The sequence below is a fragment of the Cervus canadensis genome, chromosome 5, assembly GCF_019320065.1.
Source record: "Cervus canadensis isolate Bull #8, Minnesota chromosome 5, ASM1932006v1, whole genome shotgun sequence".
NCBI classification, from domain to species: Eukaryota; Metazoa; Chordata; class Mammalia; order Artiodactyla; family Cervidae; genus Cervus; species Cervus canadensis.
The window spans coordinates 19,237,979-19,310,067 of record NC_057390.1 but is presented as its reverse complement, the minus strand read 5'-3'; the positions used below and the strand labels follow the sequence as shown (position 1 = coordinate 19,310,067).

Here is a 72,089-nt window from a genome sequence, read left to right as displayed (position 1 = left end):
AACCCACCACAGGAGGAGGCTCTGCCAAGCTTCGAAGTCTTGGATCACTGTGGGGGTGAAGTCTCCATGCAAAAGCAGCTGATTATGATGGCAAGGATGCAGTGGGGATATATGAAGTTTGCCTGAGTAACAGCTGTGAGCCTCTCTCATGAAGACAAGCAGCAAGGGCATAGAAGATTAGGCAGAGTAAAACAAATCCCTACAAATACAGGAATAAGATAATAAGATCATCTAACTTTGTGTTCTAGCACTACCATGAACAAAATAAAGCAGAAAGGAACCCAAAGCACCTGCCCCTTCCAGGAAGGAATTGCTGCCACCCACTGTTGACCAGGTAGTTCCAAAGCCAGGATGAATCAGACAAGGTTGGACATTTTTATTCAAGCAACCCCATCTGCCCCAGCTTGCTCTAACCAGCACCAAAATGTAGACAATCTCCAGATAGTTCATGACCCAAGCCAGGGTCAAGGCTGCTATAGCCCACAAGGACCTGGTGATAGAAGTGTCTGCCACTTAGCAGCCTTCTGGCTTTTCCTCTGTGTTAAGATCCCCTCAATGTGTCCCCACCAAAAAGCCCCACCGCTTCCTCTTTCTTCCCTCATGTCCCTTTTCAGATGAGCCTACAACACAAAAAACAGGAAACCTCTGGACCAGAAGAATGAACACCAAGTCTAGACATCTCCGTGAGCCATCTGGGACCCAGGACAAGTACTGTAACTGGCTTGACCTCTATCAGGTGGATCCTCATTTATCAAGTTGGGAAAATAGCCAGGAAGCATAGTTTATGGTTCAACCCCTTTAGAGTTAAGGGGTCAGAGATCTGGGGTCAGAGATTTTGAGTTTAAATTGCAGTTCAGCAGCTTACTTGGTGGGTAACTTGGGTGAAGTTCCTTGACTTCTCTAGGCTTCTGTTTTCTCATCTGCAAAATGGGGATAATGAACTGAAACAATGTACATGGGAACAAAAGGTAACAAAGTATACAAATTTGTTGGCAGGAAGCAAAGTAAAAACACAATAAATGTTAGCTATTTGCATTGCCATCATCATTATCTTCTGGTCAAATAGTAAAGGGGCAAAACAGTGTTCACATCTCCCTAAAAGGAAACAAGTGCTACATTTATTATTATCCTTATCACAGGGAGTCTGGTTTGCCCTTTCCTTCCATCTATTTCACTAGGTCAAATGAAGGGCAAAACCACTTTTTCACTTTGGGGAGTTAATTGGATCTAAGAAACAGATTTTTGCCCTCAGTTTTCAATGGATTTAGAACAAAAGGAGCCTGCAAAACTCAGATAAACCTGAAACAAAAAAAATCATCTAGCTCTGCTTTCTCTAACTTCCTTGAGTCTTGTGCATCTCCTAGTGGTGATCTCCTAGAATAACTCACAAAATTCATCCTTCACGTTGAGTAAGGGAGACACTGGAGCAGTCATTCGAATATCGAATATCAAGGGTAACCTGAGAACACAGCAAGACACTTCACTGGGTTTTCTTTCTGTTTGGTTAGTTAGGGGATTTTCTCCAGCTTTAATGAGATATAATTGACATACGGTGTAAGGTTAAGGTGTACATTGTGACTTTGACACATGTATATATTGTGAAATGTTTACCACAATAATATATACTTACCTAATATAAATTACCAGTTTGTTGTTATGGTGAGAACATGAAAGCTCGATTCTCAGAGTAACTTCCAGCTTTATAACACAGTATTGTTAACTAAAGTCACTATGCTATACCCCAGACTCCTGGACCTTATTCATCTTATAATCAAAAGTTTGTACATTTTCCTGTAACGGTTTCACATTGTTCCGGCAAAAAGCAAAGTCCCCTGGTGACCCTGGTTGACCTGGACACAGCCTCCTGGTTCAGCCCCACCTCACTCTCCTGCCCCCATTCTCCTAGACATGGGACCCTTTGCTGAGACCCTGACATCATTATCTTGTTGGAGTCTCAAAAACTCCACCAGCCCATGCAGGAATATCACTCAGCCGGTACACAGAACGTCTCTGCACTGTACTATTTCTTATACATAACAAGGAAAGTCAAATAAATACATTTTGAACTAAAAAAAAAAATGTGTACATCTTGATCAGCATCTCCCCATTTCCTCTACTCAGCCCCTGACAGCTACCATTCTGTTTCAGTAGAGTCCAATATTTTTAGGTTCCACATATAAGTGAGATTATATAGTATTTGTTTTTCTCTTTCTAACTTATTTCACTTAGCATAATGCCCTCAAGGTCTATCCATGTCATCACAAATGGCAGGATTTCCCTTTTTATGGCTGAATAATAATCCTCTGTGTGTGTACATGTGTATCTCACATCTTCTTTTACCATTATCCATGGTTGGACACTTAGATTGCTTCCAAGTCTTGTCTATTGTGAATAATATTGCAATGTTGAGAAGCAAATTCTCTATGTTTTTTTCTAGGAATTTTAAGGTCTCAGGTTTTATGTTCAAGTCTAATTCATTTTGAGTTGAAATGTGTGTATGGTGTATCACAGTGGTACAGTTTCATTCTTTTGCATGAGTATATCCAATTTTCCCAACACCATTTATTGAAGAAGCTATTCTTTACCCATTGAGTCAATACTCCCTGGTCAATGTTAGTTAACCATATATGTATGGGTTTATTCCTGGACTCTCAATAGTGTTCCATTGATCTACATGTCTATTTCTATGCTAGTAACATATTGTTCTATGCATATTGTTTGCAGTATAGTTTGAAATAAGAAATGTGATGCTGCCAGCTTTGTTCTTCTTTCTCAAATTTGTTTTGGTTATTTGAAGTCTTTTGTAATTCCATATGAATTTCAGTATTCTTTTTTTCTATTTCTATTAAAAAATGCCATTGAAATTTTGATAAGGATTGCACTGAATCTATGGATGTTTTTTGATAGTATGGACAGTTTAACCATTTTAACTCCTCTAATCCTATAAACATGGGATATCTTTCCATTTATTTGTATCTTCTTCAGTTTCTTTCACCAATCCAAGACACTTCACTGTGAAAGAGACAAATAGTAAGCATAGCTTCTCTATAAAGAGTCATTAAGGAAATTGAGGGCCAATGAAATCTCACATCTAGTATTCTGAGTACAAGAGCTACAAGACAGTGTGTTTTGTGTGACCTCAGTGAAAACTATAAGAAAATATTGTTGACTAGTAAACAGTCTCTAGTGCCACTTCGCTGTCTCCCATCCTAATCAATCCCCAGGTCCCTTCCCAGGCAGAATCAGAGTCCCATGAGAGCTAAGGAACTAACTAAAGAACTAGCCTTCATACATGGGCTCTACCCCAAAGTTGGTGGATCTCCTAGGGGACACTGTTTCTCAACACAGATGTACACATTGTCATCAAGTTCTCCAGTTATCCTGTCCACACTGCACAAGAATGTGGTTGACAGTGTCCACAAGTTTATTTGATGGCAAAATAGGTGAGTAGTTATATAAGGTATCACACATTCACATGGTTGAATGTTACGCACCCACCAAAATGTTTATAAAGAATTTGTTATAACATGGAAAGTGTTTATGTTATAACAAATTTTATAAGACAGGGAAAAAGTTTGTTTATGCAGTATAATCATAACTATATTGATAATGCAAAGAAAGAAGTCAATCACTAACTACAGTTTTTTATGGATAGTAATTGTTGTTGTTTTTCAGTCATGTCCGACTCTTTTCAACCCTATGGACTGCAGAACACCAGGCTTCCTTGTCCTTCACCATCTCTCAGGGCTTGCTCAAACTCATATCCATTGAGCCAGTGATGCCATCCAACCATCTCATCCTCCGTTGTCACCCTCTCCACCCAGAGAAGGATGGTAATACTTAGAATAATTTTTCCTATTTTTCAATCTTCAAAAATTTCTTCAATTGCAATATATTAATTTTGTTATAAAAATAATAAGATAGATTTAGAATTTAATAGAAACCAAGATGACAGCACAGGAAGCTCATGAAATTCCCTCCACCCATGAAACAAATTTACAAATATATATGGAGCAATTCACTCAGAGAAAAGTTCAGAAATTAGCAAGGGTATGAAACTAGAAATCAATCCAAAGAGGAAAACTGAAAAATTCACAAATTTGTCATGATTAAACAGAATGCTCTTGAACAATCAATGGGTCAAAGAAGAAATCAACAGGGAAATCTGAAGGTATCTTGACTCCAACGAAAACACAAGTACAACACACCAAAATTTAGGGGATGCAGCAAAAGCAATTCGAAGAAGGAAGGCTATCAGAATAAATGTCTCCATTAAAAAAAAGAAAAGAAGAAAAGCATAGACATCCTAATTTTATACCTCAAAGAACTAGAAAAAGAAGAACAAATTAAACCCAGAGTTGGTAGAAGGAAGAAGATCTAATTTTAAAATAAATTCTATTAACTCAAAAGCATAAAGCTCTTAGATAAAATTATACTGGTAAAAATATTAAATCAAGCCAATAGGTCCTTTATTCCCATTGAAAACTAGGTCAGTTGGCCACTGAAGGATAGAAAAACAGGAAGGAAATCAAGAATGGCCCTGGCTTCTCCCAAGCTGCTTGCCTCTGGTGGTAGTATGTGTGAGCATGCCTGAGTGCCACGGTCCCCATGAAGAGAAAACAGCCATATCCTTGCCTGCCAGATGGCCAGGGTGGATTCCAAACTAAGAAAGCATCCATGAATTAGGACACTCATCCAGGCTCCCCTGTCTCAGCCTGGAGGACACTTGAGAAAAGGTCAGGCCTGGAGTGAAATATTAAGTGTTCCCGAATAGGAACATTTACCTGCCTTCCAGTGTTAACCCAGCCCAGATGTGCCTGACCCCAAACTCTCCTGCCCACAGCAAGGCCTCAAGACCTCCCATTGGGCAATAAACACATTCAAATTTCATCATTTAAAAATTAAAGTTAAAAATATCTAATAAAATTTAAAAATAAAATAACATGTTCTCACATCAAACCACTATAACCTTCCTTTTACCACCAATTTCTTAAAAAAAATTTTCCTGGGCTTCCCTGGTGGCTCAGTGGTAAAGAAACCTCCTGCCAATGCAGGAAACATGGGTTCTGTCCCTGATCCAGGAGGATCCCGCATGCCTCGGAGCAACTAAGCCCTTGAGCCACAACTAGTGAGCCTGTGCTCTAGAGCCGGGGAACCAAAACTATTGAGCTCACGTGCCTCAACAAGAGAAGCCACCACAATGAGAAGCTGATGCACTGCCACAAACAAAAGCCCTCCCACCCACCCACAAAACTAGAGAAAAACACATGCAGCAATGAACAGCCAGCACAGCCAAAAATAAATAATTTTTTAAAAATAACTCTAAAAAATTTTTTTCTGTGCTGACTCCTCCACCTCACTACTTAGAGTGATAACTTATTTAAATAGCTATTCCCAGGGGTGTTATTTAAGAGATATAACAACTGAAATGGCATCAATCAGCATGGATTATGTGCTAAATAGACTAGGCAGCAGCCACTCAGAGGGAGTGTGACCTTGCAACAGGGGGAGGAGGGGTCCAGGTAACAATTGCCCTCACTCATCCCCTCACTTGCAAACAAACCTTCCAGGACTACTCCACAAAGTTAATGAACAACAGCATCCAATTTAATATTAACGTGACAGCTAGCAATGAGTGTGGGCAATTTCTCTCTTCCCTAATTCCCCACAGTATTTTTCCAGATCTTCAAGTTCATGTCCTGACTTAGAATGTCTAATTGTCTCCATTCCATTCTCAGGCTTTATAGTTCACCTCCTACTCACAGCCTGCAAATCCAGAATCACTACACGATCCCTCCCTCTTTACTCACAAGAAACTATAGAACACTCAACAGCTGTTATGTGTTGGATTTCCAAACCCCTGCCACCAAAAAAAAAAAAAAAGACAGCCAATACCTCAGAATTTGGATACAAGGTCACTGAGAGTGTAATTGGTAAGATGAGGGCCTACTTGAGTAGAATGGGCCTCGAATCCAGTGTGACTGATAGCTTTACAAGAAGAGTGAAATTTGAACAGAAACAAAGAGGGAAGATGGTGAGGAGACAGGGACTGGGGTGAGGCTGCCATAAGTCAAGGTATACCTGGGATACCGGAAGTTTCAAGAGGCAAGGAAGGATCTCTCCCTGGAGAATTTGGAAGGAGTATTTCTCTACCAACACCTTTCAGACTTTCAGCCTCAAGAACTTTGAGAGACTAGATTTCCATTGTTTTAACCCATTCAGCTTGTGGTCCTTTGTTACAACAGCCCAAGGAAACTAAGACAGCACCCATCAAGAATTCTCTCACATACTTCAGACCATCTTTACCACAGGGAACTCCCATGCTTCAGACCATATTGAATGCTTTCCCACACTGCAGAGAATTTTAAAATTTCACAAGAAGGGGTGAACATCAGTTCTTTTTCTTCCTTTTATGGCTGACTTCTTTCTCCTAATACTACAGTTACCTTTTCTCTCCACTGGGAATCACCTCCAATCTCCTTGGGTCCTCCTCTCTTCCCACTTATGAGCTTAAAAGAGACAAACTCTCTTTTGCATATGGAAAACCAAAATAGACATTTAAATGAAAGTCTGTTTTTAAATTAGGGTGTGACATTTGAAACTTCTATGTGAATCTCTTAGAAGTACATTTCATACCACCCTGGGATACTTCATTTTAGGGACAAAGTCTTTTAAAAAAAAATGTATTTTTCCTTCAAAATTTAGCTAACTAATATCTCTTAAAACTCAACATTCAAAAAAAAGATCATGGCATCTGGTCCCATCACTTCATGGCAAATAATAGATGGGGAAACAATGGAAACAGTGACAAACTTCATTTTCTTGGGCTCCAAAATCACCACAGATGGTGACTGCAGCCATGAAATTAAAAGGCACTTGCTCCTTGGAAGAAGAGCTATGACCAACATAGCATATTAAAAAGCAGAGACATTACTTTACCAACAAAGGTCCGTGTAGTCAAAGCTATGGTTTTACCAGTGGTCATGTATGGATGTGAGAGTTGGCTCATAAAGAAAGCTGAGTGCTGAAGAACTGATGCTTTTGAGCTGTGGTGTTGGAAAAGACTCTTGAGAGTCCCTTCAACAGCAAGGAAATCAAACCAGTCAATCCTAAAGGAAATCAGTCCTGCATATTCATTTGAAAGGCTGATGCTGAAGATGAAGCTCCAACACTTTGGCCACCTAATGTGAAGAGCTGACTCATTAGAAAAGGCCCTGATGCTGGGAAAGATTGAGGGCAAGAGGAGAAGGGGATGACAGAGGATGAGATGGTTGGATGGCATCACCAAATCAATGGACTTGAGTTTGAGCAAGCTCCGGGAGATGGTGAAGGACAGGGAAGCCTGGTGTGCTGCAGTCCATGGGGTTGCAAAGAGTCAGACGCAACTGAGTGACTGAACAACATCTCTGAAGAGATTTAGTCTTATCTCCTTTCTACTTCTGCTTTTTCAGTTTATTTATTGCTACCAAACAATTTAGACATGATTTTACAAAAAACAAAATTTAAAAACTTGAGTGGGGGGGGCAGTCCTAAGATGGTGGAGGAACAGGATGGGGAGACCATTTTCTCCCCCACAAATTCATCAAAAGATCATTTGAACGCTGAGCAAATACCACAAAACAACTTCTGAACACAGGCGGAGGACACCAGACACCCAGAAGTGCAGCCCATTGTCTTCGAAAGGAGGTAGAACAAAATATGAAAGATAAAAAGACAGACGAGAGTTAGAGATGGAGACCCGTCCTGGGGAGGGAGTCATAAAAGAGGAGAAGTTTCCAAACACCAGGAAACCCTCTCACCTGTGGGTCTGTGGGGAGTTTTGGAATCTCAGAGGGCAACATAACTGGGAGGAAAACATAAATAAATAAAACACACAGATTAAGCGCCTAACCGCAATTCCCAGTGGAAAAGTAGCCCAGACACTCGCGTCAGCCACCAGCAAGCGGGGGCTAAACAGGGAAGCACAGGCTGCATTGCTTAGGGTAAGGACTGGGCCTGAGTGCCCTGAGGACAATCTGACGGAACTATCGTGAGATAGCAACCCGAACTGTGGGATAGCCAGAGAAAGAAAAAAGAGAGAGAGAGAGAGAACCTTCCCGTGAAAAGCTCTAACCCTAAGGCACTGCCAGGCCCGCTCACAGAACAAAGAACTGAGCAAATACCAGAGGAGAGCTAGCTGGCAGCGGACCGGCCCATCCCCCACCAGAGGCAGAGAGGCAGGCAGGCAACAGCCAGAGCCAGAAGGCAAGGGGCAAACTCGGCCCCAGAGACAGCATTCTCTACCAAACTGCCAGCAGGCTCCCAGTTGCTAACCAAGTCTTCCTGGGATCCTGGACGGTTGACATCCACCAGGATGGTCGCAGCCAGAGATCAGCTCCCTAGAGGAGACACAGCACACCTGAGATGGCACTCCCGCTGCGCACCCAGGAAACCGAGCGGCCAGGATGGGGAGGTGATAAGACACACCGCCCACCTGGGGAGAGTGCACTCGCCAAGCACCCGGTCACCAGAGCTGCTCGGACCTGGGAAGGGCACAAAATGGAGGCCCGACTGAGTCTGTGCCTTTGTGGAATACCCGAGAACCTGAACCTGAGCAGTCTAGACCTGGGAAGTGCACACAACCCAGGGCCCTCTTTAGACAGTTCCTGCAGAGCAACCTGGAGCCTGAGCAGTGTAGACCAGGAAAGCACACACGCCGAGAGCGGAGGCAAACCCAGTGTTGCCCAGACACTGTGCACGCTCCCCACGCATGCCAGTGACGTTTGTTTGCAGCGTTCCTCCCTCCCCGCAGCACAACTGAGCAAGTGAGCCTAAATAAGTGACCACCTTCCCTCCTTGTGTCAGGGCGGAAGTTAGACACTGAAGAGACTTGCAAACAGAGGAAGCCAAAATAAACAAAGAGAGAACCGCTTTGGAAGTGACAGGTGCAACAGATTAAAACTCTGTAGTTAGCATTGACTACGTTGGAAGGGACCTATAGACCTTGAGAAGTTTAAGCTGGAACAAGGAACTATCTGAAACTGAACTGACCCCACACTGCCCTCAACAGCTCCAGAGAAATTCCTACATATATTTTACTATTATCATTTTTTAATTTTTTTAAGTTCTTTATTACTCCTTTAATTTTTATTTTTAAAACCTACTATTACCTTGCCAAAAAAAAGACCGTTTTTAAAGCAAATTTCATATATGTATTTTTTTATAATTTTTGTGATTTTGTTTTGTTTTTTTAATATTGTATTTTTGAAGGTCTAACCTCCAGTCTAGATTACTATTCTTTGCTTTTTGGTATGTGTTATCAATTTTGTACCTTTAAGAATCCAATCTTCAGCACCCATTTTTACTTAGGAGTCTGATTACTGGCTTGATTGCTCTCTCCCCTTTTGACTCTCCTTTTTCTCCCCCAGGTCACCTCTATCTTCTCCCTCTCCCTTCTCTTCTCTGCTTAACTCTGTGAATCTCTTTGGGTGTTTCGGGCTGTGGAGAACACTTAGGGAACTGATTACTGACTAGATTGGTCCCTCTCCTTTTGACTTCCCCTCCTTTCCTCCTGGTCACCTCTATCTTCTTCCTCCCTCTTCTCTTCTCGGTGTAACTCCATGAACCTCTCTGAGTGTTCCAGACTGTGGAGAGCGCATAGTGAATTGATAACTGGCTAGATTGCTCTCTACCCTTTTGATTCCCCCTCTTCTCCTCCTGGTCGCCTGTATCTCCCTCCTTCCTCTTCTCTTCTCCATGTAACTCTGTGAACCTCTCTGGGTGTCCCTTACTGTGGAGAATCTTTACATCATTAACCTAAATGTTTTATCATCGGTGCTGTATGGATGGAGAAGTCTTGAGGCTACTGTAAGAATAAGACTGAAAGCCAGGGGCAGGAGGCTTAAATCCAAAATTTGAGAACATCAGAAAACTCTTGATTCCAGGGAACATTAATTGACAAGAGCTCAGCCAAAAGCCTCCATACCTACACTGAAACCAAGCTCCACCCAAGAGCCAACAAGTTTCAGAGCAAGACATACCAAGTTAATTCTCCAACAACGCAGGAACATAACCCTGAGCATTAAAATACAGGCAGCCAAAAGTCACACCAAACCCATAGACACCTCAAAACTCACTACTGGACACTTCATTCCACTCCAGAGAGAAGACATCCGGCTCCACCCACCACAACACCGATGCAAGCTTCCCTAACCAGGAAACCTTGATAAGCCACTCATCCAACCCCACCCACAGGAAGGAATCTCCACAGTAAAGAGGAACCACAAACTTCCAGCATACAGAAAGGCTACCCCAAACACAGAAATCTAAACAAGATGAAAAGGCAGAGAAACATTCAGCAGGTAAAGGAAAATGATAAAAGCCCACCAAACCAAACAAAAGAGGAGGAGATAGGGAGTCTACCTGACAAAGAATTCAGAATAATGATAGTAAAAATGATCCAAAATCCTGAAAACAAAATGGAGTTACAGATAAATAGTCTGGAGACAAGGATTGAAAAGATGCAAGAAAAGTTTAACAAGGACCTAGAAGAAATAAAAAAGAGTCAATCAATAATGAATAGTGCAATAACTGAGAACAAAAGCACTCTGGAGGGAACCAACATTAGAATAACTGAGGCAGAAGATAGGATAAGTGAGGTGGAAGATAGAATGGTGGAAATAAATGAAGCAGAGAGGAAAAAAGAAAAAAGAATTAAAAGAAATGAGGACAACCTCAGAGACCTCTGGGACAATGTTAAACACCCCAACATCCAAATCATAAGAGTCCCAGAAGAAGAAGACAAAAAGAAAAGCCATGAGAAAATACTCGAGGAGATAACAGTTGAAAACTTCCCTAAAATGGGGAAGGAAATAGCCACCCAAGTCCAGGAAACCCAGAGAGTCCCAAACAGGATAAACTCAAGGTGAAACACCCCAAGATACATATTAATCAAATTAACAAAGATCAAACACAAAGAACAAATATTAAAAGCAGCAAGGGAAAAACAACAGATAACATACAAGGGGTATCCTATAAGGATAACAGCTGATCTTTTAATAGAAACTCTACAAGCCAAAAGCAAATGGCAGGACATATTTAAGGTGATGAAAGAAAAACCTACAACCAAGATTACTGTACCCAGCAAGGATCTCATTCAAATATGAAGGAAAAATCAAAAGAGAATTCAGCACCACCAAACCAGCTCTTCAACAAATGCTAAAGGATCTTCTCTAGACAGGAAACACAGAAAATGTTTATAAACTCAAACCCAAAACAACGAAGTAAATGGCAATGGGATCATACTTATCAATAATTACCTTAAATGTAAATGGGTTGAATGCCCCAACCAAAAGACAAAGACTGGCTGAATGGATACAAAAACAAGACCCGTATATATACTGTCTACGAGAGACCCACCTCAAACCTAGGGACACATACAAACTGAAAGTGAAGGGCTGGAAAAAAGATATTTCATGCAAATGGAGACCAAAAGAAAGCAGGAGTGGCAATACTTATATCAGATAAAATAGCCTTTGAAATAAAGTATGTGAAAAGAGACAAAGAAGGACACTACATAATGATCAAAGGATCAATCCAAGAAGAAGATACAACAATTATAAATATATATGCACCCAACATAGAAGCACTGCAATATGTAAGGCAAATGCTAACAAGTATGAAAGGGAAAATTAACAGTAACATAATAATAGTGGGAGACTTTAATAACCCACTCATACCTATGGATAGATAAACTAAACAGAAAATTAGCAAGGAAACACAAACTTTAAATGATACAATAGACCAGTTAGACCTAACTGATATCTATAGGACATTTCACCCCAAAACAATGAATTTCACCTTTTTCTCAAGTGCACACAGAACTTTATCCAGGATAGATCACATCCTGGGCCATAAATCGAGCTTTGGTAAATTCAAAAAAATTGAAATCACCTCAAGCATCTTTTCTGATCACAATGTGGTAAGATTAGATGTCAACTACAAGAAACAAACTATTAAAAATACAAACATATGGAGGCTAAACAACACACTTCTGAATAACCAATAAATAACAGAAGAAATCAAAAAAGAAATCAAAATATGCACAGAAATGAATGAAAATGAAAACACAACAACCCAAAACCTATGGGATTCAGTAAAAGCAGTGCTAAGGGGAACTTTCATAGCAATACAAGCCTACCTCAAGAAGCAGGGGGAAAATCAAATAAATAACCTAACTCTACACCTAAAGAAACTAGAAAAAGAAGAAATGAAGAATCCCAGGGTTAGTAGAAGGAAAGAAATCATAAAAATTAGGGCAGAAATAAATACAAAAGAAACAAAGGAGACCATAGCAAAAATCAATAAAGCCAAAAGCTGGTTCTTTGAGAAGACAAATAAAATTGACAAACCATTAGCCAGACTCATCAAGAAAAAAAGGGAGAAGGATCAAATCAACAAAATTAGAAATGAAAATGGAGAAATCACAACAGAAAAACAAATATAAAGGATCATAAGAGATTACTATCAGCAACTATATGCCAATAAAATAAACAACTTGGAAGAAACGGACAAATTCTTAGAAAAGTACAACTTTCCAAAACCGAACCAGGAAGAAATAGAAAATCTTAACAGACACATCACAAGCACAGAAGTTGAAATGTAATCAGAAATCCTCCAACATACAAAAGCCCAGGAACAGATGGCTTCACAGCTGAATTCTACCAAAAATTTAGAGAAGAGCTAACACCTGTCCTACTCAAACTCTTCCAGAAAATTGCAGAGGAAGGTAAACTTCCAAACTCATTCTAAGAGGCCACAATCACCCTAATACCAAAACCAGACAAAGATGCCACAAAACAAGAAAACTACAGGCCAATATCACTGATGAACATAGATGCAAAAATCCTTAACAAAATTCAAGCAAATAGAATCCAACAATGTATTAAAAAGATCATACAACATGACCAACTGGGCTTTATCCCAGGGATGCAAGGATTCTTCAATATTCACAAATCAATCAATGTGATACACCACATTAACAAATTGAAAGATAAAAACCATATGATTATCTCAATAGATGCAGAGAAACCTTTGACAAAATTCAACATCCATTTATGATAAAAACCCTCCAGAAAGCAGGAATAGAAGGAACATACCTCAACATAATAAAAGCCATATATGATAAACCCACAGCAAACATTATCCTCAATGGTGAAAAACTGAAAGCATTTCTCCTAAAGTCAGGAACAAGACAAGGATGCCCGCTCTCACCACTACTATTCAACATAGTTTTGGAAGTTTTAGCCACAGCAATCAGAGAAGAAAAAGAAATAAAAGGAATCGAGATTGGAAAAGAAGAAGTAAAACTCTCACTGTTTGCAGATGACATGAATCTCTACATAGAAAACCCTAAAGACTCCACCAGAAAATCACTAGAGCTAATCAATGAATATAGTAAAGTTGCAGGATATAAAATTAACATGCAGAAATCCCTTGCATTCCTATATACTAACAATGAGAAAACAGAAGGAAAAATTAAGGAAACAATTCCATTCACCATTGCAACAAAAAAGAATAAAATACTTAGAAACTCTGGGCCAGAGGAAGCACAAGCTGGAATCAAGACTGCTGGGAGAAATATCAATAACCTTAGATATGCAGATGACACCACCCTTATGGCAGAAAGTGAAGAAGAACTAAAGAGCCTCTTGATGCAAGTGAAAGAGGAGAGTGAAAAAGTTGGCTTAAAGCTTAACATTCAGGAAACTAAGATCATGGCATCCAGTCCCATCACGTCATGGCAAATAGATGGGAAACAGTGGAAACAGTGTCTGACTTTATTTTTTCTGGTCTCCAAAATCACTTCAGATGGTTATTGCAGCCATGAAATTAAAAGACACTTACTCCTTGGAAGGAAAGTTATGACCAAGCTAGACAGTGTATAAAAAAGCAGAGACATTACTTTTCAACAAAGGTCCGTCTGGTCAAGGCTATGGTTTTTCCAGTAGTCATGTATGGATGTGAGAGTTGGACCATAAAAAAAACTGAGTGCAGAAGAATTGATGCTTTTGAACTGTGGTGTTGGAGAAGACTCTTGAGAGTCCCTTGGACTGCAAGGAGATCCAACCAGTCCATCCTAAAGGAGATCAGTCCTGGGTGTCCATTGGAAGGACTGATGTTGAAGCTGAAACTCCAATACTTTGGCCACCTGATATGCAGAGCTGACTCATTGGGAAAGACCCTGATGCTGGGAAAGATTGAGGGCAGGAGGAGAAGGGGATGACAGAGGATAAGATGGTTGGATGGCATCACCGACTCGATGGACATGGGTTTGGGTGGACTCCGGGAGTTGGTGATGGACAGGGAGGCCTGGCGTGCTGTGGTTCATGGGATTGCAAAGAGTTGGACACAACTGAATAACTGAACTGAACTGAACTGAACTGAAAAAAACAAAAGAACTATATATAGAAAACTATAAAACACTGATGAAAGAAATAAAAAATGACACAAATAGATGGAGAAATAGACCATGTTCATGGAATGGAAGAATCAATGTAGTGAAAGTGAGTATACTACCCAAAGCAATCTATAGATTCAATGCAACCCCTATCAACCTACCAAAGGTATATTTCAGTAACTAGAACAAATAATTTCACAATTTGTCTGGAAATACAAAAAACTTCAAATAGCCAAAGCATCTTGAGAAAGAAGAATGGAACTGGAGGAATCAACCTGCCTGACTTCAGAATATACTATAAAGCTATAGTGTTCAAGACAGTATGGTACTGGCACAAAGACAGAAACATAGATCAATGGGACAAAATAGAAAGCCCAGAGATAAATCCATGCACCTATGGACACCTTATCTTTGACAAAGGAGAGAAGAATATACAATGGAGAAAAGACAACCTCTTTAACAAGTGGTGCTGGGAAAACTGGTCAACCACTTGTAAAAGAATGAAACTAAAACACTTTCTAAAACCATACACAAAAATAAACTCAAACGGATTAAAGATCTAAATGTAAGACCAGAAATTATAAAACTCCTAGAAGAATACATAGGCAAAACACTCTCTGATGTAAACCACAGCAGGATCCTCTATGACCCACCTCCCAAAATATTGGAAATAAAAGCAAAAATAAACAAATGGGACCTAATTCAAATTAAAAGCTTCTGCACAACAAAGGAAACGATAAGCAAGGTAAAAAGACAGCCTTCACAATGGGAGAAAATAATAGCAAATGAAATAATGGACAAAGAATTATTCTCAAAAATATACAAGCAACTCCTGCAGCTCAATCCCAGAAAAATAAGCGACCCAATCAAAAAATGGGCCAAAGAATTAAACAGACATTTCTGCAAAGAAAACATACAGATGGCTAACAAATATGTGAAAAAGATGCTCAACATCACTCATTATTAGAGAAATGCAAATCAAAACCACAATGAGGTACCATCTCACGCCGGTCATAATGGCTGCTATCAAAAAGTCTACAAACAATAAATGCTAGAGAGGGTGTGGAGAAAAAGGAACTCTCTTACACTGTTGGTGGGAATGCAAACTGGTACAGCCACTATGGAGAACAGTGTGGAGATTCCTTTAAAAACTGGAAGTAGAACTGCCATACGACCCAGCAATCCCACTGCTGGGCATACACACCGAGGAAACCAGAACTGAAAGAGACACGTGCACCCCAATGTTCATCACAACACTGTTTACAATAGCCAGGACATGAAAGCAACCTAGATGTCCATTGGCAGGCAAATGGATAAGAAAGCAATGGTACATATAGACAATGGAATATTACTCAGCTATTAAAAAGAATGCATTTGAATCAGTTCTAGTGAGGTGGATGAAACTGGAGCCTATTATTCAGAGTGAAGTAAGTCAGAAAGAAAAATACTAATACAGTATACTAACGCATATATATGGATTTAGAAAGATGGTAACGTTGACCCTATATGCAAGACAGCAAAAGAGACACAGATGTAAAGAACAGACTTTTGGATTCTGTGAGAGAAGGCGAGGGTGGGATGATTTGAGAGAATAGCATTGAAACATATATATTATCATATGTGCAACAGATTGCCAGCCCAGGTTCGATGCATGAGACAGGGTGCTGGTGCACTGAGATGACCCTGAGGGATGGGATGTGGAGGGAGGTGGGAGGCAGGGGCTCAGGATGGGGAACACATGTACACCCATGGCTGATTCATGTGAATGTATGGCAAAAGCCACCACAATATTGTAAAGTAAATGGCCTCCAATTAAAATTTAAAAATAAATAAATAAAATTTTAAAAAATAAAAATCTGAGTAATAGAAGTTCAGCTATTACTGGATATAAATGATATGTAAACTTTGGATAATCTTATTACTAAAGATGAGTTTTGCCTTTAGTAATATATTAGAGTTGATAATGATTAACTCTGCAAATATAATCTATACCAGTGGTCTCCAAATTTTGTTTTAATTACTGTTCCATCAGTTAAAAATAATGTGTGTTAAGTATCACAGTATCTGTATATTATTTATAAAATATATATGGATACTATACTTTAAAATATACTAAATTTAGAACTTTTAAAGGAAGAAATTAAAAACTAAATGTAAATAGTAGTTCTTTTGTTTTCACATAGACCATTTTGAGAGCTTCACTTTGAACATAACAGCATATAGGATATAGGTAAATAGTAAACTCCTGAGTTACCTCAGCAGTTCATTGAGGATGCTTGAGGAGCACCATAGAACTGGGTTATGGGGAATCCTTTTCAGACCCTATTACTCTTCTCTTGCTATTACAAAATCCTTCCCACCATCATAGCACAAGTTAGCAGGTTAGTAAAGTATAGAGATGGTCAGAACAGAGAATGCAGCAAAAGATAATATATGCAGCCAATGATATATTAAAGAAAAGCAAGTCTTAAATTTCAGAATGATATGGATCTGCACAAATGGAAATTACAGTAATATAGCCATACATTGGGAGGAAATATAATTGTTAAGGCTCTAGTGTGACCAAACTGAGAGGAGGGAGGTGAGTTAAGAATGTTCAAAGTCATCTCTTAATTTCTTAATACAAAAACAGTGAGTGCATATGATTTGTAAAATGCCACACAAAACCCAATATAAACTCTTTGGTCTTTCCCAAGTCCATTGGCAATGAGCTTACTTGATAAAAGGTTACATTCTGGTCTTCACTCCAGCTCTGATTTATTGAGTGCTATAAGTACCTTACAGACATTATCCCACCCAACTTGTCAAGGTCCTCATCTACAAATAGGAATAACCATCCCCAACAAGTAACTCCAGGCTTGTACAAGAATTCAGTCCCAGAGACGGGACCTTAGGCTAAGGTGGATCAGTGCAGTGGGCTTCAACACTCCTATACTACCAATCAAGAACAAAGACCTACTTATTCTACTTGTCATAGAATGACATCAAATTGCCTTTTCAGCAGTCCTAGTTACTCCATCAAATCTTTTCTACTCAGAAAATCAGATAGAGCAAAACAATCATTAAACAATTAGTTAAGCTTGCTCTTTTCCTTATCAGCCTTAGATAGCAAAACACTTGCCAGACAGAGCACTTGAGGAGCACCCAGATTCTTCTCTACTATCAAAAGCGGTATCCTTGAACATCTCTGTTTGAGTTCAAAACTGAGCTCGCTGTTGCTGATAACACCCATCAAACTGATAATACTTTTGATCTAAAGTTATTTTATTGCAGGGATGCTGCTAGAGTTTCTGGAAGGAATCAGCCATTGGATGAGAAATGAACCTGGAGTGCTAAAGATTTTCTCTCAGTTTAATGATTTAAACCTTGGGCTGGAGCAATCCCACTCCTGGGCATACACACTGAGGAAACCAGATCTGAAAGAGACACGTGCACCCCAATGTTCATCGCAGCACTGTTTATAATTGCCAGGACATGGAAGCAACCTAGATGCCCATCAGCAGACAAATGGATAAGGAAGCTGTGGTACACATACACCATGGAATATTACTCAGCCATTAAAAAGAATTCATTTGAATCAGTTCTAATAAGATGGATGAAACTGGAGCCCATTATACAGAGTGAAGTAAGCCAGAAAGATAAACACCAATACAGTATACTAACGCATATGTATGGAATTTAGAAAGATGGTAACGATAACCCTATATGCAAAATAGAAAAAGAGACACAGATGTACAGAACAGACTTTTGGACTCTGTGGGAGAAGGCAAGGTGGGATGTTCTGAGAGAATAGCATTGAAACAAGTATACTATCAAGGATGAAACAGATCACCAGCCCAGGTTGGATGCATGAGACAAGTGCTTGGGGCTGGTGCACTGGGAAGACCCAGAGGGATGGGATGGGGAGGGAGGCGGGAGGGGGGATCGGGATGGGGAACACATGTAAATCCATGACTGATTCATGTCAACATATGGCAAAAACCACTACAATATTGTAAAGTAATTAGCTTCCAACTAATAAAAACAAATTAAAAAAAAGTTAATAGCAAATTACAAATGTCAAACTGGAAAAGTATATTTGCTACTTATATGCTAGACAAAATCATATAAATAAATAAATAAATAAACCTTGGGCTGGGAAATGGAGGGTAAAGTGGGAAGGAAGTCATTTTAAACATCCTGATACTAACCAATAATAAAAAAAAGATTTATTCTTATCCAATGTTATAATATTGTTGAGTAATATACTCATGAAAAAAATTATTGGAGCTTGAGAGGACCCAATAAATCACACTCTCTCTTCTGCCAAAGTTCTAAATTTATATAGAGAAAGGAGTAAAACAGATAGAGAGCATATTAGCATCTATATTATTAATAAAGATTCTGCTGAACAATGACAGTTTTGCCCCCAGAAGGCTCTAAAATAGTCCCTAAGAGTTCACCAATTAAATTTGATGCCAGTGCCAATTTTCATCCAATGGAGAACATTCATACCTTATTCAATTTTCACTTTAGTCCATCCATAGTGTCCAAAATATATTACCAATAGTTCTGCAAAAAACAAAGAAAATCCTCTAGGACAAAAAAAAAAAAAACCACTCCAAATATGCTAGACACCCTATGTATAAATTTAAGCTTGCTTACCATGAAGTTCCTAGAAAAATTAAAATCCTCAAATTAAATCCCTTTACAAACATAAGGCTGAAAAAAGGAAAAGCCCAAAGAAATTCAAGTTTAATACCAAATTCACTTTCTTTGTATGTTAAAAATTCCAAGAAACCCTTCAAAGCTTCTCTTTCTGGCAAAATAGCTGACTAAGCGTAATGAAAATGTCTCCTAATAAAAAACACTTACCAATGCTGAAAAAATATACAAAGCATTTCTTTAAATGCCTAGCAGCAGAGTTGGCAAGAAAGTAATAGAAATCCTTCATGGTCAAACTTGTTAAAAAAAAAAAAGGCACAAATTGAGCAAGATAACTAAACATTGAAGCAAAAAGCTACCCCCAAGTATCCACTGATTTCTGATAAACTAGAGAGTAAATTTCAATGAGCCATAAGCAACAAGGCTTGCGTCCTGAGGACGATAAGATGCCGGATGAAGGACTCCTAATATAGGCTGAACACCCACAGGATGATATACTCAAAGAGAAAAAGAGTAGTAACTCATGGAGATAGACCATAAAGAACCTTGACTTCTAGTAATGGATCTAGAGGGAAAGGCCATAATCTCCGAGAATTATGTCAAACCTAGACAGCATATTAAAAAGCAGAGACATGCCTTTACCCACAAAGGCCCATATAGTCAAAGCTACGGTTTTTCCAGTAGTCATGTATGGATGTGAGAGTTGAACCATAATGAAGGCTGAGCACCAAAGAACTGATGTTTTTGAACTGTGGTGTTAGAGAAGACTCTTGAGAGTCCCTTGGAGATCAATCCTAAAGGAAATCAGTCCTGAATATTCATTGGAAGGACTGATGTTGAAGCTGAAGCTCCAATACTTTGGCCACCTGATGCGTGGAGCCAATTCATTAGAAAAGACCCTGATGTTGGGAAAGATTGAAGGCAGAAGGAGAAGGGGATGACAGAGGACAAGATGGTTGGATGGTATCACTGATTCAACAGACATGAATTTGAGGAAGATCCAGAACATGGTGGAGGACACGGATGCCTGGTGTGCTGCCGTCCATATGGTCACAAAGAGTCAGACATGATTGAGCTACTGAATAACAAATTATGAGACAAGTACAATCTCACTTTTACTGTAACATTTAATATTCACTTCAACTCGATAACATTGTTATAAACATTCTCATTTTTCAGACTTCAAGCTTAAGTCATCTGGCCAGGATCAGACAAATCATCAGTAGCATAGCTAGAATGCAAATCTAAATCTGTCTGACTTAGCAGCAGAGACCCAGTCTATAAGCCACACTGTTGATCGGCTAAGGAATGAAAAGGGTTTCAGAGAATCTTTTTAGCAAAGAAAGGAAAACAGTTGCCCAGGCAACAAAGCTCTCAGTTTCAAAATATATCACATGCTCTGAGCCAAACCAGCCCTAGAGTATTTCAAGACCTTTGCTGCAAACATAAAATGGGAATTGGACAAGTGACTCAAGGCTCAGACCACCAAAGATCAACCCAGTCTCTCCACTCAAGACCTCTAGTTGGTTAAGTTGGTCACTGAATAGATGAAATGAGCATTTCCCTTTAGTGCTCATACAGATCTCCCAAGGAGGTCATTTAAAGGCAAAGTCTAAGCTCCTCGGCCCAGGTATCCTGGCCCAACAGAATTGGGACAGAGCTCAGAGTGTATTTACATTTAAATTTGTCTGCACCAGCTCTTAGTTTCAGCTTATAGGATCTAGTTCCCTGACCAAGGATTAAACCCAGACCCCCTGCTTTGGGAGTGCAGAGTCTTAGCCACTGGACGACCAGGGAAATCCCTGGAATCTGTATTTTTAACTAGAATAGGAAAATTGATAAAATTACAGCCTTCAGAAATAAATCTACTTGGGTTTGAATGCTGCCTTAGACCATAAATAAGTCATGGCATCTTGGCCAGTAAAGTATCTCTGAGACTCAGTTTGCATATCCAAAATAGGGTGTGGATAATAGTTACCTTTTTACATTTTTGTGAATTTTTAATTAACCATGTGCTTTTTGAAAGCAGTCAATAAGCAGTCGCTTTTTTCCCCCCACACTTTTGTGTATTTTTTTTCCTAGAGAGTCTAAAAGGATAGTGTTTTGCCAGCAATCCTGATTGAACTCTTTTTCTTAGAATTAGGTCAGCAGCAAACACACTGCTAGGTTGGATAAAATAAACCCAGCAGAGAAAACAAAATAATCAGGCCTGCAGCCCTCAAGGCACTGTTGATTTGTGTCTCTTGTAGGAGACTTAAAATTTGGAGTTGAACTCCATTGACTTGCAAATTTATTCTATTCCTGGCCTTCAAAAACAATCCTGAAGAAAACAGATAAGAGCAGAAACCCTGAGGCAAAGATGACATCTACTGGCAGAGCATGGCCCCTGCACAGGCCATTTCTGTTGCTCAGCTGCTTCCAGCAAGGACTGATCCTTCAGATTCATTCACAGGAAATGTTGTCAAGGAAATAACCAGAGATGTGGACAAAAGTTTACATTTGAAAGTTTTCATCAGGTATTATTTATAAAATGAAATGTTGGAAAGCTTTGAAGTCTAACATTTGGGAAATGGGTTCAATACATTTTGGTATGTGCATGTATTGGACCATTGATCATCCATCTTAAGCTGTTTTCAAATCATTTTAATAACATGAGTAAATGCTAACATAAAGATTTTAATGCCAAAATAAGATTATAAAACAAACATATATAGAATATTCATTAAGTAAAATCAATATCTATATGCTCAGAGGAGAAATATGGTTTGAAATGCAAAAATATTAATAGCAGTCATTTCTGAGGTTAGTATTTTCTTATTTATACATTTATGTATTTTTCAACATTTCTGCAACAAGCATGTATTACCTTAGTGAATAGAAAGCAAAATAGTAAAAATTATTTATTTTTTCCAGTTTTATAGAGATATAATTGACCTATAACACTGTAGGTTTAAGATGTACAGGTTGATGATTTTATATACATATATTGCAAAATGATTACCACAGTAATGGTATCACTGCAGATGGTGATTGCAGCCATGAAATTAAAAGACACTTACTCCTTGGAAGGAAAGTTATGACCAACCTAGATAGCATATTGAAAAGCAGAGACATTACTTTGCCAACAAATGTCCCTCTAGTCAAGGCTATGGTTTTTTTCATAGTCATGTATGGATGTGAGAGTTGGACTATAAAGAAAACTGAGTGCAGAAGAATTGATGCTTTTGAACTGTGGTGTTGGCGAAGACTCTTGAGAGTCCCTTGGACTGCAAGGAGATCCAACCAGTCCATCCTAAAGGAGATCAGTCCTGGGTGTCCATTGGAAGGACTGATGTTGAAGCTGAAACTCCAATACTTTGGCCACCTGATGCGAAGAGCTGACTCATTGGGAAAGACCCTGATGCTGGGAAAGATTGAAGGCAGGAGGAGAAGGGGATGACAGAGGATGAGATGGCTGGATGGCATCACCAACTCAATGGACATGTGTTTGAGTAAACTCCGGGAGTTGGTGATGGACAGGGAGGCCTGGCGTGCTGCGATTCAAGGGGTCGCAAAGAGTCGGGCACGACTAAGCGACTGAACTGAACTGAACTGAATGCTTCCATCACCTCACATAATTAAAATGTGTGTGTGTGTGTGTGTGTGTGTGCGTGTGTTGTGAGAACATTTAAGATCTATTCTCTTTAAAAACTATTTTTTAAAAAGGAAAAAGAACTTCAATGCCATTTTAAGTGAGGGGCCCCAGAAGAGATAGATGGAAAGTAGTGAAGATCTGAGGTGAAGAGTTGACACTCAGATCTCAAAAACTATGATCAGAGAGACTGTGAGAAGCAGTCTGACCCCCATGATGATGTAAGCAACATCCAACACTGCAATGTGGCTGGACAGTGGAACAACAGAATGAGAGTATGAGGTTATTTCATTGTCTGAAAAGTAGAAAGTGTTCTGTTCTCTCTGGGCTCATCATCAGGCTGTTTACAACTGGCTCTCCTTTGCAATTACCTCTGGAGAGTTTTTCTTACATGAATGATGGTTATTGAAGGTCTGTCCTGCTAGGTGGGTGAATGCAGCTCTGTCTCCCTAATGAATGTCCAACCGACGCCCTTCTTGCTTCCCCCAGCATAACTGGCAAGGCTTCTCCCACACACTAGCTCCATGAAATTGCCCAACATCTTTGCACTTCACTTTTCTTATTGATAAAATACAACTGACAACAGCCAACTTGCTAAAGTCCCACAGCTGTGAGCTTTGCATAAGATCATGTGTTTTGAAAATATCATATGCAAACCACAACCAAGGCCACAGTGACCAACACCCCTGACTGAGTGATCATGTGTCAGACACTCCACAAGGTGTTTTTCTCACCTGTTTCATTTAGTCACCATAAAAAGCTTGAGTGAGTGTCACACCCATTTTACTCAGAAGAAAACTGAGTTTATAGCCTGCTCAAAATTGAACAGCTTTTACATTACAGAGCTAGGATTTGGATTTAGTTCAATCTCCAAAGGCTGGGCTCTTTAACACCATACCGTACTACTGCATAGCATCTTAGCACCCAAAGGGACCCACCAGAATATTAGGGTGAATCCCTAGAGTTTACTTTTTTAGTATTTATTTTTACTTATTTATTTGGCTGTGCCAGGCTTTAGTTGCACTCGTGGGATCTTCCGTCTTCACTGCAGCATGCGAGGTCTTTAGTTGCAGGATATCTAGTTGTGGCGTGTGAACTACAGTCTACATGACTGCACCAGATGAGGGCAACAGGACCCAGGGAAGGGACACGACTTGCCCTTACAACCATCAAACACACCACAAACTTCACTTCACAGAATACCAAGATCGTTTCCACAATCTGCCAGCTAATGTGGTTCCTGGTCACCCAAGCCCAAGAACAGGGCTGTGGTTTCTGTCCTCAGTTAGCTCTGCTTCTCTATTGCTCGTAACCAGAAACTTTTGGATCCACCCTGTTATTCAATGGCCAAATTACACACTCTGAACCGAGTGAAAATTTGAAACTTCTGGGGAAAGTGAACTTTCACACAATCAAGTTTTCACCACAGCCAAAGCCAATGGGAGGGGAGCATAATGGCAGAGAGGCCACCAGCAGGGGCTCCAAGGTCACCAGCCAATCAGAGCCCTAGATGTAGGAGGTGCCCCCAAATGATCACTCTAAGTAGGTACCTTAAGAGTGGAAGGGGATGCTACTGATAATTATAGTCACCATATCCACTGGGTAATGCAGCATCAAGTGCAAGGAGAAGCTATCAAAGAGCAGAGTACCAGAATCCAAGGGTCTGAGACTAGAGACAGGAAAAGTAAGCTGGGTTTGAGCATCCCTCTGGGTTGTGGTCCTGAGACAGTCAAATGACTTGCTCTTCATCAATGCATCACTGTCACTTCTTTGGTACTGTACTCCAGCCCATAGGCTGTGACAGAAGTGGCTGTAGTATATGCAAAGGTCACAAACAACTTAAAAGTCAACTTACACACCTAATACGCATGGGAATAAAATTCACCACAAAACAATTTCCATTTAGTTTACTCCAGCTGCAATTCTATGAATGCAGCATTTCCCTCTGATATGTTCACTTTCCCTTCCACTTTGTATGACTGTGTGAATGATAAACTATATAACAAGTATCTATTTCCATATTCTAATGAAGAATCAGATTATTTTGCATCGTGAAGTATGGTGTAGCCTTCCAATAACCAAGGTGAGAAGAAACACTAATCTATAAGTCAGGTCTATTCATGGGGACTAACTAATAGGATGACTGATTGTTCTTTTAGTCCGATTAGCTTGTTATCAAGGGCCATGCAGCAGACCCCAGAGGGTTCCTGAATTGACCATTCTAGCCCAAAGCATCGGCTCTGATTACATCCTTGGATCTCTCTGGTCCTCAACCACACCTGACCACAGCTGAGACTCCCATGCTCCTCAGCTTCTGCTGCTCACCTTTCATTTGGCCGCCTTGTAAGACTGTCCTTGGTTTCACTGGATTTCACTCATTCATTTATTTAACAAACCCACCGTATGCCAGGCACTGCTCAAATGAACAAAGATCCCCACCTTTGTGGAGCTTACATTTTAAAAGTGGAAAGCAGACAATAAAAAGGCAAACATATTGAATAAATTGGACAGTATGTTAGAGGATGATAAAGGAAAACACTGGACAGAACAAGATGAAAATTTTAAATAGAGGGGTCAAGAAATGCTTCACTGAAAAGTTGTACTTTAGCAAAGCTTGGAAAAAGATAAAGAAATTAACCACAAAGGTATCTAGAGGGAAAGTACTCCAGGCAGAGGGAACAGCCTACGTAAAAGTCCTGAGGTAGAATCCAGTCTGACACGTTCCAGAAACAACAGAGGCCAGTGTTGCTGGAGCTTGGCTCCAGTGAGCAAACAGAGAGACTGGTCAGGGGTGAGGTCAGAGTGGAGTTAGTGGACAGATCACAGGAGGTCAAGCAGGCCCCTGTAAGGACGCTGACATTTACTCCTGAGTGAAATAAGAAACTATTGCAGAGTTCTGAGTAGAAGGGTAACACAATCTGACCTACTTCCTTAAAGGATCATTTTTGTTGCTACATTGAGTATAGACTGTCAGGGTTAGGATAGAAGTAGTAAGATTGATGAGAGCTTCTTACAGTCATCAAGGCAAGAGACAAAGATGGCTTGGATCAGTACACCACCAATGGAGGTGGTAAAAGGTGACTGGATTCTAGATGTACTTTGGAAGTATATTTGACTGGCTATTTCCTGACTAACTGGATATGTGAAAGAAGGTGAGAAATCAAGAGTGACTCCAATGTTTTTGGCTCAACCACAGGAAGAATGAAGCTAGAGAGAGGAAGAAGGTGGAGCAGGTAAGCAGGGAGAAGATTAGGAGTTCGGTGAAGGCATGTTGAATGTGACCTGGAGCTGTTTAGCAGGCAGTTGAATATGGGAGACCAGAAGGCAGGTGAGAGCTCTGGAAGTCATTAGTTCTTAGGTAAAGACTTGAAGCTGAATGAGGTCAAGAATGAACTAAGAGAGATGGAGAAGAAAAGAGGACCAACACAGCTGAGCCCTGGGCCTGTCGATATTAACCAGATTGCTGATGAAGAGCAATCAGCAAAAGAACCTGGGAAAGATCCAACTGGATTGGAGAAGAACCAGGAAGATGCAGTAAGACAAATTCCAATTTTATTGGGCACACAGGCCAAGAATATTCTGTTCTCCAATAACTTTTTTCTTCGGTTCCCTGGATCAGTGCAAATAAATTCCACACCTCTGAGAGCATTTTCCTTTGCACTTAATACCCAGCCATTTCAAGCTTTCCATGTAATTACCATGTAGGTTTGATAGCAGCCAAGAGCAGTAGCCCTGATCTCAGGAAAATGGCCCAGACGGGCAGACTGTCTGCTGCTTTGATACACCCCATGTCCAGAGGTGACCCGCCAGTCCAAACAGATCCCCACAGATTGCGCCCTACCCAACATTGTCAAATCACAGCATGAGAGAAATTCAAGCCAGCCTGTCTGGGGCAAACTGTCAGGGTGTCATGCAGCTTGTGGGAGCTCAGCTATATGTAGAAGGTGAGGCATAGAATCCGGGGAAAGAGACAGACTCAGCAACCCAGAGCATCCTACAAGTGGAGACTTGTACCCTATTACCCCTGCAAGAGTCCTGCCTTTTATCCTTACTGGCAACAAGCTGAAATTGCCCTCAGGAAGAAATGATGTCTAGGAACTCCTGTCTGCAGTTCTGAGAACAGGGAAATACCTTTAAAGCATCAGCTCTACAATCTGATTTATACACTGACTAATGGACGAAATTCCATTGTTACCATAGTTTAATCTCTTGATTTTAAAATGTTTATAATAAATCCTGCTGTCCATCACTTTCAGCCCAAAACAAACTCACTGAGTTTGGTAGAGAGGAATGGGAAGAAGAGAGAGGCCGTGGGACCACAAGGATTCCACTTCTGCCCCGTCCCTAGGGAGGAACACTGTCTAGAACAGAGGGTAGGAAACAACCTCATCACCTGGAGTTTGGGGTTCCCTGTGAGATCTCTAAAGGAAGGGTCCTACTATTTCATACACACAACTTAAAAATCTGTTGGAGCACATTGTACTACTGAGACAGAGGCACGACTGTGGACAGGAGCTCTTTCTGCAGCACCACCTCCAGGGTAAAATCTAAAGCTGAGGGTGAAAACCACAGAGCAGATGATTTCTCAGGCCCTTTTCAGCTCTAAAACATTCAAATTCTAGTCTCTTGTTCTCAAACCCTGAACAACAATCTCAGTTCAGACTCCACTCATGCTCCAGTCTGATAATGACTTTGATGGAGACGGATGACCTGGCTGGCCCTCCTACATAGGTCTGATAACATTTATGGGCCTTTGAGGAGGGGTATAAGGAACATCTATTTCATCAAAGTGCTTTGAACTCTTTGATTTTGAGAACTGCTGGACTGAGACTTTCACCATGAGTTAACAAACCCTTCCTTCTGCCGCGGAGATCATCACCAGTTTCAGTCTTTCTAGCCTCAGGCAGCGTCTGGATGAGGGTTTATCATGACTGCCAGCCTCCTACAGCAAAGCAGTGTACCTTTCCTTCTAAGTATTCTCAATTTTTCTTGGTTTCTCAGATACTCTCATCTCTCTGCCTTCCCTGCCCAGAGGAAATGTTAATAAGTTTAGGTAGCCAAAATGTAACTTTCGAAGCTCTGTCAGCTTGCAATATAGGTCTGGGGAAGAAATACAAAGATCTTGAAGAAAATCTGATTTTAGGGACAGCGACTTTTTTCTATGACTAACACTCATTTCCAACACTAGGATCCAACTGCAAAGAAAGGAAGCATGAGCAGCTGGATTAGGCAGCTTCTAAATCCGGATATTTAAAGCCTGAAGTGAAAGCATGCCCGATAGAGTTAACAGAAGCTGATAACTAATAGAAATTCCTGAGCTTGTCTTACAGAACAACAGATAAAGGAACAGCTTGTCAGAACCCCATGGCTCATAAACTGCCTTTGTTGATAAAGCTCGTTTAGTTATTATTTTTTCTTTTTCTCTTTAACTACATACCTTCCGAGTTTCACATAGTTCGTCGTTTTACAGGAACTTGCAAGGCTACAGGAGCTGGTTGGGACCACCACCCCTAAAACTGGGCCTTCACGGGTGCCCCATGATGAGTCTCTTGATATGGGGGGGGGGGGGGGGGGGGGCGGCGGGCTGGAAAACTCCACCCTCCCGTCAAGCTAAATACTTCTTTTCTGAATAGGCAGAGGCATGTAACTCAGATGCGCCTGCGCAAAACAACGATTACTTCATCTTTTCCTGACCTCCAATCACGTCTCCCCATGCCTAAGACGCTCTGCTTATCCAATTCCCTGATAGCTCAGTTGGTAAAGAATCCGCCTGCAATGCAGGAGACCGCCATTCGACTCCTGGGTCGGGAAGATTCGCTGGAGAAGGGATAGCCGACCCACGCCAGTATTCTCGGGCTTACCTTGTGGCTTAGCTGGTAAAGAATCTGCCCGCAATGCGGGAGACCTGGGTTCGAATCCTGGGTGGGAAAGATCCCCTGGAGAAGAGAAATACTACCCACTCCAGTACTCTGGCCTGGACAATTCCATGGACAGTCCATGGAGTCGCAAAAAGCCGGACACTAGTGAGCGACTTTCACTTTCACTTTACCCCAACACCCTCTCCTTCAGGGAATGGGATTTCTTGACTATAAACTTCAGCATCTCAGTATTTGGCTTGCTGCGTGTAAGGCAAATGGACCTGGTTTGGTGGTAAGAGGCATAATACACACTTCTAACACCTGTGCTCCTCTTCCAAGATTTTGAGTCTATATTTTAAGAACTTTGATGAAGGATCAAGTACATCTTCATTTTAGGGGGACGTTATAATGCCACATCCTTTGTAAGACAAGAGAAAGGCAGTATTGTTCATAAGTCACCCAACTCACGTGCTTAACTTGGTGGACATTTGTCGCTCTTATCTGTAGAGCATCCTTTCTCTAGATCTTCCTTTGGAGAAAGACTTCATCCCCACCTCCAACACTGAGATTTGTTGGGGGCAACCCTCCCCGCTCCCCAACCCCCACCGCCCCTGTTTTGTGGGCAGGTATGACCCACAGGACAAAGTCTATCAGTGCTTTCCAGTCCCTAGCACAGAGACCTGAGTAAAGAATGAATCTAGAACACCATTTAGGCCAAAAGGAATTAGGGCTAGAAATTTGTGAAACAATTCAGCAAAATAAAATTCCTAAAAAGATAATTTTAAATCCCTGAAATTTTGTAATGATCTTTTCCTATCCTTAATTCATCTATCAATAAGGGATTAAAATCATGTATAAAACTACTCTGTGCGGCCATCAAAAATGACCTCTTCAATTACATCTCCAGTAAGAGCAGCTGGCTTAGGAAATGCAGGGAATGCACTCCTTTTTTACAAACAAATGTGTTTTACTACTTCCCAAGTGTTACAGCAAGGATGACTAGAGAATAACAATGAATAACAACTGATGGTCAGCAGTCAGCTAGGCTCATTCACTTCTCCATGTCAATCTTTTAGCTCAAAAAATTTACTGCATGTCATTCTTTGTTAGTCAAAACCACAATAGTTTAATCCTTGCCTGCCAAGGAACTCTTGTACCCCATAAAAAATTTTAAACATAATAGAACAGGTATTCAGTACTATTTATAATTCATCAGTTTTAAAAACTATTTTTAATGTTACCTTTGTAATCCTTGTGGGGTTTTAATTTGTTCAGTTGGTTGATAGGGTTTTTTTGTTTGTTTGCATGCTTGCTTGTCTGTTTTTTCTTTAAGTCAAGTTTTTTTCTCTTCTTAACAATTCTGTGCTCTTAATATTAACTCTCAAACAAATGGTCTAAATTCTCCCTGGCAAATATGGATATGTTGGGAGAATGGGGCATGTCCCATGTGTTGCCTTTGAAATATGAGCACAATAAGATGACTTCACATGGCGTGAGCACGCCAGCCAAATTCAGGCTGAAGGCTACAGCCACGACACAGACAGTCCTTTCATGTCAGCTGTCTTCAAAACTGCCATAAATTATTGCTGCTGAATGTAATGCCGGGACCCTGTGGCCGATTTTCATGTTGAGGAGGATAATAGGGGTGTCCCTAGCACCCTACTGGCTCAACCAGCTAATGACCTCTCCCTCTCCACCTGAGTCCTTCCATGAAACATGGCAGTGAATTTACACAATGGGACCCACTCCTCACAACAGAGTGATAGGTTAGCTATTTGAAGGCTGAGAAAGATGTACCACAGAAGTCAGAGAAGTAAGACAGAGGGAGAAATAACAGGAGGACGTTAAACCACTTCAAAATGACTTTTAGTGTTTCAGACTGTGCAGAAAGTGGCCCTGAAACTCAAGAGTGAAACCTCAATCTTTCGTACATTCATCTTTGAAGCCAAAAGTTGGTGAGAAGGTTGGCTGTGAAAAGCACAGCCCCATATCATGAACAGCAAATTTAAGTAATTTCCCCAGATTTCCTACATTAGTTTTGCTTTAAATTACTATGGCTGCCATAAACAGTCTCCCTCATCTTCTCTTTATGTCCTTTATTCCCACACCTTTATTCCTCAGATTTAGGGCTTGTAAAGAAACAGATTTCATTTTCAGCAGAATATACCATGACCAAGCTTCCTGTGGGGCTGCCTGTACATCAGAGAAGTAGAAGTGTCTTGTGTCTTGTCCCTCTCTCCTTTGTGAGAAGTAACCACCTCCAGCTGAGCGAAGTTAATTGAGCATATGCTGAGTTTTCACATGACTTTGCTGCAGCATCAGAATGAATGCACCTCTTTGATGGAAGAAAGAAGCTCCCTGGAATAAACAATTAAGGATTTGGAGTTGGAGCTGAAAGCATGGGCTGCTTTGTTCTTAAGACAACTGCTTCACCATCGAAAACATTTCTGCAGTTTGAAGGATCTGTCTTTTCTCTTCCAGCCACAACCCTCAAGCTACAATAACAGACTCATGATTTTTTTTAGATGCCAAGGTTATGAATACTCTTTTATGAATATTTTCCTTTGAACTCGTTTCTCTTGAAGAAGAAAAATAGCCCTGTGTGTTGCAGGGTTGACAGTAATAGACAAAGCGTACAAATTGTTCTCTTAGGGGCAGTAAAATGCTCCAAAATGTATATAGGAAAATTCCAAATACAACATAATGTTTATGGAAACCTGCCTTTGCAGGTATGATTTTTAAAATGATATTTCTGACTGGCATTTTTATACAAAACATATTTCAGGGATTAATATCAAGATTAATACCTTAAAATGTTTCCCTTTACGGTATCATGATTATTTTTCCCATATCAGTACAAACTCTGTCAATAGAATTTTAGAATATGCCACTTAGAAGGAAGGAAACTTTCCCTGAGTTAATCTGCTTATGTTTTTATTTTTCCTCTTATCTCATTTCAACATATTCTCCAACTTCCTCCTCTAAAAATAATTCAACTAATGTTCACCGAAAGATTATAGCAGATCTATTTATTTCGTTCTGCCTCAAATAGGATTTGTCATTTAGGTGTATAATTATATATGTAGTACTGTCAACTGACTTTTAGTTTCCTTATTAAAACATCTTTTCGTTCTGTTTTAATATCTGTCAGTTAAATCATTTCTTTTCTGGTATTTAAAAATTGTTTTCCCTGAACCCCTTTCAAATGTTTTCACTCATTTGAAAATTAATCCAGAAAACTCAGCCTTTTTTAATCCTTCTTTGTGGCTTAGATTCTCCAGCCCTGGAACCACTCGTGTTGATTTCTGTGACACCCAAGCTTATGTAAAAACAGCCTTTGATATGGCAGAGAAATAATTCTGCATACAGATGACACACCTCTGAAGCCTAACACTGTCATGTGAACTCTTGCAGCAATGATTTAAGAATGCTCTGCCAGACTGAATGAATAACCTATCAGAATTTCAAGACGCCATTGTTGCATTGTGTAGGTATTAAAGATATTCTGCAAAGGTCTTTTCATGTAAAGAGGCGGTACTCTCCAGTGCTCCAGAGGATGAGCTGTAGTGCCAGACTGCTTGGGTTCTAGCCCCAGCACGGTCACTTACTAGCTGCATGATGTTGAAGAAGATACTTAACCATTCTGAGCATCATGCATGCATGTGTGCTAAGTCGCTTCAGTTGTGTCTGACTCTTTGTGATCCTATGGACTGTAGCCTGCCAGGCTCCTCTGTCCATGGGATTCTCCAAGCAGGAATACTGGAGTGGGTTGCCATGCCCTTCTCCAGGGAATCTCTCTGACCCAGGGCTCGAACCCACATCGCTTACATCTCTTGCACTGGCAGATGGGTTCTTTACCACTAGCGCCACCTGGGAAGCCATCTGAGCATCATAAAATGTGCCTAATAGTAGCCTATACCCTTTAGGGTTGTTGTGAGAATTAAGTTGGTAAAAACATGTGCAGCACCTATAACACTGACACTGAGTTAGTACTCAATAAGTGTTAGTTCTTAATATTATTTAACTCACAAACACACGACTTCCCGGTATATAATTTCAGAAGCAGATTTGTGTAAAATAAAGTCTGTAAAAATCCAGTTCTATAAATTCGGCAGGGACTCCCTCAGTGGTCGAGTAGTCAAGATTGAACCTTTCAATGCAAGGGGTACAGGTTAGATCCTTGGTCAGGGAACTAAGATACCACATGCTGCATGACAGGGCCAAAATTTAAGAATAAATGAATACTTGTAAAAAAATTGTTTAAAATGAAATAAAATTCACCAACATGAAATTACAGACATAGTTAGATATAATTGTATATAATTCTGGCTATTCTTTTATAAAATTATATAAAGTCATATACACAAATTATATTTTAGCCCCTTTCTTGACCTGGAAAGTATGTTTTCATAAGTAAATTCCTTTTCCAATGACTGTCTTTGCTATTGACCTTGAGGTTGCTATTGCTTTCCCACTCAGTTTGTCTCACACCTATCCAGTCCCAGCACATTAACTCAGCGAAGTTTATTAAATGTCCACACAAAACAGAGAACACATGAAAGACAGCACCCCCCAATTAACTTCATCTATTAGTATATGGCAGGATCAATCGTCTCATTGTTTAACTGTGATCAAGTTTGCATTTCTAGATAACTGTTTCCTATAGCTAAAGAAAAATCCATGAATTCTTACATGTTTCCAGGCCAAACAATTTTGCTTCCATGAATCTCCCAAAGAAATTAGTCATAAGTAATTAAACAAATGTGACTATCATATAATTTATACAACAATACACAGAAATGATCATAATTGTTGTGCTCCCTCTGTGTTACCTTCATATTGACTCTGGAGGGCACACTCAACAATCTCTGTCTTCATCGTAACCCAAGATCAAAACAACAAATAAATGTCTGGTAACTATATAATTTAACAGACAGAAAGCCAAAAAATTGAAGATAGAGTTTAATTATAAATACACAAAAACTGCATTGAAAATATGTGAGGAAAAATTAGAGTGAGTGATGATTTGGTTAATATAATGAAATTATGGCTTTTTAACTTTCTCCATTTTCTGTTTTTTGTACTGACTATATTATTTTACAATAAAAGTGTTAAATTTGTAAAACAATAAAATTGAGCTATACTTTAAATCATATGACTTTTTCATTTATATATAAAGAAAGACATTCACAACATGGCATTTAATTTTGATTTAATTTCCATAAAATAAACCATACAAAGATTTCTCGAAGAGATTGAGTCCTCAAACTGCTGTTTTGTTTTATATGCAACAGATTTGCAAGTATAAGAAAATCATAAAACTAAGGCTACACATTGCACCTGACCATCATATTAAATACTATTTTAGAAGACCATGATATTAACTATATGCATCTGATTTAGCTTCATAGTTTCTTATCTAAAGGAGTTCTTTTAAAGATATGTATCTTCAGTTTTTCTTACATTTCTCTTTATCACAAGATGAAAATTAATGAGCAATTTGGACATGACATAAATCTAGGATATTCAAAGATACCTACAGAAAGAATCTATAGGATAGAAGTTTCCACACAGCATTGTCTAGAGTCAGATTATTTTAAAGGATTCCTTGACTTTTGAATATGATACTAGATGCAATCACCAGAATATTTAGTTTACCAGTAAACTAAACCAGAATATTACAAATGAAGATATTCTAACACAAATACTTGTAGAATTTTGTTTAGATTGTCAATGGTTGTTCTATCCAAATTTTCTTCATTGTCATCCATGGTGTGCCAGACTTCAGGGAAAGGAGATGATATCAGATGCAAAACTGGAACACCTAGCACAAAGAAATGACTTGTAATTAAGTACATATTTCCCATGAGTAAGCTAAAAAGTATCATTCTTCAAAGAAGTCTAAGTGGGAGCTCTGTACTGTATAAACACAGCTAATAACTCAGCTAATAACTTCTGTGTACTTTCCTGTATCTTACCCTGACACTCCAAAGTCATTCATTCATTAAACAAATATTAATAGATTCAGTAAATAATAATAAAGCACTTACTATGTGCCAGCCCCTATTCTAGGAATTGAGGGTTCATCAGTGAAAACGCAAAGCCCTGTTCATATGGAACTTACATTTTACTAGAGAAAGAAAAAATAAACAAATACAAAAAATAATTTTTGAAAATGAGAAGGTTTATAAAGAACCATAAAACACGATAAGGGAATAGAGAATGAGGGGCAGAGAGCAGGGCCAAGAAAGAGGAATTTAAAATCAGGATGGCCCTGGACTTCCCTAGTGGTCCAATGGTTAAGAATCCGCCTGCCAAGGATACAAGAAGATTCCAAACACTGTGGAGCAACTAAGCCTGTGCACTGCAACTACGGAAGCCCAAGCGCCCCAGAGCCTGTGTTCTGCCACAAAAGCCACTGCACTGAGGAGCCCAGGCACTGCAACTAGAGGATAGCCCCCACTCTCCACAACTAGAGAAAGCCTGAAAGCAGCAATGAAGACCAAAAATACATATAAATTACATACAGTTTAAAAAAATCAAATCAAAAAGTAAAATAAGGTCTTTGAGAAGCTAACATTTAAACAGATGCAACAAAGGAGAAAGTAAGCAGTGTGAAGATCTGGGGATGATCAGGCAGCAGTATTAGCAAGCCCAAAGGTCCTGAGGTAGGAATGTGCTTGGCCTGCTTGCAGAACAGCGATCTGACTGGGTCAGAGCAATAATTAGAGAGGTAGGAGGTGATGCTGGAGAGCAAGAAAGGAGTCAGAAAATGGAAGCCCTTGTAGGTCATGATGAAGACTTCGGGTCTTACTCTACATGATGGCAAACCAACAGAGCTTTAAGGTAGGGAAGTAACATAATCTGATTGACATTTTTTAAAGATAACACTTGCTCATACATAAAGAATAATGAGGCAAGAGCAGAAGGAGATGAATTGGATGGCTACTGTAAGAAGTCTTGAGTTAATTTAGACTTCCAACACTGATGGAAAGGATGAAATGAAAGTGAAAGTGTTAGTCGCTTAGTCATGTCCAACTCTTTGCAACTCCATGGACTGCAGCCCACGGGCTCCTCTGTCCATGGAATTCTCCAGGCAAGAATATTGGAGTGGGTTGCCATTTCCTTCTCCAGGGTATCTTCCCAACCCAGGGATCATACCCGAGTCTCTTGCATTGCAGGCAGATTCTTTACCATCTGAGCCACTAAGGAAGCCCTTTGCTTCCTTATTAGCAGGAAAACACCAGAGTTACACAAAGTATAAGAATACAATCTAGGTCTGTGAAAGGGAAAGCAGGATGTCAGAGGCATATGAGCATTGATAAATATTATACATGTAGGGAAAAATAAAAAGGTCTCTTCAGGGATTTACAATGACTTTCATGAAAAAAATAAAAGCCATGAAATGATTGGTGAATGATTTATCAGCTATTAAATTTAATGGTTCTTCACACTTCTAGATTGTTGTAAATGCACATAAAATACACTGAATACAATAGGAAAAAACCACAGATGTGCATGCATGCATACATATTTATACATATACACATTACCTCTTCTTAAAAATGGAATATGGTCATCCTGAATCACACCTCCATAACCAGAATTCCGGAAATACCACCTCTCCGAAGAGTGATCCTTGAGCAAACCTAATTCACGGAGTTCATGTTCTGCAGATGATAAATAGACAGCAGATGAACATGTATTTTTAACTAATCGATGGTCAGAACACAAAATGAGTTTGAAATCTTGGCACTTGGTCTTAAAACACTGTGAGTAGTGCACCCATGACAAAAATAAACCTCTGAGCTGAACTTGGGGTGTGGACATTTTGGATTAGTTCTGAGGGAGGAGTCACCCCTGACTCTAGCTTTCTGACTCCCCAGAGTCAGAAACTCAATAGAACAGTGGAGAGATGGAGAATGAGAAAACCAGAGGGAAGCAGAGGGGAAAAACACAGGTGTAGATACTTACAGATTTTCAACCCTGCACAAAGAGTGTTTCAAGAGGAGATGCTGGGCTTGAAAGGAAATCCTTAGACAGAATAGGTATGAAGTACTATACTGAGTGACCTCTCTTTGCAAAACAGATACTTACTGTAACTCGCATCAGTGGTTCTCAAAGTGTGGTCTATGATCAGTTGCATCAGCACCACCTGGGAACTTATCAGCAATGCAGAATATCTGGTCCCACCTCTGACCGACTGAATTAGAAATTCTAGGGGTGCGGTCCAGCAATCCGTGGTGTAACAAGCCTTCCAAGTGATTCTAATGCACACTAAAATTTGAGAACCATTGACCTACATTCCATCACTCCTGTCACAGTGTAACATAGAACTCATGTGTTACATGAGTTACGTATAACATGAGTCTATGTTATAAGATGAAAAGAGATCACAAGAAAAGTTTAAGACAACCAAATGAAACTTTTCAGGATTGGTTATATTCATTGCTAAATTTAAAGGGTAAAATTAGACCAAAGGGTAAGCATTCATATGTAATATGATTTTAGGAACATCAGAAAAGCTCTTACTACCACAATATTCCCGTCTGTTTATTGATAATTATAATTCCTTATCTCATATACAACTTTTCCTTATACAATTAGAGATACGGTTTGAATATAAATACCACTCAGCGGGTTACACAATGGGTTAAAATTATGTTAACATGTGAGTTACTGATATAAATTCACTCTGGTGGAAGCAATGAGATAAGGGAACCAAACCCATGACAGAAGGCCAACCCCAATTTCTTGAGGCTACTCAGAGTAAGGAAAACATGCTGTTAGGAAGTGTCCCCAAAAGCTTATATTAATACCAGAATAGCAAGTCTTTTAAATTAGAAATTGAAATTTGTCAAAGATAAGCATCTGAGGTTCAGGTAAACATTTCTTTCACAATATTCTAGATCTGGATACAGGCACATTGTGGCAAAAGTGTGACTTGAGATGGCAGCATTTTCTCCACTGCTGAGAAGAAAGTACTATCCTACCCCACTGCAAGAAGTCTGTGTGGCTAGAAAAGAATTCTTAGTCTGATGTTTTTGCCACAAAAGCAGGGCTCTCCTGGCCTGAATTCTATGATAAACATCTATCTCATGTTCATCCCTCCCTGAGGCCAATCTTTTGTCGTTTGTTTTCTTTGTGTGTGTGTGTGTGTGTGTGTGTGTGTGGAGAGGGAGGAGTATATGGAGTAGAGATACAAGAGAAAGAAGTTATTCTCCTTCTCCAAGCCCCCAGCCTCTCTCCTGAGCCACAGATAACTTTGTTTCCTTGGCTAACCTGGCCTAACCTCATCTGGCCTCATCTACTCCCATTTAGTTGTCACTAAACCTGATGCTGGGAGGGATTGGGGGCAGGAGGAGAAGGGGACCACAGAGGATGACATGGCTGGATGGCATCACCGACTCGATGGACATGAGTTTGAGTAAACTCCGGGAGTTGGTGATGGACAGGGAGGCCTGGCGTGCTGAGGTTCATGGGGTCACAAAGAGTTGGACACGACTGAGCAACTGAACTGAACTGAACTGAAACCTTCTCTTAAGTGACTCTTGAAGGATTTTGGCTTTCTCTTGCATCCCCTTTACTTATTACTTTAGAAAACAGGCAGAGATGGTACTAAATTTAAAAGAATATCACAACTATATAAGGCAGAAAATAGAAGATGACAAAGACAACAGATGAAAAAAAGAAGCATTAAAGGGTATCTTTTGGTATCATTGTAAGGACATAACATTCATCATTATCCAACATGCTTTGCTGAGTTTTCCCTAAAAATGCATTCCATATGTTTCAAACAGGACTCTGAGAAAATATCTCCAAGCTATTTCTAAGGATATGAATATATGAAATGTAGTATTTTGTGTTTCCATTCAAAATGCAGTTTCATGCAGGAAAATAAAAAGAGATGAATAGGAATAATAAACTAATCAATAAAGCAAGAAAAAAAAGCCAGTAAAGTATATTGTGTACTCTGATCACACCCTTAAGTCACAAATTCTGAATTTTAGAATTCAGTGTTTATCAGTGAGAAGAAACCAGGTTTGATTCTCTAAGAGTGAAAAAGTGAAAGTGTTAGTCTTTCAGTCATGTCCAACACTTTGCAACCCCATGGACTATAGCCCACCAGGCTCCTCTGTCCATGGAATTCTCCAGGCATACTGGAGTCAGTTGTCATTCCCTTCTCCAGGGGTTCTTCCTGACCCCCAGGGATGGAACCCACGTCTCCCACAGTGCAGGCAGATTCTTTACCATCTGAGCCACCATAATAAGAGCGCTGCTTACCAATTGCTTCAAGTCTACCAAACCATCTGGCAGTGTTTGGGAAAAAGTTGGGAAATGTTGGGTATGGAGCTCCAATTAAATCCAGTAAGACCAATAAATCCTAAGGGAGAAAAAATATTATATAATCACTGTTGCCAAAACACATTTCATACTCATCAATAGAAAAAAATCAGTCAAGACTAACTGCATTTTAATAACTGAGAATGAAATGGGGAGCTGTATAAATCAACAAAAGGTTTAATAACATTGTAAATGAATTATCTGAGGGAGATTTTTAAATCTTGCTTGTACAATGTGGAGAAATAGCAAAATGTAGATTCTTCATGTCTGTAACTCCAGAACAATATCACTAAGGCTAAATTAGAAGGAGGACACTTGGATAAATATTTCATAGGAAAAAAGGATACATTTGCTTTATTTTCAGATGGGCTTAAAAGCCTGTCTCGTCTTCTACTTCATTCTAATCAGTCATTTTATCCTTAGCCTGTAATAACACAACTGCCAAAGAGAACACTTGCATAGGAACTATTTATTCCTTAAAGCAGCACAGAAGAGAGTTTCCTTGACTAGGAGTTCTATAAGCTTAATCTCTGAATATCCATTTCCTTTTCTGTCAAACAAGAAGCTCTAGCTTGCTGATCTCTAAAGGTCCTTTCTGGCTAAACGCCTCTCTAATAAGCCAAGTGTTTCTTCTTTGAGCCATAAAACATTAGCAGGCTTGAGGACTCCCTGGAGACTACTCCCCAGATTAAGAACACCTGATTTATGTAAGTGAGGTAAGGTATGAGTAATATCTAGCATTGATCCTGATATATAATAGATATTTTCAGAGTCTATGACTCTAAGACATAGATAGTATCTATTAACTCATGAGTGATGATTAAATATATTCATTGGGGAAAAAATAGGCTTGTTTGAAATAGGAGTGTATTCATCAGGTTGGATAAGCTCCTAGGAATTTGTTCTGGGGGGAAAACGGTCTTAACTATCACTATGAATTCATATATCTGGACTCGTAAACAAATAACTTTGTTCCTCCTGCTGATCAACCAGGCCTCTTCTCCTCCTTTGAACCCTTTTAACCACTTGAGCAAAAGTGATTAAATGAGGTGTCAATTTTGTTCTCCTGACACCTTATGGGGCTTCCCGGATGGCTCAGCGGTAAAGAATTTACCCACAATGCAGGAAATGCAGGTTTGATCCCTGGGTCAGGTAGATCCCCCGGAGAAAGAAATAGTAAACCACTCCAGCATTCTTGCCTGGAAAATCCTGTGGACAGAGGAGCCTGGCAGGCTACAGTCCCTGGACTCACACAGAGTCAGACGCGACTGAGCATGTACCCATGACCCCTTGTGAGTGGCCAGTGGGCAATGGGATAGAGAGAAAACCAACATGAGATGTGTTGGAGTCATACAGGACACTGAATGTGGCCACTTGGACTCACAGGGTGAAGGTCAGTTATAGGACAAAGGACATGGATGAATGGAGGGTGTTAGAAACAGGTTACCAGTTCACAGATAGGACGAGAGTCGGGGATGGGTGGAGCTGCAGGAAGATTGAAGTCTCACGGGTTCCATGCTGGTGTTAGTGAAGGTCAAATATGGGAAGACAGTCAGAATAGGAAGGAAATTCAACGGTGGACCAGGCATGGGTTGTGGGGCCAGAATGAGGGATGAAGAGGGGGCCATAAGTTGCACCCACTACTTGGTAATAAGACCAAAATTTTAAGGAAGCACTGAAATGTCACTACCCTCATGTCAAAAACGCCACATCAAAATTTCCTATACACTCTGGAAGTCACTATAATATTTTGAAGCCACCGAGGAAATTCTTCACTCCCATCCCTATACTATGTTCCACTCATACCCCATTTCCCAAGACCTCAGTCTCCTCTGGCTTGACAGAGGCCTCAGAGATGGGACTTGCTCTCTTGGCCTCTAAACTTACTGGGTGAATGTGCTCCCATGGGACCAAGCTGAATCTGATGCTTCCTTATTCTGATTTTTTACATCCTTTTAATTAAGCTCAGTCAAACATAATTTCTAATCCAGAATCATTCTTTTTAGCTCTGGGATTCCTCAAAAACCCAATGCCTGCCAAATAATGCTCTATTATAAACACTCTGCTCCAAGAATGCCGTGGCATTTTTAGGTCTTTAATTGGCTATAGCTTTGGCTTCCTTTGAAGCAGAGTCTGCAGCTGCAACATCATGAAAAGTACCTGGACTCACCATGCCATGCAGCTGGTTGGTGTCCCTTGCTCCAGGTGGATGTGGTGTTGACGCCATCTTGGAAGCTAAGTGGCGAGACCCATACAGAGAATCCTGAGGAGACCAGAGATGAAAAGCCTCTTCTCCATCAAAGAAAATTAGCTGGAGTGAGAGATCTGGCCTTGAGTCTGAGATATTCTGAATTTTAACAAAACAGAAAAAGAGAGAAAATATTCTGAGAATTTAAAAAAATAGCATGCTTTCCTATTAACTGGACAAAAAGATAGATGGGCCATGAAGGAAAGGAAGAAGCCAGAGCAAGTGAAAATATGTCAGAATTTATTTTGCACCATTTCCTCTCTGGAAATCCTCAGAGATCCTAGTCTTTACCTTTATACATCTCACCGTCTCCACTCCTTCTGAAAATAGAAGTCTTACATTTTTTTTCTTACTCTTTAGAGAACTCTGGAACTGCAATGGCGGACATTGTTACATAGCACCCAGGTCCCTTTCAGAAGGATGTGTTGTCCCTATTGCCAGCAGAGGAGTCAGCAGAAAGCCTTCGGTTGTTGGTCCCCTTAAGGATTGGCTCAGCCATGGAGGTTCCTACATGCAATGACTGGCCTAAGCAGGTGTGGGAGCCCTCTAAAGGGCCATGCTACCTCCAGAGCTCCCCAAGGTTTGGTTGAGGCTGTTTCTGAACCTGCATGGCAGCCCCACTTCTCCCACTGCCTACTCCCATTTCTTTCCCCTCCCTGCCACAGGTGTGATGGTAAGGCCACTCCCTACTAAGTGACCGAAATGCTAACCTCCACATCAGAACGCACCTCCCAGAGAACTGAACCTGAAACAATACCAGTCTTTCTTGCTTCTCACCTTAGTTAAGTCTGCAGTGCTCTATTGAGTCTAGGTTTGAGAATCTGCCCTTGGAATGCAACAGAGACACAAAGAATGGTAATTACAGCCTCTCCCTCAGAGGAACCTACACTTTACTTGGGTTAGGGAAAGATAAACACGTGGCCATGGCAAAATGCATCAAGGGTCACCAATGTAGCAGAAAACTCCTCTAGGAACCGGGCAGATTGAGAGGTGGAATCATTGGAATGTCAAGGAGGACTTCAGGAAAGAGACAGTATTTAAGCGGAACTTAGAAGGGTGAGTAAGCTTCTGATGGTTGTTACACTTTCCACTGTCTTGACAGCGGCTCTCACCTTTCAGATTAGTCCTTCTGGTACCCTAACCCCCACAGTCATTCAACCCCATTGGAATCTCTAATCTATTATGTTCCAATCTATTGCTATGTTCGCCTTTTCACAGTCTACCTCTGCAGTGTCCCCCCTTCACTCTATGTGTGTGTGAGTGCATGCTAAGTCACTTTGAGGCATCTTAGCACGCACACATGCATGCATAGAGTGAAGTAAGGACACCACAGAGGTAAAGGAAAGACTGTGAAAAGGCGAATTTATCAATAGATCAGAGATTCCAATGGGGTTGAGGGACTGTGGGGGTTAGGGTACCAGAAGGACTAATATTCATGTGTACATGTTCAATTCCTATGCCTTTCTTCACCTTGGTCAAACTCATGTGGCAAAAACATAACATTAAGTTCAACTATCTGCCTGCTTTGTGCCTGGACTCAGGCACCTGAACCTGGATGTAGAAAAATACACAACCATTCACTCTCTCCAACCCTATGCAGTACTGGGGAACTGACTCTGATGTTGCTTTAATCTGTTACGGATAAAACTTCTCCTCTCATCTCATCTCTCTAAGGATATGAAAATAGCATTCTTTAAAGTCATTTTCTGTTGCCGTATCCTATTTCCTCTGAGTTCATTTTTCAACTTGTGTTATTTGTTTTGCTTTCTTTCTTTCATGCTGGAGACGGTCCTCAAGTATCTGATCATCCTTTGTGTGCATTTGCATTAAGCAGTAAGACACTGTAACACTGACAAGAGACACAGATTGCTTGGCTCCACAGCAAGGCAGTCTGATGCGCACTGAGGGTTTTCGCTGAGGATCCCCAAATGTCACTGCCTGTGGGCCTTCTCTATGGGTGGTTTGCCTTCTCCAGAGAAGGATCCTCCAGTTTCCTGTCAGACGGGTGTGACCTGGCTGCAGGCTTTCTCAGGCTGGAAGTAGGGAAAAGCTGGGGAATCTCACTGCTTACTGTGCAGTCTTTCACTTCATCTCACTGGTTCCCATGAAGTACCTCATTACTGCCCTCCTGTAGGTCTGGTGTCCCCACGTCTAGAATCTCCCTGACTCAATTTCTCCAGAAAAATATCCCATCATCTCCTACAAGGATACAGGTGAGAGAGTCACCTATCTGCCAGGTAGGGGGTGGAAATGTAATACACTTCTGTGTGTTAAGTCGTTTCAGTCATATCCAACTCTTTGTGATCCTATGGACTGTAGCCCACCAGGTTCCTCTGTCCATGTGATTCTCCAGGCAAGGATACTGGAGTGGATTGCCATGCCCTCCTCCAGGGGATTTTCCCGACCCAGGGATCAAACCCACGTCTCCTGTGGCTCTTGCATTGGCAGGGAGGTTCCTTACCACTAGTGCCATCTGGGAAACCCTCTTATACACCTAAGTGCTCCCTATACAGACTTACAAACACTCTCCTCCTCCATCCCCTACCTCATCTCTGCCTTCCTTACTATCCCTTCCTATCCCTGAGCCAGTCAGGACTTCATCAGGGGACCACTGTCTTCTTGGACTTCCTCTCTGGGCAATGTGACATCTCTCTACTCTGATATGTCATCTGTCTTTTCTCCATTCACCTTTTGTCTTCACATGGTGGTTTCCATGAACAGATGTTCCCTGAATTCTCCAAAGATGGAATTTTTCTTGATTGCTTTGGGGCGATTTCATAAGAAGGAGAAAAAATGTCATTATCAACTGAAAATTAAGTTATCTTTGTATGGTAATTATTTCAACTGTCATAATGTTACTCCTTAATTATACCCCAAGAAAAAGACAGCTTATTATATTTTGAGTCTCTCATAACTCCTGATAGTACTAAAGACAGGATGTGTCTGTCTGTGAAACATATATGCATTCAGGGTTTAATAAGAACTAGGAGACACAGGTTTGATCCCTGGTCTGGGAAGATCTCCTGGAGAAGGAAATGGCAACCCACTCCAGTATTCTTGCCTGGGAAATCCCATGGACAGAGGAACCAGGTGGGCTACAGTCCATGGGGTCACAAAGAGTCAGCCATGAGTTAGCAACTGAACAACAAGAAGTAGTGAAACAGATTGTCTCACTGGCAAAAGGTATACAGCACAAACATTAGTGGAGACAGTCAAAGAGCCTTGACTGGTTCCAAAGTTTTAACTCCAAATCAGAGAGCATAGTCATAGAATACCAGGGCAGAATAAGATTGCTTGGGACCAGAAACACTTGGTTCATGCCCAATGTTTACATATTCTGCAAGTTTGAAGGTTCAGGTGCTTCAGAAATGTAAACAGTTTGGTAACTCCATGGTTCAGTACAATGGCTTGCTCTCATTCTCTTCTCTTCGCACCATCTCATTTAGATAGGCATAAACTGCTTTGGCTGAGAAGGCACTGGCAGCCCACTCCAGTACTCTTGCCTGGAAAATCCCATGGATGGAGGAGCCTAGTAGGCTGCAGTCCATGGGGTCGCTAAGAGTCGGACACGACTGAGCAACTTCACTTTCACTTTTCACTTTCACACATTGGAGAAGGAAATGGCAACCCACTCCAGTGTTCTTGCCTGGAGAATCCCAGGGACGGGGGAGCCTGGTGGGCTGCCGTCTATGGGGTCGCACAGAGTTGGACACGACTGAAGTGACTTAGCAGCAGCAAACTGTCTTGGACAATGACCCTGAGTCCTGTGAGGCAACTTGCTCTTTTTACTTCTTTTTAGGATTGGTGGAAAAATAACTTTGGCCTTTAATTTCTAATAACTCAGTCTAGTATCTCAGAGCTAGAAAATATGCATGGCCAGATTTGTGAAGGTCTTCTAGTCCTTCTTCCTGGCAATATGACAAATGCCTAGTTACCAGTGCTAATAGAGTCAGTGCATTTACTGCAGTCTTTCCCCACCCAAGGCTGCATCAGCTAATGCCATAAAAATAAGGTGTAAAAACCACCCCAACTTCAGTGGCTTAAAACCACAATCATGAGTTCTCCAGGATCTGCAGGTTAACTGGGGACAACTGGTCTAGGCTGGAGGAGCTCTGCTTCACCCTGCAGTCATCAAGGTTGGCTCTGTTCCACAAGCCTCTTAGTCTCCTCCTGGGACTGGCAGGCTAGCCAAGGCATGCTCTTCTCACAGTGATGGCCAAGGCACACCAAGGCACAACAGAGCCAGCCCAGTTGCACAAACACACTTCCAGCCTCTGTTTGTTATCTACTAGCATCCCATTGGCCAAGGCAAGTCAAGTAACCAAGTCCAGAGTCAAGGAATGAGGAAGTACTACCTGCTAAAGTGGAAGGGCACAGCAAAGTTACAAGACAAGAGAAGTGAGAGGATAATTACAATCTTATTACTAGAAGGGGGAGACTGCAAAGAATTGGAACCATCATCCAGTTAGTTTCCTATCCAGGCTTCTCCAGGGTCACATTCTATCACCCCTTACACAACTCACGACAGCTGAAGAACATAAAATATCTCCTTAATACAAATCTAAAGTACAATTGAAGAATAAATCTGATGCTCTCAGAGGTTGCATTCAAAACCAGTCTTTATTTTTCATTTCCCACATCACTGTTTACCTCTAATAGAAAAAATACTTATCACAGGGAAGAGAAGAATCCCTACATGAACTTACACTATTAAAATAGAATGATCATCTGCAAAGACCAGAGGCCTTTTGGGAGACAATGGGGAAGACTTTTATACTATGATGGCCATTTCCAATCTATAGGTCCACATCAAAATTGAAATATTTCCAAAATTTTACTGTACTATATAAAAAACAAAATGAGGACTTGCAGACCAGATTAAAATTTTGTTGTTGTTTAAAAAAGAAAGGATAATTAAAAGAACGTATGTGCATTTTTGCTAATGGAGAGCCTTACTCAAAAATCACTCAGCCCTTTCTACTTCTGGTTACCAGAAGCAGGAGTGAAGTACATGGAAAAAGGTAAAGGATCTCACCAAGAGAAAACACACCCACTTCATAGACTGTGTCTTTAAACCATATTTTACCTCATTTCATGTCCTTACACTAAAAATGCAAATATGAAAAATTAACCTTTTTATATCAGCTTCTGAACTCTCTCAGTCAATTGCTAGGAAAGGATGCTAGTTAAAAGCAGGGCAGAGCATGGAACAAAGACAATATAGAAGGTTCAGAAAACAAAACAAATGGAAAAAAACAGTATAAAGGATACTGAGTGGTTATAAACAATTCTTGCTTTCTTCAGTTCAGCACATCCAGCAAAAAATAGAACCAAATATCTCTATTACTTCCATTACGAGATAACTTTTTTACCTCTTTACCCCAACTTACTCTGGCTCCTTCATAAAACTTTGAGGGGGGAGAAAGGTATTTGTTGTCTGTGAACAAAGTTTTCTGTTTTTGGTTTGCTGTGTTTACTCAGTTACGAGTGATATCTGAACAAAATGTCTTCATCTGGCTTAGCACTTTTTTCCAATATACACTTAGGAACACAGAGACTGAAATAACATTATATGAGAGTCCCAGAAGTATTCTGAACTGAAAATGTAACAAAAGCTTTGCTATGCTACAGAAAATTGAGCCGAGATTCACAGATAATAACAATAATGCATTTCTGCTTCATGCTTTTCATCTTGATATGTCTGAATTACCCATTCTCCACTTCAGAACCACTTTGCTGAAACTCTCTCCCCCAACTCAAGGTCACCATCTCTCAGAATAGAAGGCTGTGATGTTCATGGCTATACAAACAAGAAGAAATCAATATATTTCCTACATATACCTGAATCAACCTTACATCTTCATTTTTTGCAAAAAAAAATGCTGTTTTTAATTTGCTGTGTATTCATAACTAAGAAATCAGGTGCCAGTTAACAAATACATCCTCATGTACCAAGTAAGGTTCATTGCCCATGGTGGACATTATAAATAATGTAATCTTCCAACTGGGCTTCCCTGTGGCTCAGTGGTAAGGAACCCACCTGTCAAGGGAGGAGACATAGGTTCAATCCCTGGGTTGGGAAGATCCCCTGGAGAAGGAAATGGCAATCCATGCCAGTATTCTTGCCTGGGAAATTCCATGGACAGAGGAGTCTGGCAGGCTACAGTCCATGGGGTCACCAAAAGAGTTGGACGCAACCAAGCAACTAAACAACAACAATCTTCCAATTAATATTTCAAATTCATTTCATTTTGCAATAAATTAGCACCAAATACACAGAAAGTCTACATCTCTAGATGGCTTTCTTAGTGCCCCATGAATTCTAGAATTCACTCTGAGTTACAGCTAAATATTTTATTATCCCAGGAATTGGCAGGAGGGAAACAGATACCTTCAAGGAAGAGAGTTGCTTGTCTAAGGCCCGAGCAAGTTCCAGCATCATTGCACACGGCACAGCTGAATCAGTGGCTCCCACAAATACTCTGTGGTCCCAGTGAGGAAAATACTTGGAGTCATAGTGACAGGCGAGGACCAAGTGTCGTTTGGCAGTGGGGTTGAGGGTACTGATGATATTCGAGAAAGACCGGTACCCGTAGGGCGTCTGACTCAAGAAGGTGTCTACTTCCAAGACCCAGTCAGCTTGAAGTCTCTGAATTCTCTGCATGATGTGCTGATCAAAACAAAAACCAGAATTTCAGGTTTAGACAGTTCTGTTTTAGAAATTTTATGTAATACCTCTGAAGTTAAAAATGCAATACACACTTACTGTATTAATAGCAAGGATGTTGAAAGGAAAAATAATCTAGTCCTCTCCCATAATCTCCCCCTGCCAACCCAATCCAACCAACTGTTAATATTACCTATGTTAACAGTCTGATGTATATCTACACCCTTCTTGTTTATACAAACATACACTAGCACACAAACTTGTATATTTAGCAGAGGGATGTATATTCTTATAGGAATAGAATCCTACTCTACATCTGCTCTGCCCCTTGCTCTTCTCACTCAACAATGTATCATAGACCTCTCTAAAGGAAATCAACCCTGAATATTGTTTGGAAGGACTGATGCTGAAGCTGAAGCTCCAATACTTTGGCTACCTGATGAAAAGAGCTGATTCACTGGAAAAAACCCTGATGCTGGGAAATATTGGAGGCAGGAGGAGAAGGGGACGACAGAGGATGAGATGGTTGGATGGCATCACCGACTCAATGGACATGAGTTTGAGCAAACTCCAGGAGATAGTGAAGGACACGGAAACCTGGCATGCTGCAGTCCATGGGGTTGGAAAGAGTCCGACATGACTGAACAACAACAACAATGGACCTCTCTGCACATAAGGAGATATAGCTCCAGTTCAGTATCTATTAAAGCTCACTTTTAATATTTCTAGCAGGATAACAAGACAGATTTGAGACATTAGCTATACTAGGTAGATCCTATAGGGCATAACTTGCACTCTAAGCCCTTTGAGGATGAGCATTGCAAATGGCAACTCTTTTTGTCCCAAGCACTTAACATGTGCCCCCAGTCAGCAAATATTTCATAATGTAACAAACACTAATAAAAGATACTAGAGCTCACCTGTTAAGGATAATGTACAGAAGGGGGATGGTTACAGGGAATGGTTGAAGGATAGCTGAGGTTCTGCCTGTTCTAAGAGGGCCTCTCAAGTGGCGCTAGTGGTAAAGTATCCACCTGCCAATGTAGAAAACATAGGAGACACGGGGGTCGATCTCTGGGTCAGGAAGATCCTCTAGAGTAGGAAATGGAAATCCATTCTAGTAATCTTACCTGGAAAATTCCATGGACAGAGGAGCCAGGCGGGGTACAGTCTATGGGGTTACAAAAGAGTCAAACATGACTGAGCACCTCAGCACACTGCTCTAAGAATCAATAAGTAACTCTGAACCATGATGACATAACAAGCAGCTTTCCCTCTGTATTCAAAGCAGGTCTAGATCCTATGCAAATGCTGGTGAAGATAAGAAAGAATCTTATTTTCCCATCTTTCCTGATCACTGTGGGCCTTGTGAGCAACATGGTGATTGACAGGGAAGGGCAGCAGATGCAAAAGAAATATCTCTTCAGGGACTGGAGGTGTCTTCTTAAAGAACTTAGAACTTGTGATGTGAGAAGTTGCAGGTGAGTTCATGGCTGTTCAGTTTGCCCTTTTCTATCTTTATTTTCCCTTTGTTTAATTCTTACTACGTTCCATTTATTTCATTTTGAAATATTATATAGATCTTTGAAGGTTGCCTTCAAAATTATTTTCAAGTCACACAACAATTATTTTTTAAGTTACACAACAATTGTTTTTAAGTCACACATCAACATATCCGGCAGTTTGTTCCACAGTGAACATCCAGTGGGGATGGACCTTGAGGTGATAAACAAATAGCTTGAAATGACTGGAAAAGAATGGGAGAATTTTCCCCCCAAGGAAATAAATGGCTTTCTAGCCTAGCCAAGTCTTGTGTGACCTGCCCTAACCAGTGTGACATGACACGTAGGCAAGAGCCTTGAAACAACTGGGGCAGGAAGCTTCCAGGAAGAGGAAAACTAAGCCAGAGGGAAGACAGTGATTCTACAGTCAGTCCCGAAAAAGCCAAATAAACAAACCGTTTCCCAGACAGTTACTCCTTGTTCTCTATCAGGAGGTGGACTTTGGCCTAAAGAGCATGTATATAACGTACCTTACCTTTTCTATGACACATTTACAGGCTGTCTTTTCATATAAAAATAATTTTTGAAACATTATAACCTTATTGAAATTATTACTCGTCTCTCATTTATTTTGTCATTCTCTACAATGCTTAGTGTTGGGCTTTGTTCACAGTAGGCTATCAGTAAATATGGACTGATCATAACTCATACTTATTCTCAATGAGACTATATAAAGTTATATGGCATAGAACATTAATCATTTGACTAGAGAGAAATCACTGCCTCTAGAAAAAGTTTTCCAGAGAATGTGAAAAGAAGTTATCCCCAGACTTTGGGGAAAAGAAATTTTTCCATAAAAAAGGGGTCAGTCCTTAAAAATAAATAAATAAAAAGCACATCTCCAGAACATCTGGTATCCAGATGACGAACTGCTCCATAAAATGTGTTCAACACCAACAGCAGCCTGCACGCTTACAAAATGAACTGGGATTTTAAAAATATGTATCTCTTCTCTTAGCTTTGCTCAGCTGAAGTCTCACACACAAACTCACAACCCTGAACAGGTTTTGGCCATAATATCTGATATCTGTATTGATGCTAAAATCCACAAAAGCGTCAGCAAATGCCCCCCAAAAGAGTCCGCCCTGCACTAACCTTTTTTACTCAGTATAAATATTTTTATTTGTCTTAGCAACTAATTTCTTTACAAACAATCAAATTGGCTGCATAATCTAATTAGGTCACCAATAGCCCTTATTGTTGTGCTCGTGGTTTGCAGACTTAGTCTGCAAGTTCCCACTGTAATTCTCTAGGGTAGGCTCCACAAACGACTGCTCTTCTCTCTAGACTGGCCCTGAGCAGAGAGTGCTTGGCTATGAGAGGGCGTCTAGAGCAGCTGTGCTTCCCAAACTCCAGGCTGCAGAAGCCTCAGCCTACCAGGCATGCTAAAATGTAATTTAGAATATAGATGGATTTCTATACATCTATCTTTTTAAATGGAGAGAGAAAAAAGAGACAGGGAGATGGATAAAGACACAGAGAGATGAAGACAGAGAGACAGTGAGACTGAGTAAAGAGAGAAAGAAAAGCATATGAAGATGGAGGGGGAGACAAGGAGAGAGAGACAAAGAGAGGCCAAGACTGGGGGTGGAGAGACAGCAAGGAAGAGAAAAATAAAAGTAAACATGACATTCTGCTTCCTGCTTCCTGGGGAGGAAGGCCCATGGGGGATTTTAGGTAACATTGGTGAATGATCGTGGGTCAAGTTAATTAAACTTATATTCTCATTTCCAAGGTCTGAGAAACACTGTCATTAGCAGACCAGATTTGTTTGGAAGAAGTAGATCCTGTGCTATTTGCAATAAGTCTGCAAACATTGCCTGGATGCTGCCACTGGGGACTCCAGGCACCTCCTCCTTCTTGGATGGACCATGTATTAGCCCCTCAGGCTTTCAACCCAGGGCCCTCCATTCAGGGATACACATACTTTTCACTAAAGAAACCCAGCTTCAGCTACTCAGATACACTGGACATCTACAGGGGATTTTAACCACCGAATTTCTAGCTTGCCTCTAGACAAGGTTTTTGACTTGCTCCTTAGTGAGACTTTATCATCCTGACTTTTTATTTTTTATTCCTCTCTCAGCTAGAAATCACTGAAGTCCTCCAAAATTTAATACCTTCAATTATTGTTTACAAATAAACTATCTTCTCGAATAAATATATTCTAAAAATCCAAGAGGCAGCATTAGACCCACTGATCAGAAATGATAAAAATGAAGACTATGGGATATTGCTCCCATATTATCCTCTGAAAGGGAATTCATAGCAATAGACATCTTTATGGATAACTGATAAAAGTTAATTCAAGAATCAATTTTATATCGTCTACATTTTTTTTTTTAGATTTTTGAAGGGTTCTTTAGTTATAACCCTGAAACTCTGCAAATTATAAAACATCTGACAGGGTCCTCAAAAGTGCCTCAGGAAAAAAAATAATTTTCCACCATTCATGTCTGAATTTAGTTCAGAGCAAAAGGTACTAATAGTCAAATTACAGTCATTAATGCAGTTCCCTCTTAATATCTCAGTATCATCTGCTTCGTTTTCAAAAGAGGGAATTCTTTATCTTCCACATTTTGCTTCGTTTTCAAAAGAGGGAATTCTTTATCTTCCACATTTTGGGGGGGCAGCTTTCCTAAAATTCATGGTAATTTTCTTCTCCCCAAGTTATAAAACTGAATCTCTTAAGTGAGATTTCTAACACAACCATTATGTCAGCACTGCTGCTATGTCAGCCAGTAGGCAATCCAGCAACAGTTTCCGGCACATTCCAAAATACTGTCAATACATTTCTCACTTGCCTCCAACCCCACCTGACATGGAAGATGTTATTACGAATTCTGTAAAACTTTTAAATGAATGTGTGGTTTTAAAATCACAACAGAATCTATGTATATTATTCCTGCAATCTATACTCCTGGAGCTAAAGAAAGATCAAAATAGCAATATTTTGTTGTGTTTATTGCTTTTTAGAGGCCACAGCCAGAAACCTCAGGTCTAAAGTGTGCATATACATTTTGGGGATATATATTTGACCTTCTGAAAAAATGCTATGGGGAAGTGAAAAAGTGGAGATGGGTGAGCACTACAGACATAGATTTTTTCAAATGAAGAACTGAAGATTTTGGAAAGACCCAGTCAGTGCCCTGAACTTTTCTGGAAAAATGCTTGAGAGATGAGGCCCAGGGGAGATCATTGAAATGAGTGGTATGTGCCTTGCTCTCCAACTGGGGCCTGAGAAGACAGAGAGCTGGACACATGTGTGAGCACACAGCACAGAGCTGGGCTCGCCCAGCCACCGCTCTCCAGGGGCTGGATGGAGAAGTCAAGTAGATCCCAGTGCAGGTTCCAGCCTCATCTCTCCAATGTGTATAACCACGAGCAAGTTAAATTGCATACTTCAGCCTCAGGTCTTTTAAAATCTATAGCACTGGGAGAATAATTGTCCCCAACAAGGTGGCACTGCTGTGTGAACTGAATGAGTCCAGGCAAAGTTTTCCACGAAGTGCCTGATGGAGCTGGAAAAAGCCCTGGATAAAAATCTGCCATCATCATCATTATTCCTCTCTCTGCCTAGAGCTTAGAAAGAACTAATGTCGTGTTTGGGTCTCCTCCACCTAAGTCCTTAAGGAAAGCAAGAGCTGTTTGGATGGAAGACAAGAGGCTAATGGGGCAACCGACAATGCATCTGGGCTCACCTTGAGAGGCAGAAGTCATATATTGGATAAAGAGCCCACCAGCTGTGCTGCTGGGCCTTGCGGGTGTCACTTTGTCATTACAGTGGAGTGCCAAGGGGTTTGCTGGAAGAGATAGGCAAGTGGGCTACTCTCAGAGGAGGATATGAGAGGTCAGTCTCTCCCCATTCCTTCCCAAGCTGCTCCTAAAAACGGGGATACCTTGAAAAAATAGGCATTCAGAGCTGGGGTTTCAGATTGCTGAAGAGGACAGACACTTAAGAGTCAGAGAGACATTCAGGTTTATTCCCTCTTATGGCCTAATCTACCCTCCAGAGCAGTGTCTTTCAAACTACAGTGCAAAAATCAGTGGGTCTTGAAATCAGATTAGTGGTTCATGACTAGATTAAAAAGAAAACTAGTAAAATAAAATTAAAGTCAGAGGAACTAAAGAGCCTCTTGATGAAGGTGAAAGAGGAGAGTGAAAAGGCTGGCTTAAAACTCAACATTCAAAAAACTAAGATCATAGCATCTGGTCCCATCACTTCATGGCAAATAGATGGGGAAACAATGGACACAGTGACAGACTTTTATTTTCTTGGGCTCCAAAATCACTACAGATGGTGACTGTAGTCATGAAATGAAAAGATGCTTGCTCATTGGAAGAAAAGCTATGACCAACCTAGACAGCACATTAAAAAGCAGAGACATTACCAACAAAGGTCCATGTAGTCAGTTATGGTTTTTCCATTAGTCATGTATGGATATGAGAGTTGGAGAATAAAGAAGGCTGAGAGCCAAAAAATTGATACTTTTAAACTGTGGTGTAGAGAAGACTCTTGAGAGTCCTTGGACTGCAAGGAGATCAAACCAGTTAATCCTAAAGGAAATCAATCCTGAATATTCATTAGAAGGACTGATGCTGAAGATGAAGCTCCAATGCTTTGGCCACCTTATGCGAAGAGCTGACTCATTAGAAAAGACCCTGATGCTGGGAAAGATTGAAAGCAGGAGGAGAAGCAGACGACAGAGGATGAGGTGGTTGGATGGCATCACCAACTCAATGGACATGAGTTTGAGCAAGCTCTAGGAGATAGTAAAGAACAGGGAAGCCTGGCATACTGCAGTCCATGGAGTCATAAAGAGTCGGACAGACTTAGCTACTGAACAACGTCAACAGATTGCACATAATAGGAGTATTTCAAAAGAAATTTTTATATTAGTTAACTCTATGTTTTTGTGTATAAAATGTAATATATATATGTGTATTTGCCATGTGTCAGAGTCAGAAGCTTGAGAAGCACTGTACTGGAGAAAGTAGTTTATCACTGGTCTTAACTCTCCCTCCAGGTAAAATACAATTTCAAAAGGGGACTAAAGGCCTGTTAAGACCATAACTCACTCTTGACCCAGAACTGTTAAGAAAGCAATGTCCAAGTCTGTTGAGATTGAGTGTTTAAGGTTCAAGAAAACTTGGTTGGGTGCCTGGCAGTGTATTATAGAAAAAATCAAGAGTTGGTTACCCAGAATTCATGCATAAATTGATTTAGGTTAACATGCATCTCTTAATTCAGAACAGATATTTATTCTTAGTTGTCTGCTTTTCTAGGATGCTTCTTTTAGTTAATAAGATGAGATGACAGATCTAAATATTAGACAACTCAGAATTTTGAGCATAGCATCATCTCTCATGGGAACAGAACATGGACAACCTTCAGATTTGTGTGCTGTTTCTTACCTGGCGAGCAGCAAAGCTTCCAGGCGATCCAGGATATCGCTCTATCAGCAATGGTCGTAAGTCATTTTGCCACATTTCAGAAATACTGGTGCCTTCTGCAACTTGCCGAAGAGACGATACATTCAGAAGGGCTGGTTGGTGATAATTCTGAGAAATAAATAAATTTATTAATATTTACATCATTTCATAACATATTTAAGATTTATCCTGAAACATTTGCAATTGTAAAATACTTGCTTTGAACTTCAAAATAAAGGGATAGCTCTTACATTATAACATAGTAAGTTAAACTACTCAACTTTAAAATTGGCCCCTTAGATCTACAAATTTAACTGTTTTGGCAGCTTGTTTTTAAAAAACAGAATTAAGATAATGCTTTGAACCTGAGAATTAACATATAACACTTGTAGCTATGTAACTTTTAATAATTTTGCTACAAATACTTTGTAAAACTAAGGTTTACAAATAACAATTGTTGATATCCTAGTCTTAAGAAAACTCAATATTGCAGAAACTACAGCCAACAAAACAATATACTCTGTTAGCATAATTGTTCTATAAAAGCCAGTGTGATGTTACGGAATAAGCATACTCTTGGGGTGAGAGGAGCTGGATTCAAAGTTCCTGCTGCCATTTACAGGTTGTATGACCTTAGGCAGGTCACTTAAATTCTCATTTCCCTAAAATACTAACAAAGGAATTTGAGCTAAATCTGCATTGTCTAATATGGTAGCCAGGAGCCACATGTGCTATTACGCTCTTGAAATGTAGAGAGTCAGATGGAGGGGAGCTTTATGTGTAATACACACATTGAATTTCGAAGACTTAGTATGAAAAAACATGCAAAATAGCTAAGAATTTTTATAGTGATTACATGTTGAAATGAAAAAAATTTTATATATTGAATTAAATATAGTGTTAAAATTAATTTAACCTATTGGCTTTCACTTTTTTAATAGAGCTACTAGAAAATTTCAAACTACATATGTGTTTCACATTATATATTTCTATTGAATAGCTCTAACCCGGATGATTGCTGCAATTCTTTTCAGTCAGAGGTTGATGATCCTACAATCCACTAAATAGTACATTTTTTGTCTTCAGTTAAAATTATTTTAATATTCCATTAATGCTCACATTCTTTGATACACATATATTAATTAAGTGAACCTTAATTTAAGCAGCTGAACAAGTATAACATTCAAATTTGTATTCTGGATACTACTTTACACATGTTGAATTTTCTTATAATTCCAGTAATGATGAATCATTCATTCATTATATGTTCATCAGACATTCAATGACAGAATGTGTTACTCCTCCCCACAGGGAAGTGAGTTGTTGATCTGATTTCTTCTCTGACGGGAATGATGAAGTAACAAAAATTTTTTGGAAATCAAAACAGAGCTCATGGGTGCCCTCTCTATTGTACAGCTTTTTCCAAAACCAGTATAAATTGATTATGTCCAGGTTATCACATGGGTGTTTTCACTCCATGAGAAACTGTGGAATTAGAGCATAGTTATTGTCTAATGCTTATTATACTTCACTATATCTCAGAGTCACTCTCAGCTCTTATCACACAAAGATAGGGGGCTGTGGGTCCAGGCAGCCCCCTTCAACTTGGCCTCTCAACTCAACTCCTCACCACTTACTATCTATAATTCTGGCTTGGTTACTTAATCTCATTATGACTTAACATCCTCGTCTGTAAAAGGGAGGGAATAACACCTACTTCCCAGGGTAATTATAACTAAGTGAGCTAACTCATGTAAACTACCTCAGTAAACATTTGATAAGTATTATTAGTTCTATTACCGTCTATCAGACACTGAAGAGGTATAGAATTCTGAGCTGGAAAGGTCACTTAGAGATGATTATAATCCAATCTCTTTGCTGTCAGTGGAAACTGAGTCAGAGAGACTAGCTGATTTTCCAAGGTTGTAGGAGAGTTACAGGTAAGTTTGAGAAAGGGTCATGGTTGTGTCAATCCCCAATCCCATGCTCATTCCACTCTGCCTCCCTGCATTATCTGTGACTTTCAGTGTACAACCCTGCCTACTGATGCTGCTTCTGAACATTTTAAGGTTTGTGTTTATTTACTGATCATACATTTAAAAATATATTTCCTTGCTAAATTTGTTGCTGCAGCCTTTAAAGTCCCTGGTACCTCAGGTCTAAGTCTTCCTGTTAACTCTCAAACAGCACTTTGAGAAGAAAGAGGGAGCTAAAAGATAAAACCATAGAAATGTGAGAAGCGAAAAGAAGAGAATGGAGGCAAGAAGTTGGAAAACTCACACAGTTAATTCTTACTTAACACAGACAACAAGAGCCTCTGATCTCTCCTGCTGCCCCACAAGCCCCGTGCAGGACCACTCAGACCAACTCACCATGCTTCAGTCTCGCTGGCATCCTTCAGGACCCAAGGCAGTGAGGCTCGGGCCTCTTGGGGTCTTTGCCTTGTGGTGCTTTCTACCCTTGAAGGCTTTCCCCTTCCTCTTCACCTCGCTAACTCCTGCTCATTTCAGGTTGGAGTGTAGAGGCCTTGTGTGTCTATTTGTTTAATGTCTAATTTCATCCAAGATGTCAACTCCAGGAGGTCAGGAACTCTCTCTCTTACTTTCCATGCTCTCCCCAGAACCACACAGCACCTGGCTCACGTGGCACACTCAATAATTATTGGATGAACTCATTAAATACGGAATCAACAAGTGAACTGTCTTCCTAAAATTAACTTCACTAAGACAGTATGTGCATAATAATAAAGTAGAATGGGAAAATATATACCAAGTCAGCTGAATGAACAGAGATTATAGGGCCAGGAAAGACAAGTGGCTGCCTGCTGCAAAGGACCAGGAAGTGCTGTAGTTCAATGTTGGTAGACTTTGTTCTTTTCGAATTTCTGAGAGTCGATGCTTGTGATGTTTAGAGTTGAGTTGGCCTGGGAAAGTCACTGTGACAATCAAGAACTGCTGTGTCAAAGGCTGTCTGGCCAAGGACTCCTTTTCATTTACTGTGTATTACTCCATCCATCCCAGACCCTGGTCACTTGTTAGGAAGCACTTAACAGGAGGCTTCCTGTGTGCTATTTTGGATCTGTCAGGAATCCTCTGGTCCTTATTAATTCCTGAATATTCAGGAATTAAGAGGAGAGGCACGCCTTTCCCGGGGCTGAGGAATCCAGGCATCTCCTTCGTTAGTTTTCAATACGGTGATAAGTACCCTCTTCCTTCTTATGAACCATACAGTAAAAAGTGATTGTTTACAACTCTCTCTCTTTAATATGAATTGCCTTATGTTTTGTAAGTCTGAAATTTTAATCATTATCTCTGCTGAGAATAACTACCTTGTAAGACAGTATATATGCCCACACCATGTTGATTAAAACACCTTTGCTCCATCAGAGCTTGGATCCCCATGTCTTTCTTTCTTTCTTTCTTTCTCTCTCTATTTCTGGCTGATTCCCTGGAGTGCAAAAGCCAGCTGGGTAACCCAGGGAATATTAGCCTCTCTCCTTCTTTCACTCTCTCATCGTCGATTCCGGACTACCAGGTTCCGGTCCAACAAAGGACCAACAGTCACTGTGGTCCTTTACTCCATGTCCACAGTGAAAGGAAATCAAGTTGATATTTAAATGGGCGATTTATATAAAGATTGCTGCCGTGGCCTGCCCATTTGCCCAATGGGGTGTTGTTCCAGGACCCTTTGTTTTGGGCATGTAAGATTCTCTGTTCAATAAATCATTGATTGTCTCTGTCACCATCTCCAGGCTCCTTCTTTGGCCTCGAAACTGGGCAACTACAAGGTTCGCAGACCTGCAAGGTGCAGCCCAACAATTCATGAGCCAAATAGGAGTCCAAGGAAACTCCCATGAGCCCCAAGATGTTGGGAAATAAAGACTATGAGGAAGAAGAAAAATAGGTAAGTAAATAGGCGTTTTATGGAGGCTTGAAATGAGTTCCTAAGAGATTTAAGGAAAAAACAGGAACAAAATAATCCTCTAGCATCACTATCTGTTACAGATACTGTGAATGAAACATGGTTGACAAACAGCACCAAACAATGCTTAATGGATGAGTAAAGGGTAAGCTCATTAGATAAGCCCATGGTGCTCCTGAATACAGAAACTTACCTGTGTTGATCCTGTCTCCTGGGCTCACCCATTAAATGAACCTACTTCAGTAAAGAGCCTTCCCCCTCCCTGTCTCTCTGGGGGTAAAGATGCCCCTGTGAAATCACAGAGATTAAAAGCTAGAGAAGGGGAAACAGTCATAATTGGTTAATTGCCTAAGCCTTTCTATTCATTAAAGTCCTGAGTGGAGAACCATTTGATTTTTCCAACCTAAACAGCATTTGTTTGATTTTTATGGAGGCTGACTCTCAGAACTCAATAAATATAAAAATCTATGTGCAGCTGAGAGGAAGCAGTAAGAGAGGAAACCTGGAAAGAAAGTGCAAATTGGGCACAAGGACAGTAAATGAATGAGGTAAAACTGTGTTGAGCTCAATGTTAAATGTCAACCCCAAACCACTCTAGATTTATTTCAGTTAAAAGGCACATAGAAAATTTTCCATTGGTATGGGCATTCTCAGAGGAATGAGTCTCTATTACAGCCCCTGCCTTGCCTTTCCATCCAGGCAGAAAGGACAATAAGTTTGCTTTGGGTGACAAGAGTCTTTCAGCTGAAAAAGTGTGAACCAGATCTCCTTTAGCATGTCATCTGGACTAATCACACAGTGCCCAGCCAAAGAGGGTTTTAATTACATAATTTGTAGAACTGGCCCGGCTTGCAGATAGATTTGAGGTCCCACACCATTGAATTAAAGGGAGAATATTACAGAAGCACAGCCAAATCAATTCTAGTTTCCATCCAATATGAGCATCTCCCAGACAGTGCTCAGATTAACACCTGTGTCTACTCCAAATTCAACCCAGACAGCATTTACAGAACTCCCTCTGGGTCAGATGCCACTGATATGACAAATGAAGTTGTGGAACAGTTGAGAAGTGAATATAATTAAAGTCCTGTCTTCTTTAATGCTAACAGCCCTCTATCTAAAAGCAAAGTAGTGCAGGTTTTAAAAACAACAATTTAGGGCCAAATCCCAGATCCTCACTTGCTAGCTATGACTATGGAAAGCTCCCGTATCTGCATAATGGATGTCATAATACTTACCGGTCAGATGTGAGAAGTTCAAAAACAGCACATTTTCTTTCTCCTTCTACCACCAACATGCAGACTACCACTGGCCCCCTGCCCCTGCCAATGGAGTCTCCATTGCTGCTTTATGATCCACAAGAATCATGATGGGCAGAGGGGTAGATGGCCAAGAATTTTAGAAACACAGAAGAGGGGAACCTAATGGGGTTTTAGAATATATGTGGTTCTAGAAGCAGAAAAACGTGAAATGCTGGTGAGAGCAGTAATTCTCCTCCAGAACAATCCTAGAGAAGGACTCCTAGGTGAAGCCAACTCTCCTGTACAAGGTTCCTCCATCCTTGATATGACTTAATTTTTTCTTTTTTGCTTTTGTTAATAACAGAGGAAAAATCTATCAAGTAAAATACATTGGGTCCCAGCTTTATGATAAAGAAAGTTTGGAAACCACCTAAACATCCAATAATAAAGGCATGGTTGAATTAAGGAGAGACGAGGACTCTTCATTTTGCCGCTGTAATGGTGGTCAAGGTTCCTCACCTGTAAATTGCGGATGAATATATCCTTCTCACTATGAGGGCACTGCGAGGTTCAAGTCAGATGCTTATATATAGAATCCTGATACCCAGATGCCAATGCCCCTAAATATATACCAGTGAGACCACCTGTGAATCAAATAACTTATAATACGACTTCCATGAAAAAACTGTTTACAGGTTTCAAACAAATCGCAGTCTTCTAAACACAACTATAAACTAGGGTTGAACTGTTTTTACATATTAGATCCCACTGGAAAAGACACACCTTTATTTCAAAGCAAAGAAAATGGATTTCAAAATCAATGCTTCCTTTACCACACCTCACCTTTTGGCAGACCAGTGTGCCAAGGGCACACCCCACATGATTAAAATAGCCAAATGTCATGCAGAGCAGGAAGGCATGAATTTTAGTGTGGATTAATTCATTTCCCAGGGTGCAAATTGTACTTGACACCTGGTAGACCTTATTAAAGCCTCAAAGAGTAAGGGGGCGGGGACCAGAAATCAGGCATTGTTGTGGCTGACTTTGTCATTTGCATCATTTGCTTGCCCCTCTTGAAAGGAAACAAATAGAACACCAATTAGTAGCTTCTTAAATATAAAAGAAATTTGGGCTTTAAAAGACATTTCTCAAAAGCTAGAGTCTCATTAATTTAAAACACTGAAAAAATCCAGCACCTTCTCACACCCACAAATACCTCTTGCCTGTAAATGATCCCTCAGAACAGCTCCTTCTGTCCCCACCTCACTTATTCCCATCCATTTCCACGGATCATAAAGACACATTTGGTGTGGCTCCACATTCTGGTAGTTAATGCCCCTTCCCAATTTCTGGCAGGAAGAAGATGGAAGTCTGTAACCCTGTGTTCATCAATGGACATTAGTCCTATTGAATTCTCATGGGAAGCTTTTCTTATAATGTATTTGTGAGTCCACCACCCTCATCCTCCCCGGGTTCCCTGTGGCTAGTGATGTCCTTATGTAAGTGGAGCACCCTTGTGGTGTTTGAATGGTGAAGCTATAAGTATCACCCAGAGAGCTGAAGTGGGCTATTGATATCCATAGCTTGTGGCAGGCCAGGATCCACAGGTAAGCCGGAGCGGGCCTGTGCATTCGCCCTGAGCCCTCTAAGTCAGTACTGGCAGACCACAAGCTTTTAAGACACCTGTTCAACAGCGCTATCAAAGGTCATATCCCTTTACTTTACTGCTTTTCTTAGTATCTTTGAAAGTATACCATTTTACTCCAATATCAATAAACTTTGCTTAAGTCCCTAGCAATTTTAGGAATTCAAAACTGTTACACAAGAAAAGAAAATAACTGTGAACCTATTTACTTCACACAGAGGGAACTTGCAAATCCCTTTTATCCTAAGTTCCTTACATGAAATCTCCACCTACCATTTTATACATTTCTTTAACAATTGTCTTTTACTATCTTTTAACGAAAAAAAATACATTTTAAAGTCAAGTGGGTCTCCAAGTAATCTCCTCCTTTCGGCGCTGATCCGCTTAAAAATCTAAAACAGACAGGAACACACATCCGTGCCTGGAAACTTCAACACCGGGAGGGCGTCCCGGGATACGGCGGCCGGCGCGGCGAGCGAGCGGTGGCACACCCCCAGGCACGCCCCGCACCTAGGCGGCCTGGAGCGCCGAGACGCAGCCCCCGCGTGTCCCGAGCGGACGGATGCGCGGTGCTGCGTCCTCACCTCCCCGCTCCGCCACCGCAGGCAAGTCACACTTCGTGTGCCTATCAGTACCAGCCTCAGACCGCAGCCGAGCGGAGCCTGGTGACATCACCCAGCTCCCGAGGCATCTCCAAAGCCTCCCGGCGGCCAGCGAGGCACACTGGCGAGCACGCAGAGCCCCGACTCCTCTGGGCGCAGGGTTGGGGGACCTCGGCTCTGCCCCGCTTCCCATCCTGCCCAGGTAGGGGTCGCGGGACTGAGTCCCCGCACGCGCAAGAGCCGCCCAGATACAATCGCGCAGCAGCAGCCCCTCACCTTCTCCTGGGTCCAGTCTACCGCGCCCCGACGGACCCCCCGGACTGCCAGGGGTAGGGCGGCCACCAGCAGCAGCAGGTGGAGGATGTCCACGACGCGCGGGTCCCTGCCGCCTGCCATCTCTCCTGGGCTGTCTGGGTGCGGGTTCCTGGAGCTGCCGGCGGTCACGAGCCCGGGAACGCGCGTCCTTCGCCTTCCTCCTTCTCCACCCTTGGGTCGACTGCGCCCGCCTCCCCATCGTCTCCGGGTCGCCTCCCCGCCGCTCTGCGCAGGCCAAAGCCGCAGCTCTCCACCCACCACCCCCACCTTAGCAACCCGGGGACTGGGCTGTCCTAGGAGGCACGAGCTTCCGAATCCACGGGGACACACTGTCACTTCCTTGTCTAGGAGAGAAGAGACATGGAAGAAGCATCTTTACGATCTCCACTGCTGTGACGGGGAATGGACAGGGGAGGGAGACCCTGTGAGGTTAAGAATTGTTTTCCCACCGCTCATTTAGAAGGGATGGACTGGGATCGCTATTTACAGAATATTTCTACACTGGCCAAAGGGCTTCCCTGGTGGCTCAGACGGTAATGCGTCTGTCTACAAATGCGGGAGACCTGGGTTCGCTCCCTGGGTCAGGAAGATCCTCTGAAGAAGGAAATGGCAACCCACTCCAGTACTCTTGCCTGGAAAATCCCATGGACGGAGGAGCCCGGTAGGCTACAGTCCATGGGGTCTCAAAGAGTCAGACACGACTGAGCGACTTCACTTCTTTACTAGCCACTGTTCTAGGTGCTTTTCTGATGTTTCCTTATTGAATCTTCATAACCAAGTTAGGTAGGTATTAATCCCATTTAACAGATGAGGGGACAAAGCCTGAATGGAACCTTCAGAATATTTCCTTTATAACAGCCCATCTATCTTTTTTCTTTTTTTCTCACAAATAGTTACTGTACCTTACAGGAGACAGACTATCATACTCCCAAGCTGAGAAGTATGGTTGAAGTAATTGTCTGAAATAAATGAGACCTAAAATGTTCACAGGGGCCAACTCCTCTAATCCATACCCCCAAAGGAAAAGCTAAATATAATTGTCTTTACTTTGTAACATCAAAAATCACTGTTATCCAGGTAATCCTAGAAACAAAAACGGTATCTCAATTTTAGGCAGTTGAGACGTTTCTAGTCTAAGTTGTCAGGACAGTTACTTCACCACCCTGTCTTTCTTCCAAACTGAGGATCAGGGTGTGGGCTGCCATGAGTCATCTCCTAGTAACATATAGATCCCAGAAAAAGAATTAAAACTAGGACACTTAAACAGACCTATTTCCCGGAGGGCAAAGGTCTGAAGGCAGTGGACAGCCAGAAGGCTCACCCACTCTGTCTTAGACTTGGCTATAAGAGTGAGTTTGAAAAGGGAGAGAACTGACCTGGGAATACTCCGTATGCCCTCCTCTGGAGCCAGGTCAGAAGACAGGAAGGGAATGAATACCCACTTTCCTGATCAAAATGACTAATCCTGTTCATGTCTGAGAGTTTTGAGTAACCATGCAAATCTTCAGGCGCAAACAAAATCAAACACTTCTGATCATCAGACAACCTCAGAACTTTCTATTGGTATATATTCACATCTCCTCTTTTGCTGCTTAGGCCAACCTTGAAATTGTGGGTTTCCTGAGTGTCTGGGTAAGAAACAGCATAATTGTTTTTCTTACCTTGCTACCTTTTTATTTTTCCATAATAAGATTTCTTCAAGAAAGGGGAGGTGGAAATATGAAAACAAAAAAGATAATATGCTGAGTATAAGCACTTCAAAATAAATGCTTGTGTTAAAAGGTTAACACATAATTTTGATGATTAGTTTCCATTGCCTAGGGTTCTCAGGTCTTCTCCAATTTTGGTTATATTTAAGTCAGTAAGATGCTGTTCCAGTTTGGGATCTACAGGAAGTAGACAGAGACAGAGCTAGGCATTCAGGATGTATTAGGGAGTGCCCATAGGACAAATCCCTGTGGGAGGGAGAGGGCGGAACTTGACTGGGTGGAGGCAAGAGTCAGCAGGGGAGTGGCCCCGTCCTCCACAGCTTCACCCATAGTGAAGAGTTGTCCCACCGTGACCCAGAACGGCTGAAGCTTTATAACCTCACCTCTGTGGAGTGACTTCCTACAAGAAGCAGTTCTCTGCAGCCAAAGGAGCTGACAGTTAGAGGCTGTCTGCCAGGAACATGCCAGCAACTGGAGCAGAGTCTTTCGATAAAGGGAATGTGAACAGTACATCTCTGTATTCACTACTCATGTATCCTTATGATATACCTGTACTCCTAAAACATTTGGCATAGTAAGTGAAACTGATTTTAGTAAATTGTTCTTTTACACATGTGAGATTTTTTGAGAAGCAGCAAATCCAGCACAACTCTATTTATGTCTCTTCCTTCTTTATTTTTATCTTTTCTTGATATGCAGATGATACCACCCTAATGTCAGAAAGTGAAGAAGAATTAAAGAGCCTCTTGATGACAGTGAAAGAGGAAAGCGATAAAGCTAGTTTAAAACTCACCATTCAAAAAACGAATATCATGGCATCCAGACCCATCAGTTCAGTTCAGGTCATCAGTTCAGTCATTCATTTGTACCCGACTCTTTGCAACCCCATGAACTGCAGCATGCCAGGCCTCCCTGTCCATCACCAACTCCCAGAGTTTACTCAAACTCATGTCAATTGAGTCAGTGATGCCATCCAACCATCTTGTCCTCTGTGGTCCCCTTCTCCTCCTGCCTTCAATCTTTCCCAGCATCAGGGTCTTTTCCAAGAAGTCAGTTCTTCGAATCAGGTGACCAAAGTATTGGAGTTAAAGCTTCAGCATCAGTCCTTCCAATGAATATTCAGGACTCATATCCTTTAGGATGAACTGGTTGGATCTCCTTGCAGTCCAAGGACTCTCAAGAGTCTTCTCCAACACCACAGTTCAAAAGCATCAATTCTTTGGCTCTCAGCTTTCTTTGTAGTCCAACTCTCACATCCATACATGACTACTGGAAAAACCATAACCTTGACTAAATGGACCTTTGTTGGCAAAGTGATGTCTCTGCTTTTTAATATGCTGTCTAGGTTGGTCATAGCTTTTATTCCAATGAGCAAGCATTTTTTCATTTCATGGCTGCATTCATCATCTGCAGTGATTTTGGAGCCCAGAAAAATAAGGTCTGTTACTGTTTCCACTGTTTCCCCATCTATTTGCCATGAAGTGATGGGACCAGATGCCATGATCTTAGTTTCCTGAATGTTGAGCTTTAAGCCAACTTTTTCACTCTCCTCTTTCACTTTCATCAACTTTTTCACTCTCCTCTTTCACTTTCACTTTCACCAGTCTCATCACTTCATGGCAAATAGATGGGGTGGAGGGGAATGGAAATAGTGACAGATTTTATTTACTTGGGTTCCAAAATCATTGCAGATGGTGACTGCAGCCATGAAATTGAAAGACGTTTGCTCCTTGGAAGAAAAGCTGTAACAAATCTAGACAGCATATTAAAAAGCAGAGACATCACTTTGTCAACAAAGGTCCGTCTAGTCAAAGATGGTTTTTCCAGTAGCCATGTATGAATGTGAGAATTGAACCATAAAAGAAGGCTGAGTGCTGAAGAATTGATGATTTCAAACTGAGGTGTTGGAGAAGACTCTTGAGAGTCCCTTGGACAGCAAGGAGATCAAACCAGTCAATCCTAAAGGAAATCAGTCCTGAATATTCATTGGAAGGACTTTGGCTGAAGCTGAAACCTCAATACTTTGGCCAGCTGATTCGAAGAGCCAGTTTATTTGAAAAGACCCTGATGCTGGGAAAGATTAAAGGCAGGAATAGAAGGGGACGACAGAGGATGAGATGGTTGGATGGCATCACCAACTCAATGGACATGAGTTCGAGCAAACTCCAGGAGATAGTGAAGGACAGGGAAGTCTGGCATGCTGCAGTCCATGGAATTGCAAAGTGTCAGACATGACCTGGCAACTGAACAACAACATATCCTAAATATCCATCTTTCCCTTTTCTTCATTTATTCTTCTCTTCTCTCCTCTTTCATTCTGGAAACTTTCCAAAAGCTCTTCTATCTGTTATTTTTTTCCCTACTACAACTTTTTCTGTCTTCAAACTCTTTCTATAGAAGATAACCTGGGCAAGATGGTGGAGGAATAGGACAGGGAGACCACTTTCTCTCCTACAAATTCATCAAAAGAATAATTGAACGCAGAGCAAACTTCACAAAACAACTTCTGATCGGTAGCTGAGGTCATCAGGCGCCCAGAAAAGCAACCCATTGTCTTCAAAAGGAGGTAGGACAAGATATAAAAGATAAAAAGAGAGAGAAAAGAGCTAAGGACGGAGATCCTGTCCAGGGAAGGGAGTCTTAATAGAGGAAGTTTCCAAACACCAGGAAACCCTCGCACTGGCGGGTCTGGGGGAAGTTTTTGAATCTCGGAGGGCAACCTGACTGGGAGGGGAACAATAAATAAAACCCACAGATTACGTGCCTAAAAGCAACTCCCAGCAGAAAAGTACCCCAGATGCCTGCATCCACCACCAGCAAGTGGGGGCAGAACGGAGAGGAGCGGGTGGCATTGCTTAGGGTAAGGACCTGGCCGAAGGCCCTGAGAGCAATCAGAGGGAGCTTTTGTGAGTTACCAACTTAAACTGTGGGATAGCAAGAGAGAGAGAGATAATTAACCGGCCTGAACACACTGCCGGCCGTTCGCGGAACAAAGGGACCGAGCAAGTCCAGAGAAGAGCTCGCAGACTTTGGACCAGCCCTGCCGGAGGCTGGAGGCAGGGGGGAGGGGAAAGGGGCAGGCTCGGCCCCAAGGACCGCATCCCCTACCGCACTGCAAACAGGCCTCCAGTTTCTAATCAAAGACCTCCTGAGATTCTGGATGGTCGACATCCGCCGGGAGGGTCGCGGAGAGACACAGGGCGCAGGCACCCGACTGGCGCGGGCGGGGACTGGGGCTGGGGACGCGGAGGGCAGAAGGCGCACGCACCCGACTGGCGCCGGCGGAAACTGAGACTGGGACTGCGGAGGGGAGAAGGAGCGCCGCACCTGGGGAGAGTGCGCCCATCAAGCTCCTGGCTGCCTGAGCCGCTCGGACGGGGAAGGCACAAAAAGCAGGCGCAGCTTTTTGTTCCGCGCCTTTGTGGAACACCCGAGGGCTGGAACCGCGCACAGCGCACGGCACGCTCCATATAGAACAGCCGGGAGCCTGAGCAGCGTAGACGGGGAAAGCAGCGCCAGCCCCTCCCCGCAGCGCCAGCCCCTCCCCGCAGCGCCACGGAACTAGCAACCTGAATAAGTGACCACCTCCGCCCGCCTGTGTTAGGGCGGAAATTAGGCACTGAAGAGACGAGCAAACAGAAGCCAAATAAACAAAGGGAACCGCTCCAGATGGGACCAGTGCAACAGATTAAAATCCCTGTAGGTAACACTGACTACGCCGGAAGGGGCCTATAGATATCGAGAAGTGTAAGCTAGAACGAGGAGCTAACTGAAACTGAACCGAACCCACACTGACCGCAACAGCTCCAGAGAAATTCCTAGATACATTTTTACTTTTTTTTTTTTTAAGTTAAAAAAATTTTTTTTTCTTTTTTCTTTTTTATTTTTTCTCTTTTATTTTCTTTTAAAATTCTCTATTACTCCCCCATTACTCCTTAACTTTCATTTTCATAGATTTTTACGATGTTTTTAATTAGGAAAAAATTTTTTTTCTTTTTTTTTTCTTCTTTTTCTCTTCTATTTTCTATTTTTCTTTTTCTCTTATTTCCTTTTAAAGTCCTCTATTACTCCTCTACTACTCCTTAATTTTCATTTTCATTACACTATAACCTTACCAAAAAAAAAAAAGAGAGCCCTATTTTTAAACCAAACTTCATATATATTTCTAAAATTTTGTGTGTGTGTTTTGGTTTTTGTTTTTAATATTGTATTTTTAAGAGTCTAACCTCTACTCTAGATTTTTAATCTTTGTTTTTCAGTATATGATATAAATTGTGGACATTTAAGAATCCAATATTCAGTTCCCATTTTTATTCAGGAGTGTGTTGATTATTCTCTCCCAATCTTGGCTCTCCGTTTTCTACCTCAGAACACCTCTATTTCCTCCTTTCCACTTCTCTTCCCAATCCAATTCTGTGAATCTTTGTGGGTGTCTGGGCTACGGAGAACACTCTGGGAACAGACAACTGCATAGATCTGTCTCTCTCCTCTTGAGTCCCCTCTTTTCTCCTCCTGCTCATCTCTATCTCCCTCCTCCCTCTCCTCTTCTTCATGTAACTCTGTTAACCTCTCTGGGTGTCCCTCACGGGGGAGAATCTTTTCGCCATTAACCTAGAAGTTTTATTATCAGTGCTGTATAGTTGGAGAAGTCTTGAGACTACTGGAAGAATAAAACTGAAATCCAGAGGCAGGAGACTTAAGCTCAAAACCTGAGAATACCTGAAAACTCCTGACTACATGGAACTTTAAGTAATAAGAGATCGTCCAAAAGCCTCCATACCTACACTGAAACCAACCACCACCCAAGAGCCAATAAGTTTTACAGCAGGACACACCACGCAAATTCTCAAGCAACGCAGGAACATAGCCCTGAACGTCAACATACAGGCTGCCCAAGGTCACACCTAACACATAGACCCATCTCAAAACTCATTACTGGGCACTCCATTGCACTCCAGAGAGAAGAAATCCAGTTCCACGCACCAGAACACCGACGCAATCTTCCCTAACCAGGAAACCTTGACAAGCCAATCATCTAACCCCACCCACTGGGTAAAACCTCCACAATAAAAAGGAACCACAGACCTCCAGAACACAGAAAGCCCACTCCAGACACAGCAATCTAAACAAGATGAAAAGGCAAAGAAATACCCAACAGGTAAAGGAACATGAAAAATGCCCACCAAGTCAAACAAAAGAGGAGGAGATAGGGAATCTACCTGAAAAAGAATTTAGAATAATGATAATAAAAATAATCCAAAATCTTGAAAACAAAATGGAGTTACAGATAAATTAGCCTGGAGACAAAGATTGAGAAGACGCAAGAAATGTTTAATAAAGACCTAGAAGAAATAAAAAAAATGTAAAAATTAAAAAATGAATAATGCAATAAATGAGATCAAAAACACTCTGGAGGGAACAAACAGTAGAATAATGGAGGCAGAAGATAGGATAAGTGAGGTAGAAGATAAAATGGTGGAAATAAATGAAGCAGAGAGGAAAAAAGAAAAAAGAATCAAAAGAAATGAGGACAACCTCAGGGACCTCTGGAACAATGTGAAACGCCCCAACATTCGAATCATAGGAGTTCCAGAAGAAGAAGACAAAAAGAAAGGCCATGAGAAAATACTCGAGGAGATAATAGCTGAAAACTTCCCTCAAATGGGGAAGGAAATAGTGATACAAGTCCAAGAAACCCAGAGAGTCACAAGAAGGATAAATCCAAGGCAAAACACCCCAAGACACATATTAATCAAATTAACAAAGATCAAACACAAAGAACAAATATTAAAAGCAGCAAGGGAGAAACAACAAATAACACACAAAGGGATTCCCATAAGGATAACAGCTGATCTATCAATAGAAACCCTCCAGGCCAGAAGGGAATGGCAAGACATACTGAAAGTAATGAAAGAGAATAACCTACAACCTAGATTACTGTACCCAGCAAGGATCTCATTCAGATATGAAGAATTCAAAAGCTTTACAGACAAGCAAAAGCTGAGAGAATTCAGCACCACCAAACCAGCTCTTCAACAAATGCTAATCTTCTCTAGACAGGAAATGCAGAAAGGTTGTATAAACGTGAACCCAAAACAACAAAGTAAATGGCAACGGGACCACACCTATCAATAATTACCTTAAATGTAAATGGGTTGAATGCCCCAACCAAAAGACAAACATTGGCTGAATGGATACAAAAACAAGACCCCTATATATGCTGTCTACAAGAGACCCACCTCAAAACAAGAGACACATACAGACTAAAAGTGAAGGGCTGGAAAAAAATATTTCACACAAATGGAGACCTAAAGAAAGCAGGAGTCGCAATGCTCATATCAGATAAAATAGACTTTGAAATAAAGTATGTGAAAAGAGACAAAGAAGGACGCTACATAATGATCAAAGGATCAATCCAAGAAGAAGATATAACAATTATAAATATATATGCACCCAACATAGGAGCACTGCAATATGTACGGCAAACACTAACGAGTATGAAGGAGGAAATTAATAGTAACACAATAATAGTGGGAGACTTTAATACCCCACTCACAACTATGTATAGATCAACTAAACAGAAAATTAACAAGGAAACACAAACCTTAAATGACACAATGGACCAGCTAGACCTAATTGATATCTATAGGACATTTCACCCCAAAACAATCAACTTCACCTTTTTCTCAAGTGCACACGGAACCTTCTCCAGAATAGATCACATCCTGGGCCATAAATCTCATCTTGGAAAATTCAAAAAAATTGAAATCATTCCAGTCATCTTTTCTGACCACAGTGCAGTAAGTTTAGATCTCAAATACAGGGAAAAAAATGTTAAAACTTCAAACATATGGAGGCTAAATAACACGCTTCTGAATAACCAACAAATCATAGAAGAAATCAAAAAATGCATAGAAATGAATGAAAATGAAAACACAACAACCCAAAACCTATGGGACACTGTAAAAGCAGTGCTAAGGGGAAGGTTCATAGCATTACAGGCTTACATCAAGAAACAAGAAAAAAGCCAAATAAATAACCTAACTCTACACCTAAAGCAATTAGAGAAGGAAGAAATGAAGAAACCCAGGGTTAGCAGAAGGAAAGAAATCTTAAAAATTAGGGCAGAAATAAATGCAAAAGAAACTAAAGAGACCATAGCAAAAATCAACAAAGCTAAAAGCTGGTTTTTTGAAAAAATAAACAAAATTGACAAACCATTAGCAAGACTCATTAAGAAACAAAGAGAGAAGAACCAAATTAACAAAATTAGAAATGAAAATGGAGAGATCACAACAGACAACACTGAAATACAAAGGATCATAAGAGACTACTACCAGCAGCTCTATGCCAATAAAATGGACAACTTGGAAGAAATGGACAAATTCTTAGAAAAGTATAACTTTCCAAAACTGAACCAGAAAGAAATAGAAGATCTTAACAGACCCATCACAAGCAAGGAAATTGAAACTGTAATCAGAAATCTTCCAGCAAACAAAAGCCCAGGACCAGATGGCTTCACAGCTGAATTCTACCAAAAATTTAGAGAAGAGCTAACACCTACCTTACTCAAACTCTTCCAGAAAATTGCAGAAGAAGGTAAACTTCCAAACTCATTCTATGAGGCACCCATCACCCTAATTCCAAAACAGACAAAGATGCCACAAAAAAAGAAAACTACAGGCCAATATCACTGATGAACATAGATGCAAAAATCCTTAACAAAATTCTAGCAAACAGAATCCAACAACATATTAAAAAAATCATACACCATGACCAAATGGGCTTTATCCCAGGAATGCAAGGATTCTTTAATATCTGCAAATCAATCA

The 72,089-nt window shown here is 40.8% G+C and overlaps 1 protein-coding gene across 1 annotated transcript; it reads right to left on the bottom strand.

Annotated features, from left to right (window-relative positions):
* Positions 1 to 33,765: 33,765 nt before the first annotated feature.
* On the bottom strand, positions 33,766 to 62,754 carry QPCT (glutaminyl-peptide cyclotransferase). Its single transcript, XM_043468335.1, has 7 exons — positions 62,510 to 62,754; positions 54,807 to 54,953; positions 47,554 to 47,832; positions 41,085 to 41,261; positions 38,855 to 38,954; positions 36,124 to 36,240; positions 33,766 to 34,394 (listed from the first exon to the last, which is right to left on the bottom strand). The coding sequence occupies exons 1-7, from the start codon at positions 62,627 to 62,629 to the stop codon at positions 34,249 to 34,251; spliced, it is 1,086 nt and encodes a 361-aa protein (XP_043324270.1). The 5' UTR covers positions 62,630 to 62,754; the 3' UTR covers positions 33,766 to 34,248.
* Between the last annotated feature and the right edge of the window lie 9,335 nt (positions 62,755 to 72,089).

Bases quoted from the DNA above. Each gene is read 5' to 3' on its own strand.
- QPCT (XM_043468335.1), bottom strand. From the start codon at position 62,629: ATGGCAGGCGGCAGGGACCCGCGCGTCGTGGACATCCTCCACCTGCTG. The intron at 41,262-47,553 runs GTATCTGTTTCC...GTTAAAATTCAG, and splicing joins AGCAACTCTCTTCCTTGAAG to AATATCTCAGACTCAAGGCC. The intron at 34,395-36,123 runs GTAATGTGTATA...TCTTTGTGCTAG, and splicing joins TATTCCATTTTTAAGAAGAG to GTGTTCCAGTTTTGCATCTG.